Below are 69,563 nucleotides of genomic sequence, written 5' to 3'. Positions count from 1 at the left end.
TTCATATCCCCTCCCCATCTCAATCAGTCTCTCTTTTATTTTGATGTCATGATCTTTTCTTCCTCTTATGATGGTCTTGTGTAGGTAGTGTCAGGCACTGTGAGGTCATGGATATCCAGGCCATTTTGTGTCTGGAGGGAGCACGTTGTAAGGAGTCCTACCCTTCCTTTGGCTCTTACATTCTTTCTGCCACCTCTTCCGCATTAGACCCTGTGGCTCAAAGTTTTGAACTTTTAATACTTCTATTGGTTTTGTGCATATGTGTGTGCACGCGCACACATGCCAGGGTCTCTCGCCACTGCAAACAAACACCCTTCTGGCTTTATGTGGGTGGTTGGGGAATTGAGTCTGGCCTCCAGGGTTTGTAAGCAAGTGCCTTGAACTACTGAACAGTCTCCTCAGCCCCTGAAATTGGACCATTTGTCTCTAAAACTCTTCTGGGCCCAGGAGGGGTACTCACTTCTATTGCAGAATGAAAGCACAGTGATTAGTAAATTAATCATAGGATCAAGCTTCTTTTATGCTACTTAGTTTAAGACTACAATAAAATCTCATGTACTCAAGGATGGAGCAGAGGTGAGGGCTGTCTCTCCAAGTCTGAAACAAATCAATAACAAGAAGATGAATTGTTAATTATTAACTCTAAGTTCAAACTCTGGCAGTCTAAAGTATTATTGCTGGATTGGGAATTAACCTTTGTGGTCAGGCTTCCGCGGTCTTTTCTGCTCAGAAGAGAGCCTGGGCAGCGAGTGCTCTGGCGGTTTAATGGACTTCTCAGTGTGCCGCTGCAAGTACTGTTGCGGCATTGGCCTATATAGTTTGCCTTTCTCGAAGTTCTCGTCACACAGATATTTATCAAATATATATCCAACACAAATTCTGTTGAAAGAGATTGACAGGTCTTTAAAAAATTCCATTGGGCTGGAGAGATGGCTTAGTGGTTAAGGCACTTGCCTCCGAAGCCTAAACACCCAGGTTTGATTCTCCAGGTTCCATGTAAGCACATGGTGGCACATGTGTCTGGAGTTCATTTGCAGTGGCTAGAGGCCCTGGTTGCCCATTCTCTCTGTCTCTATCTGCCTCTCTTTCTCTCTCAACCTCCCTCTTTCTCTCTCAAATATAAATAAAAATAACATTTTAAAAAATACAATTTTAAAAATAAATAAATAAAATGTTTCAAAAAAAAACTTGGCTGGGTGTGGCAGTGTGTGCCTTTAATGCCAGCACTTGGGAGGCAGAGGGAGTAGGATCACCATGAATTCAAGGCCACCCTGAGAATACATGATGAATTTCAGGTCAGTCTGGACTAGAGTGAGACTCTACCTTGAAAAACAAACAAACAAACAACAACAACAAAACCAATCTCTTACTGAAGATGGTATGTTGTGTAATTATTAAATTATTATATTTATTAAGGGTAGCACAGAGCCAAGGAAATATACCCACGTGGCTTGAGATCCCATGTGGAAGGGGCTGGGAAAACCGTGGAAAGAAAAGTGAAAAAAGAAGGTTTAAAGCCATACATGATGGTACATGTCTTTAATCCCAGCACTCAGGAGGCAGAGGTAGGAGGATCCCTATGAGTTTGAGGCCAGCCTACAGCCTGGTACTAGAGTGAGTTCCAGGTCAGCCTGGGCTAGAGTGAGACCCTGCCTCAAACACACACACACACACACACACACACACACACACACACACACAGAATAAATAAATAAACAAATAAACTAGTTTTGCATTTTGAAATATCAATAATTAGTGCATGTAGAGAGGAACAGTAGCTATCTTTATCAAAGAGGAAATTTCTCTAAGACAGGCCTGGTGATGTGGGTCTATAATCCCAGCACTCAGGAGAGTGAGACAGGAGGAACAATTTGAGGCCAGTCTGGGCTACAGAGTGAAATCCTGTCTGAACAAACAAACAAACTCAAAACCAACAGAAAAAAAAAAAAAAAAAAAACATAGCCAAGCATGGTGGTACATGACTTTAATCCCAGCACTTGGGAGGCAGAGGCAGGAGGATAGCCGTGAGTTTGAGGCTACCCTGAGACTACATAGAGAGTTCCAGGTCAGCCTGGACTAGAGTGAAAACCTACCTCAAATAAAAAATAAAAAAGAAAGAAAAGAAAAAGAAAAACAAATTTCTCTATTGCCTTACAGTGATTCAAAACACTTTGTTGGAATTTTGCACAATTTGGTGGGCTACTCAGATCGGAGTTAAAAGAACTGAATGCAGAAAGAACTGTGAACTGTGAGGTTTGGTTTATGAGAAGAGCTTTGTCTCAAATGGTCTAGGGGCAGTTTGTGTGAGAGGCTTATTGCATTCTTCCCATGTCCTAAGAGCTTGTGCACAGTTGCATTGCATAGAAATGGACTTAGTATAAGCAGATGGATATGACAGAGTGAATGAAAGTTTCAGGCTGGAGACAGTCCCTGTTCAGCTGAAAATTGTTTGAGAGATTACCACCTTTGAGATTGGGCCATTTGTTTTGTGCTGGGACAGAAGAAAGAATCCTCACCCTTTTAAAAGTAGGTGGCCTTTCCTGAGACTCCATAGTGAATTCCAGGTCAGCCTGGGCTAGAATGAGACCCTACCTTGAAAAACCAAAAAAATAAAATAAAATAAAAGTAGGTGGCCTGAATGCTTTTGGTTGGGTGCTTTGAACCATCAATAAGAAGGTAACTACAACATGGACTATTAAAGTAGGTTAAGAACTTTACTTCCTAGGCTGACCTAGAATTCACTATGTAGTCTCAGGGTGGCCTCAAACTGTCAGCAATTCTCCTACCTCTACCTTCTGAGTGCTGGGATTAAAGGCGTGCGCCACCACGCCTGCTTCTGTCTTCTTTTCAAGATAGAGTCGCCCTTGATGCTTTTGATACTGAGTATGCACCAGTGCGGTTGGCTCTGGAGCTTCTCTCGTCCGCTGCTCTGCCTCCCATTGCCCCCAGGCCTGCGGTAATCAAAGACACTTGTGCCACCTGTCATCCTGCTTTATGTGGGTGCTGGGGCATTGAACTTGGCACACATGTACCTTTAACCACTGAGTTATCTGCCAAGCCTCAGAAGCTGAAATTTTATTATGTTCTTAATAAACTATATAAGGAAAAAAAGGTATATTGTGGGCTAGGAAAATGGCCCAGTGATTAAAGGCCCTTGCTTGCAAAGCCTGTTGGCCCACGTTCAATTTCCCAGCACCTGGGAGGCAGAGGTAGGAAGATCACTGTGAGTTTGAGGACAGAGCAAGTTCCAGGACAGCCTGGGCTAGAGTGACATGCAACTTCAAAACTAATTTTTTTTTTTAATTGCTACACAGCACTGATGCGTATGCCCCCAACAGTGGCTTACTGCTCCCATTTCAGTTTCAAGTCCTTTTAAGTTTCCGTTGTCCTAGAGTGTTGACCTTTGGATTCCCTCCTCCATCCAAGAAGAAATATTTCAATTCAGATGAACTGGCTACACCACAGCATCCTTCGACATCAGCTTCCCAAATGCTGAAATGAAAGACATACACTACCACACCCAGCTGATGAAAATTTTTTTTTTAAATTTTATTTGTTTGAGAGAGCAAGAGAAAGAGGGAGGGAGAAAGAGAGAGAGAGAGGAAGAGAATGGGTGCACCTGGGCTTCCAGCCACTACAAACAAACTCCAGACGCATGTGCCACCTTGTGCATCTGGATTACGTGGGTCCTGGGGAATTGAACCAAGGTCCTTTGACTTTGCAGGCAAATGCCTTAACTGCTAAGCCATCTCTCCAGCCCTGAAAATCTTTTTGATGATAATTTTAAATTTATGCAGAAGAACTTTGTGACTCTGTAATTACACTAATCTTCCTTTGACAATCATGAGTCTAATTTTCCTTACAACTAATATCTACATCATCAAGTTGTTAGGCGCTACCCAGTTGGTCCAGAGTGTTCAGAAGTTTAGAAGGCCTAATACCCTTTCAGGAAAAGGCAGCAAAAATTTCGAGAGTACATGGTGCTGGAGGTGGGACCCAGGGGCCTTGTGCATGCTAGGCAAACGCTCTCCTACTGAACTATACCCCTAACCTTGACACATAACATTTTTATTTTATTTTGTTTTTCGGGGTAGGGTTTCACCCTAGCTCAGGCTATGTAGTCTCAGGGTGGCCTCAAACTCATGGTAATCCTCCTACCTCTCTCTCCCGAGTGCTGGGATTGAAGGTATGTGTCATCATGCCTGACAATACATGCCATTATGAGGTGGTTCTATCTCAGTCAGAAAGCATTACAAGTTGGTAATTAAGAACTCAGTTTTGGGGCTGGAGAAATGGCTTAGCAGTTAAAGGCATTTGCCCATGAAGCCAAAGGACCTAGGTTTGATTCCCCAGTAATCACAAAAGCCAGATGCACAAGGGGCACATGCATCTGGAGTTCATTTGCAGTGGCTGAAGAACCTGTTGTGCCCATTCTCTCTCTCTCTCTCTCTCTTTCTCTGCTTGCAAATAAATAAATAATTTTTTTTTTAAAAAAAGAACTCAGTTTTGGGCTGGAGAGATGGCTTAGCGATTAAGCGCTTGCCTGTGAAGCCTTAGGACCCCAGTTTGAGGCTTGGTTCCCCAGAACCCACATTAGTCAGATACACAAGGGGGCACACGTGTCTGGAGTTCGTTTGCAGCGGCTAGAAGCCCTGGCGCGCCCATTCTCTCTCCCTCACTCTCTGCCTCTTTCTCTCTCTCTCTCTGTCACTCTCAAATAAATAAATAAAAATAAACAAAAAAAATTTTTTTTAATTTTTTGGTTTAGTTTGAGCAAGAGAGTGAGGGAGAGAATGAGGGTGCTCCGGGCGTCTTGCCACTGCAAACAAATTTCAGATGCATCCACCACTTTGCGCAGCTGCCTCTCTGTGAGTATTGGGGAATTGAATCCCAGATCAGCAGGCTTGGCAAGCAAGCGCCTTTAACCACTGAGCCATTTCTCCAGCTCACATTTTCCATATCCATGACTACTTTTTGCACATTTGTCAACCAAATGATCCATTTTACTGATTTATGAAAGCTTTTTCCAGAGGAACAGTGCTGGCAAAGAGGATTCGGGCATATCTGGAGATGCATGCGTACAGTATGAAGACACTGAAAAAACGGGGACCAAGGGCCCCCTTCTGAGAAAGACACTAAAAGGAGAGCGGAAAGACGTAGAATCTCAATTTATTTCTGCTACACAAGTTGTTTTTTTTAGGCTTGTACTTCCTGAGCATTAATGACTGATATAGAGACCTTCAAAACAGAGTTTGCAAAGTGACTTACTAAGGTTCAGGAAGAAAATATTAGAACTTCCACTCAAGGGCTGGAGAGATGGCTTAGCGGTTAAGGCACTTGCTTGGAAAGCATGCCCGTCTGGGAAGCCTAAGGACCCATGTTCAACTGTCCAGATCCCACTTAAGCCAGACACACAAAGGTGAGGCAAGCACAAAGTCGAACATGCCCACTAGGTGGCGCAAGGGGCCATTGGCTGACCCCTGGAGCACCAATTTGCTCTCTGTCTCTCTAAAAACAAAAAACAAAAAACAAAAACAACAAAAAAGACTTTTCATTTAAAATATTTATTATTACTTTTTATTTATTTGAGAGAGAGAGAGAAAGAGAATGAGGGGTGCCAGGGCCTCTAGCCACTATAAACGAACTCTAGATATATGCACCATCTTGTGCATCTAGCTTACATGGGTCCTGGGGAACCAAACTTAGGTCCTTTGGCTTTGCAGGCAAGTGTCTTAAAGGATAAGCCATCTCTCAAGCTCTTTATTTATTTATTTGAGAGAGAGAATGAATGGGTGCATCAGGGCCTCTAGCCACTGCAAACAAACTCCAGACACATGCGGGTTCTGGGAAATTGAACCTGGGTCCTTAGGCTTCACAGGCAATCTCCTCAATTGCTATGCCATTTCTCCAGCCCTAGCTTCCATATATATATATTTTTTTAAATTTTTCAATTTGTTTTTTTTAATTTATAAGTAGGAACTTCCGTAGCCCGGTGTGGTGGCACACACCTTTAATCCCAGCACTCAGAAGGCAGAGGTAGGAGAATCGCCGTGAGTTCAAGGCACCCTGAGACTACATAATAGTGAATTCCAGGTCACCTGAACTAGAGTGAAACCCTACCTCGAAAAAACAAAACAAAAAAGAAGGAACTTAATTTTTGCTAACAGTCTATTAGCATATAAGTTAACACGTGTTTACGAGTCTAGAGGTTACATGATTATGTAAGGCTGGGTTATCCAAGGACAAAAGTGGGTTCTGGGTCACCCTCGTGCAATTGTTAAGTAAAAGATTTACCAGTTAGAATCTCTAGCTTTAACTAAATTAAGTTCACAAAATTGGTGTTGGTGCCCTGCCCAGGTCCCATTTACTGGTTTTACCCCCATCCTCCACCAACTGTGACTCTGGTTGTCAACAGCTGTCAACAGTCCATATCCTTTTTGCTTGGGTGAACTGCCCTCGAATGTCAGGAGCTGCCCAGCTTGCGGGATACAAACTCCAACCACCTTCCTGTCTCCAGGCTGCAGCCTGTAGTCAATGACTAAATGATTAGAGAGCAAAGCCTCCTGGCTTCAAGGTGAGACAAAGGCATCACTGCCATCCACAGCCTGGCCTTCTGGAGTCAAACTCAGGATAGATTTGAGCTGAGCACAGTCTCTTGTCTAGCTTCTTCTCCTCCTGCAGTTTCCTCATGCTCTTGGAGTAGGGGTTGTCAGCTAAGATCAGTCTCTCAAAAAACTTTGAGCCAATGCCAGGCGTGGTGGCCCATGACTTTAATCCAGCACTCGGGAGGCACTGGTAGGAAGATTGCCGAGAGCTCGAGGCCAGTCTGAGACGACATAGTGAATTCAAAAAGCTTGGTGGCGCACACCAGAGGTAGGAGCTTGCAAAGGGACAGCTGACAGAGACCCTCAAGCAAAGCACAAGATGGGGACCTACCTGAAAGTTGCCCTCAGATCTTCACACACACACCCCAAATAATCAATTGGAAAAAACTATATCTAAAAAGCATCAATATTAGCAAATTATCTGCATCAATGCAATAGGATACAATTTTAAAAAATTAAATATTTAGAATGTTGATATGTTCATTTGAGATTTTTATATTTAACAATGAATGCTAAAAAAATCAATGAAAAGGAAAACAACATACATATCACTGGAGAAATACTTCTTCACAGTTCAAATAGCTAAGATAACATAAACATTTAAAATATCTTTATTATATATATAATTTACATGAGCGAGAGAGGCAGAGAGAGAGAAAGAGAAGGGGCGCACCAGGGCCTCCCACTGCAAACAAACTCCAGACGCATGTGCCACCTTGTGCATCTGGCTTACATGGGTAGTGGGAAGTTGAACCTGGGTCTTTAGGCTTCGGAGGCAAGCGTGGTAACTGCTAAGTTCTCTCTCCAGCCCATTAAGTTCTTTTTAAAAACATTTCTAGCCGGGCATGGTGGCGCACACCTTTAATCCCAGCATTTGGGAAGCAGAGGTAAGTGGATCGCCCTGAGTTTGAGGCCACCCTGAGGCTACATAGTGAATTCCAGGTCAGCCTCTACTGGAGTGAGACCCTACCTCGAAAAACAAAGCAGAACAAAATTTCTTTTGAGCTGGACATGGTGGCACACACCTTTAATCCCAGCACTTGGGAGGCAGCAGTAGGAGGATCATTGTAAATTTCAGGCATGCCTGAGACTGGGCTAGAATGAGACCCTACTTTGAAAAACCAAATAATAATAATAATAATAATAATTTTTTAAATTATTTTCAAGCAGAGAGAGAGAGAGAAAATGGGATACTCCAGGGCCTCTAGCCACAGGAAATGAACTCCAGATGCATGTGCCACTGTATATCTGGCTTATGTGAGTACTGGGGAATCAAACTCAGGCTGTTAGAGTTAGGGTCTAAATCTAGTCTGGTTTTCTCTCTCTTAATCTGCCTCTCTCTCTCTCTTTCTCAAATAAATAAAATAAAATAAAGAGCCGGGGGTCGTGGCACACGCCTTTAATCCTAGCACTCGGGAGGCAGAGGTAGGAAGACTGCTGAGAGTTTGAGGCCACCCTGAGACTACATAGTAAATTCCAAGTCAGCCTGGACTAGAGAGAGACCCTACTTCGGGGGAAAAGAAATTATGGGGGAGCCAGGCATGGTGGCACACACCTTTAATCCCAGCACTTGGGAGGCAGAGGTGGGAGGATTGTGGTGAGCTGAAGGCCATCTTGACACTACATAGAGAATTCCAGGTCAGCCTGGACTAGAGTGAGACCCTACCTCAAACAAAAGAGAGAAAGAGAGAGCAAATGGGCACACCAGGGTCTCCAGCCCAGCCACTGTATACAAACTCTAGAAGCATGCGCCACCTTGTGCATCACGCTTTCTGTGGGTACTGGGGAATTGAACCTGGGTCCTTAGGCTTTGCAGGCAAGTGCCTTAACCACTCTTTCTCCAGCTCCCCCCCACAACCCCTGCCAGAATAAAATTTTTAAAAAGAAATTCAGAGCCAGTCACAGTGGCTCACATCTTTAATTCTAGCAGATGGAAGGATCACCATGAGTTTGAAGTCAGTCTGCATTACAAAGCAAGTTTTAGGCTTAAGACTCTGTCTCAAGAGAGAGAGAGAAGGAGGGAGGGAGAGAGGGAGAATATGAGAATATGAGACAAGGCTAAATATGATCGCACACATTGTAATCCCAGAACTCAGGAGGCTGAGTGAGACAAGAAGATCACAGCAAGTTTGAGGCCAGGCTAGTCTGGGCCAACCAGTGCTATATAACAAGACCCTACCTCAAAACTAAATGTTCTCTGTCTCACTCTCTGTCTCTCTTTCTGTACCTTTTTCTGTCTCTCAAATAAATTAAGTAAATAAAGAAATAATATATATATATATTTTTTTTAATTTTTATTAACATTTTCCATGATTATAAAATATATCCCATGGTAATTCCCTCCCTCCCCACCCCCACACTTTCCCATTTGAAATTCCATTCTCCATCACATTACCTCCCCGTTGCAATCATTGTAATTACATATATACAATATCAACCTATTAAGTATCCTCCTCCCTTCCTTTCTCCACCCTTTATGTCTCCTTTTCAACTTACTCGCCTCTGCTACTAAGTATTTTCATTCTCACACAGAAGCCCAGTCATCTGTAGCTAGGATCCACATATGAGAGAGAACATGTGGCGCTTGGCTTTCTGGGCCTGGGTTACCTGACTTAGTATAATACTTTCCAGGTCCATCCATTTTTCTGCAAATTTCATAACTTCATTTTTCTTTACTGCTGAGTAGAACTCCATTGTATAAATGTACCACATCTTCATTATCCACTCATCTGTTGAGGGACATCTAGGCTGGTTCCATTTCCCAGCTATTATAAATTGAGCAGCAATAAACATGGTTGAGCATGTACTTCTAAGGAAATGAGATGAGTCCTTTGGATATATGCCTAGGAGTGCTATAGCTAGGTCATATGGTAGATCAATCTCTAGCTGTTTTAGGAACCTCCACACTGTTTTCCACAATGGCTGGACCAGATTACATTCCCACCAGCAGTGCAGAAGGGTTCCTTTTTTTCCACATCCCCGCCAACATTTATGATCATTTGTTTTCATGATGGTGGCCAATCTGACAGGAGTGAGATGGAATCTCAATGTAGTTTTAATCTGCATTTCCCTGATGACTAGTGACGTAGAACATTTTCTTAGATGCTTATATGCCATTCGTATTTCTTCCTTTGAGAACTGTCTATTTAGCTCCATAGCCCATTTTTTGATTGGCTTGTTTGATTCCTTATTATTTAACTTTTTGAGTTCTTTGTATATCCTAGATATTAATCCTCTATCAGATATATAGCTGGCGAAGATTTTTTCCCATTCTGTAGGTTGCCTCTTTGCTTTTTTCACTGTGTCCTTTAGGTGCAAAATCTTTGTAATTTCATTAGGTCCCAGTGGTTAATCTGTGGTTTTATTGCCTGAGCAGTTGGGGTTGTATTCAGAAAGTCTTTGCCAAGACCAATATGTTGAAGGGTTTCCCCTACTTTTTCCTCTAGCAGTTTCAAAGTTTCCGGTCTGATGTTAAGGTCTTTAATCCATTTGGACTTAATTCTTGTGCATGGCGAGAGAGAAGAATCTATTTTCATCCTTCTGCAGATATTTATCCAGTTTTCAAAACACCATTTGCTGAAGAGGCTGTCTCTTCTCCAATGAGTATTTTTGGCATTTTTATCGAATATCAGGTGGCTATAGCTACTTGGGCTTACATCTGGGTCCTCTATTCTGTTCCACTGATCTACATGTCTGTTTTTGTGCCAGTACCATGCTGTTTTTGTTACTATGGCTCTGTAGTATAGGTTAAAATCAGGTATGGTGATACCACCAGCCTCTTTTTTGTTGCTCAGTATTATTTTAGATATTCGAGGTTTTTTGTGATTCCAAATGAATTTTTGGATTGTTTTTTTCTATTTCCATGAAGAAAGCCTTTGGAATTTTGATAGGGATTGCATTAAATGTGTAGATTGCTTTAGGTAAGATTGCCATTTTCACGATATTGATTCTTCCAATCCAGGAACAAGGGATGTTTCTCCACTTTCTAGTGTCTTCTGCAATTTCTCGCTTGAGTGTTTTAAAGTTCTCATTGTATAGATTCTTTACTTCCTTGGTTAGGTTTATTCCAAGGTATTTTATTTTTTTTGATGCAATTGTGAATGGGAGTGACTCTCTGATTTCATCCTCTGTGTGTTTGTTGTTAGCATATATGAAGGCTACTGATTTCTGTGTATTTATTTTGTATCCTGCTACATTGCTGTAGGTTTTGATCAGCTCTAACAGCTTGCTAGTAGAGTCTTTAGGGTCCTTTATGTATAGAATCATGTCATCTGCAGATAATGATAACTTGATTTCTTCCTTTCCAATTTGTATCCCTTTTATGTGTGTCTCTTGCCTTATTGCTATGGCTAAGACTTCCAAAACTATATTAAATAGAAGTGGGGACAGTGGACACCCTTGTCTTGTTCCTGATTTTAGTGGAAAAGCTTCCAGTTTTTCCCCATTTAGTAATATGTTGGCTGTAGGCTTGTCATAAATAGCCTTTATTATATTGAGATATGTTCCTTCTATTCCCAGTCTCTGTAGGACTTTTATCATGAAGGGATGTTGGATTTTGTCAAATGCTTTCTCTGCATCTAATGAGATGATCATGTGATTTTTGTCCTTCAACCCGTTTATGTAATGTATTACATTTATAGATTTGCGTATGTTGAACCATCCCTGCATCTCTGGGATAAAGCCTACTTGGTCAGGGTGAATGATCTTTTTGATATACTCTTGTATTCTGTTTGCCAATATTTTGTTGAGAATTTTTGCATCTATGTTCATGAGGGAGATTGGTCTGTAATTTTCTTTTTTTGTTCTATCTTTGCCTGGTTTTGGTATCAGGGTGATGCTGGCCTCATAGAAGGAGTTTGGTAGAATTCCTTCTTTTTCTATTTCCTGGAAAAGCTTAAGAAGCAATGGTGTTAGCTCTTCCTTAAAAGTCTGGTAAAATTCAGCAGTGAATCCATCTGGGCCTGGGCTTTTTTTTAGTTGGGAGATTATTGATAACTGTTCGGATCTCCATGTTTGTTATAGGTCTATTTAAGTGATTAATCTCATTTTGATTTAATTTAGGTAGGTCATATAGATCAAGGAAATCATCCATTTCTTTCAGATTTTCATACTTTGTGTGGAGTATATGCTTTTATAGTATGTCCCTATGATTTTTTGAATTTCTCTGGAATCTGTTGTGATGTTACCTTGTTCATCTCTGATTTTATTAATTTGTGTCTCTTCTCTCTTTCTTGTGGTCAGATTTGCTAAGGGTTTATCAATCTTGTTTATCCTTTCAAAGAACCAACTCTTTGTTTCATTAATTCTTTGGATTGTTCTTTTTGTTTCTATTTCATTAATTTCTGCCCTAATCTTTATTATTTCTTCCCGTTTACTGAATTTTGGTTTGCCTTGTTCTTCTTTTTCCAAGGCTTTAAGGCGAAGCATTAGGTCGTTTACTTGTGACCTTTCTAATTTCTTAATATAGGCACTTAAGGCTATAAATTTACCTCTTAGAACTGCCTTCATTGTGTCCCAGAGATTTTGGTATGTTGTGTTCTCATTATCATTTGACTCTATATATTTTTTGATTTCCTTTTTGATTTCTTCATTGACCCACTCATCATTTAGTAGTGTATTGTTTAGTTTCCATGATTTTGTGTATGCTCTATAGCCTTTCTTGCTACTGATTTGTAGTTTAATTCCATTGTGGTCAGATAGAATGCAAGGAATTATTTCAATTTTCCTGAATTTGTTAAGATTTGCTTTGTGTCCTAATATATGGTCTATTTTAGAGAATGTTCCATGTGCTGCTGAAAAGAATGTATATTCTGCAGCCTTTGGATGAAATGTCCTGTATATATCTGTTAGGTCCATTCCTTCTATGACCTCATTTAGTCCAGATGCCTCTCTGTTTATTCTTTCCCTGGATGACCTGTCAATTGATGAGAGTGGGGTGTTAAAGTCACCCACCACCACTGTGTTTGGTGTTATCTGTGACCTTAGTTCTAATAGTGTTTGTTTGACGAATTTGGGAGCCCCCATGTTAGGTGCATATATGTTTAGGATTGTAATGTCCTCCTGTTGGAGTGTGCCCTTAATCAATATAAAGTGACCTTCCTTATCTTGCTTGACTAACGTCGGACTAAAGTCTACCCTGTCTGATATTAGGATAGCAACCCCTGCTTGTTTTCTAGGCCCATTTGCTTGAAACACCGTCTTCCAACCTTTCACCCTAAGATAATGTCTATCCTTTGTAGAAAGGTGAGTTTCTTGGAGACAACAAATTGTAGGATCCTGCTTTTTAACCCAGTCTGCAAATCTATGTCTTTTTGTTGGGGCATTGAGACCGTTGATATTAAGAGATATTATTGAAAGGTGTGTATTTATGTTTGCCATTTGTGTGTGTGTGTGTGTTACTGGTTCTACCTGTGCTCTCTTCTGTTAACTGGTATTTGAGTATAGCTTGTTTTTTCTAGGTTCCTTATATGTGTGCTTTTCCTTTTGTTCAGCATGGAGGATTCTATCAAGTATTTTCTGTAGAGCTGGTTTTGTCTTCAAATACTCCTTTAACCTGCTTTTGTCATGGAATGTCTTTATTTCTCCATCTATTTGAATGGATAACTTTGCAGGATAAAGTAACCTTGGTTGACAGTTGTTATCTTTCAGAACTTGGAATATATCACTCCAAGCCCTTCTGGCTTTAAAAGTTTGTGTTGAATAATCTGCTGTAATCCTGATGGGCTTGCTTTTGTAGGTAACTTGATTTTTCTCTCTAACTGCTTCCAATATTTTTTCTTTGGTGTGTGTGTTTGGAAGTTTGATTATAATATGGCGAGGAGAGGTTCTTTCTGGGTTTTGTCTGGCTGGGGTTCTAAAGGCTTCCTGTATCTGTATTGGCACCTCTTTCCCAATTTGGGGGAAATTTTCCTCTATGATTTTGTTGAAGATGCCTACTATGCCTCTGGAGTGGAGTTCTTCTCCTTCTCCTATGCCCTGAATTCTTATATTGGATCTTTTCATAGTGTCCCGAATATCTTGAAATTCCCACTCATATTTTTCTATAAGTTTGTCTTTCTTTTTGTTGGACTGCATTAGGTCTGCCACCTGGTCTTCTAGCTTAGATATTCTGTCCTCTCCCTCATCCATCCTACTGGTGAGATTTTCTACAGAGTTTTTTATTTCATTAACTGTGTTCTTCATTGCTAGTAATTCTGACTGGTTTTTCTTTATTATTTCTATTTCCCTATTTATGTCTTGTATTGCCTTCTTTATTTCATTAAATTGGTGTCCTGCCTCTTCTTTGATTCCTTTGATTTCCTCTTTGATTTCTTCTTTGATTGTTTTCATGTGTTCTTTGACCTCTTTGAACATATTTATAATTATTCTTTTGAACTCTTTCTCAGGCATTTCCTCTAACTCTTTCTCACTGGAGGACATTTCTGATGCATTAATACTTTTAGGTGGATTTATATCGTCTTGCTTTTTAGTGTTTCTTGTGTTATAATGTATATATTTTTGCATCTTGGATTAAGTTAATGCTTGGATTTTCTAGCTAGCTGTGTATTCTTAGCTGTATCAATTGATTTGATGTAATATATTTTCAGGGTAGGACCTTAAGGTATTAGGTGTGGCTCTTAAGACTCTCAGAGTATCTACAAAGATGTTCTTAGGGGTTGAGTTTCCCTGCTATAGGAGTATTCAAGCAGGCTGAGTAGAATAAAATACAGGTAGATTCTAAAATTTAACTAAACACTGTACACATTCAATCAAAAACAGCCCCGAGTATGTATGCAAGAGTAGTTATTATAATGACCAGATCCTCTATCAACAAAGAGGTTTAGATTTCTGGTCTGTTGAGGGATCCAAGTCAGCTTGTGACCAAGTGAGACCCTTCCCTGGTGTAATCCCAGTTACCTTGGGTGATTTTGGTCTCAGTCAAGTTGCTGCCTGGGTCGTCGGGCTGCTGTTCTGATTTCTGGAGCTGGGCACTTGCTTTTCCTACGGGGCAAACCAAGCCGCTGCTGCTGCCTCTGCTGCTGCCGTAGCTGCCACCGCCGGAGCCACCACCGCTGCTGAAGCTGCCGCTGCCGTGTCCACCGCTGCTGCTCCCCCCGAAGCCGCTGCTGCGGGATCTGCCGCCGCTGCCGCTCCTGGGTCCGCTGCTGCTGGGGCCGCTGGTACCGGTGCTGGAGCCGCTGAAGTTGCTGCCGAACTCTGCTCCTGCTTGGGTCCCGCTGTCAGCCCAAGTTGGCATGGCCGGTCCCGGGCCGCTGCTGTGTTCGCTGGAGCTGGGCTCAGGCGGTGGGGGAGGGGAGGGAGCCGCGGCTGCTCTGGTTCTCTCGCTGCTCCACGTGTTCTTCTACCTCGTGGTCTGCTCCTCCGCTGCTCGCTGCCGCTCTCCCCTCACGTGTCCTGAGTTGCGGAGAGCACGGTGTGAGGGGAAAATCCCGCACCTGGCTTTTCCTGCGGCTCGAGCCGAGTCTGGCGGCTTTCTGCTGCCCCGCGGGCGCGGCGGTTGGCCGAGCTGCCGGAGCCGCTGTTCCCGCCTGTGCAGGCTCTGGATGCTCTATAACTCTTCTACTTCTCCACTGCCGCTTCAATTTCCTATACACCTCAGTTTTTAGTAAAAGTGTGTATTTTGCTGAGTTTTTTGGGTCTTTTTCCCCCCTAGGCTGCTTTGGCGTGGTACCTACGCCGCCATCTTAACCTGAAGTCCCCTTTTTTTTTTTTTTTTTTTTTTTTTACAAAAAGAACATATGTTGGCTCAGAATCCATTGCCGAAGAGGTGGCAGAAAGAATGTAAGAGCCAAAGGAAGGGTAGGACTTGGGAGGCAGAGGTAGAAGGATTGTGGTGAGCTAAAGGCCACTTTGACACTATGTGCTTACAATGTGCTCCTCCAGACACAAAATGCCCTGGATATCCATGACCTCACAGTGGCTGACACTACCTACACAAGACCATCATAAGAGGAGGAAAAGATCATGACATCAAAATAAAAGAGAGACTGATTGAGAGGGGGAGGGGATATGATGGAGAGTGGAGTTTCAAAGGGAAAAGTGGAGTGAGGGAGGGAATTACCATGGGATATTGTTTACAATTATGGAAGTTGTCAATAAAAAATAATATTAAAAAAAGAACATGTGTAAACCCAGGTTTGATTCCCCAGGACCTACATAAGTCAGAGTCACAAGGTGGCGCATGCATCTGGAGTTTGTTTGCAGAGGCTGGAGGCTTGGCATGCCCATTCTCTCTCTCTCTTTTCCTCTTTCTGTCTCTCAAATAAATAAATATATATGTATATATATATATAAAACTGCTTCAAGCTGGGCATGGCCACACAGGCCTATAATCACAGCACTTGGAAGGTGGAGGCAGGAGGATCAGGAGCTCAAGGTCGTTCTTGGCTATACACCAAGTTGGAGTCCATCCTGAGCTACGGAAGACCCTGCCTCCAACAACAACAACACAAAATTCGCCATCACTTTCTGTGACCTTCAGCTAGTGAGTGACTCTGATGCATAACCAGTAGATCATGCCTGGAATCAACTCGTGTGGCACTCATTGTAAGAATGACCTCCCACATCCATTGGCCAGGGTCTCAGCATTCTCCTTCCTTTTCCTCAAACACAATTGTTCTCAGGTCATTTGTCTTTCACTTAGAATGCCCTCTCCTTGAACCCCTCAGAAAACAAGGGCTTTCTGACATTATCTACTTGATAAGTCTTTTTCTTATCACCTCAAGCAGAAATGTTTCTATTTTTAAAGTCATATGACAACGTAGTTGTTAAACACTATTGCTCTTATACTGTGTTGCCCTGTATGATAGTTATTTAACCACTATACAGCCAGGCGTGGTGGCACATGCCTTTAATCCCAGCATTCAGGAGGCGGAGGTAGGAGGATTGCTGTGAGTTCAAGGCCACTATGAGACGACATAGTGAATTCCAGGTCAGCCTGAGCTATAGTGAGACCCTACCTCAAAAAAAAACAAACAAAAAAAAAAAAAAACACTACACATCCTGATATGCATTGTTAACTTCCTGAGGACAATAGTCACACTTTATACATTTTGCTTCATTTTCTGAATCAAGCCAGGTATTATTTTGTAGTGGTATGTAATCCACGTAAAACAATCATATAAAACAGACAAACACAGTCTTGAGTAAACATGTGCTAAAAAGCAGGTGGGGTGCTAGAGAGATGGCTTAGTGGTTAAGGCACTTGCCTGTGAAGGCTAAGAACCCAGGTTCAATTCCCCAATACCCACATAAAAAGACAGATGCCCAAGGTGGTGCATGCTTCTGGAGTTTGTGTGCAATGGCTAGAGGCCCATACTCTCTATCTGACTTTCTCTCTCTGTCTCGAATAAATAAATAAAATATTTTTAAAATATATATTTTTTTTAATTTTTATTAACATTTTCCATGAATATAAAATATATCCCATGGTAATTCCCTCCCTCCCCACCCCCACACTTTCCCATTTGAAATTCCATTCTCCATCATATTACCTCCCCATTACAATCACTGTAATAACATATATACAATATCAACCTATTAAGTATCCTCCCCTCTTTCTTTCTCTACCCTTTATGTCTCCTTTTTAACTTACTGGCCTCTGCTACTAAGTATTAAAATATATTTTTTTAATTTTTATTTATTTATTTATTTGAGAGCGACAGACACAGAGAGAAAGACAGATAGAGGGAGAGAGAGAGAATGGGCGCGCCAGGGCTTCCAGCCTCTGCAAACGAACTCCAGACGCATGTGCCCCCTTGTGCATCTGGCTAACGTGGGACCTGGGGAACTGAGCCTCGAACCAGGGTCCTTAGGCTTCACAGGCAAGCGCTTAACCGCTAAGCCATCTCTCCAGCCCAAATAAAATATTTTTAAAACTTAAAAAGGCAGATATGGTAGTGTACACCTATCATCCCAGCACTCAGGAGACTAAGACAGGAGGGCTGCATCCAGTTCGAGGCCAGCCCAAGCTACATAGCAAATACCAAGCTAGCTAGGGTTACATAGCAAGACTGTGTCTCAAATCACAATAAATCCCACATTCTGTGTGCGCACACAATCTCCTAAGGCCACTGTACTTTTCACAAAGAGAACACCATCAATCTCTATCCCTTTTTCTTCCCAAGACAGTCTCATGTATTCCCGAGCTGTCTTCAAATTCACTCTGTAGCCAAGGATGGCTTTGAACTCCGCATCCTCCTGTCTGTGCCTCCAGAGTGCTGGAATAACAGGTGTACACCACCATGCCCAGCTCATTCTTTATTTTTCCTCAGGGTACTAAGGTTGTCTCTCAGCCAGTATACTTTAGCATATTGATAGAAAATGTTATATTATTGAAAAACTGCATGCTAGATAAGTAAATTGCTGCCTTAGATATTGAGTGCATTCAAGCCTCTTGAATCACAGGATCTCCTGGGTATTTTTGCTCTCCAGCAACTAAAGGCATAATACCAGTCACTAGAAGGCTAAGCTTGGCCTATGTTTTGATTGGGTATGAGGTGAGGGGATATAGAAACACAGTCACAAGCTAAAGTTTATATAATTATACTCTGCTATCAGCAGGAGATTGGTCCAATACCACTAGTTTGGGCCTGAAACCTTAGAAAATGGTAAACTGGGGGTGGAGAGATGGCTTAGCAGTTAAGGTGTTTGCATACAAAGCCAAAGGACCCAGGTCTGATTCCCCAGGACCCATAGAAGCCAGATGCACAAAGTGGAGCATGCATCAAGAGTACGTTTGCATCTGTCACACCCATATTCTGCGCCCCCCGCCCCCGCCACCTCTCTTCCCTCTCAAATAAATAAATAAATAATAAATACAACAAAATGGTAAACTCTATACATATTGTGTTTATTCCAACATTTACATATCTATTATGCTGGTCAGAATAGCACACAATTTTAATTTTATGAATTTTAATTTTATGAATGTCTGCAAAGCCAAAGGACCTGATTCCCCAGGACCCGTGTAGGCAGGATGCACAAGATGGCACATACATCTGGAGTTTGCAGCAGTTGAAAGCCCTGGTGTGCCCATTCTCTCTCTCTGTCTCTCTCTCTCTCCCTCTTTCTCTCTCAAGTAAATAAAATATTTTTTAAAAACACAAAGAAAACAAAATTTCAGCCAGGTGTGATGGTGCATACCTTTAATCACAGCGCTCGGGAGGCAGAAGAGGTAGGAGGGTTGCTGTGAGTTCAAGGCCACCCTGAGACTACATAGTGAATTCCAGGCCTTCCTGGGCTAGAGTGAGACCCTACCTCAAAAAAACCAAAAAAACAATAAAAAAGAAAAAGAAAAGAAAGAAAACCTAAATTTTGTGAATCATTTCTAGAATTTTCCATTAAATGTTTTTGGACCATGGTTAATAGCAGAAAAGTGAAACCAGGGGAAATGAAACAGAAGAATAGGGGAACTGACTACAACACTAATCATTTCTTGGAGAGTTCAATGTCAAGGAAGTTGGCAAGAGCAGTAAAAAGAAGACAGAGGAGGGTGATAAGAAAATACAGATTGTGATACTAAGCTGTCAGAGCAGTGGTAAACGTTTTGAATATCCCACCCTTGATTGTAGTTATCATTAGCTAAAGTTAACAGTGTACTTTTTTTGTTTTGAGATTGTCTCGATATACCTTCATCCAGGTTGACTTTGAGCTCATGATATTCATGCTTCAGCCTCCCAAGTACCAGGATTAGAGTTGTGCATCAGTGTCCAGCCACATTATATTTACTTTTTTTTTCTAACTGTAAGAAAAGTTCATTAATACACTGCAAGGGCCAAGGGGCAAGGGGCTAGGCAGTAACAATACCACCTGCAGCCAAATTACAGACCCTTCCCCCCCCTTTTTATAATTTATTTTTTTATTTGAGAGAGAAAGAGGCAGATAGAGAGAATGGGCGCACCAGGGCCTCCAGCCACAGCAAATGAACGGATGCATGTGCCACCTTGTACATCTGGCTTACATGGGTCCTGGTGAATTGAGCCTTGACCCGGTGTCCTTGGGCTTCACAGGCAAGTACTCAACCACTAAGCCATCTCTCCAGCCTTCCCCCCACTAAAAAAAAAAAAAAAAAAAAAAATTATTTATTTATTTGAGAGACAAAGAGAGAGAATGGGTGCATCAGGGCCTTTAACCACTGAAAATAAACTCCAGATACATGCACCACTTTGTGCATCTGGTTTTACTTGGATACTGGGGAATTGAACTTGGTCCTTAGGCTTTGCAGGATGCACCTTAAACCACTGAGCAATCTTTCTAGCTCCCCCTACCCCAATTTGGAAATAGGAACTCACTATTTAGCCATGACTATTCAGGAACTCCTTACGTAGACCAGGCCAGCCTTGAATGCATGGGTCATCCTCCTGCCGCCACCTCCAAAGTGCTGGCTTGACAGGTGTGCACTAATATGCCTAGATATTACATAGCATTTTTTTGTAAGTAAATGATACTGTCTTTCTATTTCCAAATCAGTTATGAAAGCAGATACTTTGTTTTAACATTGTCTCTCCAGGGCCTAACATATACCTGGAACGTAACAGGTAAAAATATAGTATTTGTTGATAATATTTGTTGAATTTATTCCTCTCAAAAACTTTTTTCTTTCTTTCAGTTTTTCGAGGTAGGGTTTCACTCTAGCCCTGGCCTGGAATTCACTCTGTAGTCTCAGGGTGGCCTTGAACTCATGGTGATCCTCCTATCCTACCTCAGTCTCCTGAGTGCTGGGATTAAAAGCGTGTGCCACCACGCCCAGCTTCTGTTCCTCTTTTTTTTTTTTTTGTTTTTTGGTTTTTTGAGGTAGGGTCTCACTCTAGTCCAGGCTGACCTGGAACTCACTCTGTAGTCTCAGGGTGGCCTTGAACTCATGGTGATCCTCCTACCTCTGCCTCCCGAGTGCTGGGATTAAAGGTGGGCGCCACCACGCCCGGCCTCCTCATTTTTAACCTCTAGTTTCCTGTTCATGCTAGAGACCTACTTGTACTCAGGAAATGAGGTTCAGGACGGGGAGAGTAGTCTAGTGGTTCCACATGTGCCTAGGACGCACTAAGCAGTGGGTTCAACACCTAGCAACAAACGACAGTACCAAACCAAGCAAAAAAATGAAGAGCAGGCATAGTACACAGCCCCACCCTGGGCTATATAGGGAGACACTGGTTATAAAAAACAATAAGGGGCTGGAGAAATGGCTTCGTAGTTAAGGCGTTTGCCAGCAAAGCCAAAGGACCTCTGATTGATTTCCCAGGACCCATGTAAACTAGATGCACAGGTGGTGCATGCATCTGGAGTTCATTTGCACTGGCTGGAGGCCCTGGCATGCCCATTCTCTCTCTCAAATAAATAAATAAAGTTTTAAAAAATCATAGACAAGGCAGGGTGTGGTGGTACACACCTTAAAAAATAAAATAAAATAAAATAAAATAAAATAAAATAAAATAAAATAAAATAAAATAAAATAAAATAAAATAAACAATAAAGGCTGGAGAGATGGCTTACAAGTTAAGACACTTGCCTGTGTAGCCTAAGGACTCATGTTCAACTCTCCAGATCCCACATAAACCAGACACCAAAGGTGAGGCAAGTGCAAAGTTGCACATGCCCACTAGGTGGCGCAACCATCTCTAGTTAGAGTTCAGTGGCTGAGGCCCTGGGGCACCAATTCTCTCTCTCTCTCACTCTCATTCTGTCACTCTCTCTCTAAAATAAAATAAAAAAAGCAGTGTGTGGTGGCACACACCTTTAATCCCAGCACTTGGGAGGCAGAGGTGGGAGAATTGCCATGAGTTCAAGGCCACCCTGAGACTACATAGTGTATTCCAGGTCAGCCTGAGCTAGAGTGAGACTCTACCTCAAATAATAATAATAATAATAATAATAATAATAATAATAATCATAATAAAAAAATACAAATAAGAATACTCCTAGCCAAGTGTGGTGCACAGTTTTAATCCTAGCACTTGAAAGGCAGACGTAGGAGGATCACTGTGAGCTTGAGGCCACCCTGAGACTACATGGTGAGTTCCAGGTCAGCCTGGGCTAGAGCGGCACTCTACCTTGGAAAAACAAATAACCAAAAAAAAAAAAAGAGTAGTCCTGCCCATTTCCTGCTACATAGTGATTATCTCCAGGACTACAAGAGCTATTCAAAGACCCAGAAAGCTTTGAAATCCTTGCCTTTCCTTATCTTAGCCAGTTAAATCTGTTATCAAAATATCTGTAAGGGAAGCACAGGGTTTGTTTATTGCTGCTCAGAGGTTCTCCCATGGATAGAGAGTAAAGGGTATGACTTATCCCATGTGCACTTGGCATATATTTATGATTGTCCTTTCTTTTTTTTTTCTCTGTGGCTCTAGAAATAGAACCCAGGGTCTCAGTACACACAGTATGTTCTCTACCAGTAAACTGCACCCCAAGGGTTATCTTTAGCTTTTTTGAAATAATTTTTTTTTTTACTGCTCATTGTTTTTAGTAGTCAAATGTTTTAAAATGTATTTTCAAATGGGCATAGTGACACACACCTTTAGTCCCAGCACTTGGGAGGCAAAGGTAGGAGGATCACCGTGAGTTCAAGGCTACCCTGAGAGCACATAGTGAATTCCAGGCCAGCTTGGGCTAGACTGAGACACTACCTTGAAAAAACAAAAAAAAACAAAACAAAACAAACAAACAAAAAAACACCCCAAGATGTAGTTTTGAAATATGTTTTATTTATTTGACACAGAGAGAGAATATAAATGGGTGTGCCAGGGCTTCAAGCCACTGCAAATGAACTCACGCATCTGGGTTTTACGTGGGTACTGGGTAATCCAACCTGGGTCCTTTGGCTTTGCAGGCAGGCACCTTAACTGCTAAGCCATTTCTCCAGCCCCTTTTTTGTAGTAATATACATCTTTTTAATTTTTTTTTAATTTTTATTAACATTTTCCATTATTATATTAAAATATATTTTAAAAATATTTACATTTATTACTTACAAGCAGAGAGAGAGAAAGAGAGAATGGGCACTCAGGGCATTTTGTCACTGCAAATGAAATCTAGATGCATGTACCATTTTGTGCATCTGGCTTTATTTGAGTACTGGGGAATCAAACATGGGCCTGCAGGCTTTGCAGGCAAGAGCCTTTAACCACTGAGCCATCTCTCCAAATCAAAATTTTTTTCTTTTTTTTTTTTTTTTTTTTTTTTTGCTTTTCAAGGTAGGGTCTCGCTCTAGCCCAGACTGATCTGGAATTCACTATATAGTCTCAGGGTGGCCTCAAACTCATGGTGATCCTCCTACCTCTGCCTCTCAAGTGCTGGGATTAAAGGCATGTGCCACCATGCCCAGCAAAATTTATTTATTTAATTTATTTATTTATTTATTTATTTATTTATTTATTTATTTATTTATTTGTGATAGAATGGGAATGGGCATGCCAGGGCCTCTAGTCACTGCAAACTAACTACAAGTGCCACTTTGTGCATCTGGCTTTACATGGATACTGGGGAATCTGGGTCCTTAGGTTTTGCAGGCAAGCACCTTAACTGCTGAGCAATCTCTCCAGCCCAAAATGTATTTTTTTTTTTGTTAATATAAGGTAGTGTTATATATTTTAACATAAAAGTTCAAGCATTTTCCAAAAGTACAAAATGAAAGAAAACACACTTGTTTAACCAGTGTTTTACAGAAATTTGGAATATTTACATACTTCTAACACTGTAGAAATCTTTGGTGGTGACATATGGAGTAAGATCCCTGAAAATACTTCAGTAACTGTCCTACTGATCAGTGTGGTAGAGTGTTTTATTTGAGACAAAGGGAGGGAGAGAGAAAGAAAGAGAGAATGGACGCCCTAAGGCCTCTAGCCATTGCAAACAAACTCCAGACACATGTATCACCTTGTGCATCTAGTTCATGTGGGACCTGGAGAGTGGAATATGAGTCTTTAGGCTTTGCAGGCAAGCACCTTAACCGCTAAGCCATCTCTCCAGCCTTTTTGTTGTTTTTTTGAGGTAGGGTTTCACTCTACCCCAGGCTGACCTGGAATTCACTACGTATTCTCAGGGTGGCCTTGAACTTTCAGTTATCCTCCTACCTCTGCTGGGATTAAAGGCATGTGCCTTCATACCCAGTTTAAAATGTATATACATATATATTTTTTGGTTTTTCAAGGCAGGGTCTCACTCTAGCCCAGGCTTCCCTGGAATTCACTATGCAGTCTCAGGGTGGCCTCAAATTCACAGTGATCCTCCTGCCTCTACCTCCCAGGTGCTGGGATTAAAGGCGTGTGCCACCATGCCTGGCTTAAAATGTATTTTTTATATGGAATTTTATTTCTAGAAAAAATTATCATGTTACAAGTTTAAGTGAGAAATGATTACCAAAAGTAACACATTTGTGGCTAAAGATATGACTCAGTGATTAAAGGTTCTTTCTTCAAAGTCTGACGACCTGAGTGGTCCACCTGCCCAGTACCCATATAAATCCAGACACACCAAGTGGCACATGTGTCTGGAGTTCATCTGCAGTGGCAGGAGACCTTGGTGCTCCTACACTCTCTTCTTCCCTCTTCTCTCTTAAATAGATGCATACTTAAAAAAAAAATAACACATTTTGGCAGGGTGTGGTGGCTCACACCTTATGTTTGTTTTTGTTTTTTGAGGTAGGGTTTCACTCTAGTCCAGGCTGACCTGAAATTCACTATGTAGTCTCAGGGTGGCTTTGAACTCACTGCGATCCTCCTACTTCTGCCTCCTGAGTGCTGGGATTAAAGGCATGCGCCACCATGCCCGGCTGACTCACACCTTTAATCCCATCATTTGGGCAGCAGAGGGAGGAGGCTTGCCATGAGTGTGAGGCCACCCTGAGATAACAGAGTTAATTCCAGGTCAGCCTGGACTAGAATGAGAACCTACCTTGAAAAAAAAAAAAGTAATACATTTCATAGCACAAACTAATAATTATCATGTATTAATTTTTAATATTTAAACCTAAAGGTGGTAAATGCTAATTAATTAGATGAATGTATTCTTGGATGAGCTCATAATCTATTTAACATTCCTTTTATTTTCTCCCAAATCTAGGAACAGCTTTCATGAGCCTCATAGCAATTGTGTGTAATCACTTGATTCCAAATGTACTCCAGTTGCTGGCTCTCACTGTGAATGTTTTATCTTTCATAATTGAAAGGCCCACTGTTAAATATACCTTTAAAAATAAAAGAACACCAGGCATGGTGGTGTATGCCTTTAATTCCAGCACTCAGGATGCAGAGGTAGGAGGATCACCCTGAGTTCAAGGCCACCCCGAGAATAGGGTGTATTCCAGGTTAGCCTGGGCTAGAGTGAGACCCTACCTCAAAAAACTAAAAGAAAAGAAAAAGAAAAATGGCATGCCTTTGTTATAACATTGCCATTATTATTGCTCAGATATTAAGATTCTGGCAATTATGATCACATCCACCATTATAATATTGGCCACAAGCCAGGTATGGTGGCGCACGCCTTTAGTCCTAGAATTGAGGAGTAGAGGTAAGAAGATCACTGCAAGTCCGAGGCCACCCTGAGACCACATAGTGAATTCCAGGTCAGCCTGGGCTAGAGCGAGATCCTACCTTGAAAAAACAAAAAATAAAACAACATCAAAAAACTGGCCACAGCCTAGAATCTTGTGTTTTCTGGCAAAGAGAATAATTTAACATAATGCTTAGAAAATTAAATCAAAGATGGGTGTGGTGGCACATACCTTTAATTTTTTTTTTTTTTTTTTTGAGGTAGGATCTCACTCTAGCCCAGACTAACCTAAAATTCACTATGTAATCTCAGGATGGCCTTGAATTCACATTAATCCTCTTAACTCTGCTACCTGAGAGCTGGGATTAAACTGGGATTAAAGGCATGTGCCACCATGGCCAGCTCTTATTTATTTATTTTATTAGAGAGAGAATGGGCATGGCAGAGCTTCCAGCCACTGCAAACTAACTTCAGACATGTGCATCTGGCTTACATGGCAAGTACCTTAACTGCTAAGCCATCTCTCTGGTCTCCCTCCTTTAAAAAAACAAAAAAAAAAACCTTTATTTTTTGTTTATTTATTTGAGAGTGGCAGACAGAGAGAAAGGGGCACAGAGAAAGAGAGAGAGAGAGAGAGAGAGAGAGAGAGAGAGAGAGAGAGAGAGAGAGGGAGGGAGGGAGAGCGGGCGCACATCAGGGCCTCTAGCCACTGCAAATGAACTCCAGACGCCAGATGCATATGTCAACTTGTGCATCTGTCTTACATGGGTACTGGAGAATCGAGCCTCAACCCAGGGTCCTTAGGCTTCACAGGCAAGCATTTAACCACTAAATCCCTCCCTCCTTTTTTTTTTGAAACAGGGTCTCCCTCTAGGCCAGTCTGACCTGAAATTCACTTTGTAGCCCAGGCTGGCTTTGAACTCATGGTGATCTCCTACCTCACTCTCCTGAGTGTTGGATTTAAAGGTGTAAGCCACCATGTCTGGACAATTCTGCTTTAAATACTAGGTTCTAATCCACTTTTCATTTAACTTTCTCTATTCTTTTTTTTTTTTTTCAAGGTAGGGTCTTGCTTTAGCCCAGGCTGACCTGGAATTCACTATGTAGACTTGGGGTGGCCTCAAACTCATAGTAATCCTCCTATCTCAAAGTGTGTGTCACCACACTTGGCTAAACTGGAACTTTTAAAATATTTGATCTTTATTTATTTATTTGAGAGCGAGAGAAAGAAGGAAGCACAGAGAGTCAGATAGAGAGAGAATGGGTGCACCAGGACCTCTAGCTGCTGCAAACTCCAGACCCATGTGCCACCTTGTGCATCTGGCTTTATATGGTTATGAGGAATCAAACCCAGGCCACCAGGCTTTGCAAGCTAGCGCCATCTACTGATGGCCCACATCTCTCCAGCCCTTTTTATTTTTCCCCTGAGGTGAGGTCTCACAGTATCCCAGGCTGACCTGGAACTCACTCAGTAGTTCCAGGGTGGCCTCAAACTCCTAACAACCCTCCAATTTCTGCTTCCTGAGTACTGGGACCAAAGGGGTGCACCACCATGTGGGGCCCTGTCTTTTTTTTTTTTTTGTTCTCCGCTCATTGTAGGTTTTTGTTTTGTTATTTTTTTTAGGGTCTTGTTCTAGCCCAGGCTGACCTGAAATCCACCGCTTCACTATGTAATCTCAGGCTGGCCTTGATCTCATAGTCATCCTCCCACTTTAGCCACCCCAGTGCCATTATGGCTTTTTGTTCTTTGTTCATTCTTTGAACTTTAAAGTGGCAGGAAGAGAAAGTGGACCTTAAATCTGTCAGCTCACCACTTTGGGAGAGCTTCAGTAAAAAGGTTTTCTGGGAGTGTTTTTTTTTTCAATATTTATTTATTATTATTTTGGTTCTTTTGAGGTAGGCTCTCACTCTAGCTCAGGCTGACCTGGAATTCACTATGTAGTCTTAGGGTGGCCTTGAACTTTTGGCAATCCTCCTACCTCTGCCTCCCTAGTGCTGGGATTAAAGGCTGACACTGCAAATGAATTCTAGACACATGTGCCACTTTGTGTATCCAGCTTAATGTGGGTCCTGGCAAACTGAACCAGGGTCCTTAGGTTTTACAGGCAAGTGTTTTAAAGGCTGAGCCATTTCTCCAACCCCAACCTTGAACTTTTGATTCTCCTGACTCTGCCTCCCAAGTACTGGAATTACAGAATGTGCCACTATGTCCAACTAAGGATTTTTGTTCTGTTTTGTTTATTCAAGGTAGTGTCTCACTCTAGCCCAGGCTGACAGGCTGACCTGGAATTCATTATGTAGTCTCAGGGTGGACTTGAACTCATAGCAATCCTCCTATCTCTGACTCTGGAGTGCTGGGATTAAAGGTGTGTGCCACCATGCCTGACTCTGGCCTTTTTTTAATGCAACGCAGCAAGAAGGGGAGAGAGAGAGAATTGGCATGCCAGGGTATCCAGCTACTGCAACCAAATTCCAGATGCACGTGCGACCTTGCAGCTTGCGTCACTTTGTTCAGTTTATGTGGGACTTGGGAGAGTCAAACATGGGTTCTTAGGCTTCCCAGGCAAGTGCCTTAACCGCCAAACTATCTCTCCAGCCCTTGCTTACACGTTTTGACATTACAAGTGGTTACAGGTTCTGAATTTTTTGTAGCTCTTTTTAGGTTTATTTTTCAATAAAAAGAAAAAGAAAGAAAGAAATCTGCCTTTATTTATTTTTTTTCTTTTGGTTTTTCGAGGTAGGGTCTCACTCCAGCCCAGGTTGACCTGGAATTCACTGTGGAGTCTCAGGGTGGCCTCGAACTCACAGCAATCCTCCTACCTCTGCCTCCCAAGTGCTGGGATGAAAGGCGTGCACCACCACGCCCGGCTTGAAATCTACCTTTAAAACAGGGGAGGGGGTCTGGAGAGATGACTTAGCGGTTAAGCGCTTGCCTGTGAAGCCTGAGGACCCCGGTTCAAGGCTCGGTTCCCCAGGTCCCACGTTAGCCAGATGCACAAGGGGGCGCACGCGTCTGGAGTTCGTTTGCAGAGGCTGGAAGCCCTGGTGCGCCCATTCTCTCTATCTCCCTCTATCTGTCTTTCTCTGTCTGTCGCTCTCAAATAAATAAATAAAAATAAAAATAAATAAAATAAAAACAGGGGAGGGGAGGAGAGGGGAGGATGGGGTACATATACCTTTGTGGTAGAGCTCTCACCTAGACTATACAAGGCCCTGGGTTCAACCACTGGCATCACAAAAACAAACAGTAACAACAAAAACCCTACCTACTTTCTGAACAATTGGAACATCTGATATTTACAGGCAGCCTTCTTTATTGACAACTTCCATAATTATAGACAATAAACCACAGTAATTCCCTCTTTCCCCCAACTACTCCCTTTACAACTCCACTCTCCATCATGCCCGTTCCCCTTTCAGTCTCTCTTTACTTTTGATGTCATCATCTTTTCCTCCTGTTATGGTGGTCTTCTATAGATAGTGTCAGGCACTGTGAGGTCATGGATATCCAGGCCATTTTGTGTCTGGAAGAGCACGTTGTAAGGAGTCCTACCCTTGCTTTGGCTCTTACATTCTTTCCGCCACCTCTTCCTCAATGGCCCCTGAGCCTTGGATGGTGTGATAGAGATGTTTTAGTGCTGAGCACTCCTCTCTCATTTCTTCTCAGCACTATGGTGCTTTCTTAGTCATCCCAAGGTCACCACTATCTGAAAGGAGAAACTTCTCTAAGCAAAAGTGACGGTTGCCAGGTGTGGTGGTGCACACCTTTAATCCCAGCACTCGCGAGGCAGACGTAGGAGGATCACCATGAATTCGAGGCCACCCTGAGACTACATAGTGAATTCAATACAGGTCAGCCTGGACTACAGTGAAACACTACCTTGAAAAACCAACCCCCCCAAAAAAGTGAGAGTAGCATTATTATATGGGTATGAACATTAAGAAAAGTGCTTACTGGACAGTTTGGTGAGCATAGTATTTACATATAGCCAGACACCAGTAGATGTTACAACCCTAGGGCTCATGACTTCCACCCTCATAGGTTTTCAGTACCAGGCATGTATTCCCTCCAGTGGAGCGGGCCTCAAGGCCAATTAGAGAGTGGTTCCCCCCAAACAGACATGCCACTGTTGCATCTATTGGCTTATTTGGCTTGGCTGGCCCAATTTAAGGCCTGCAGTGTCCACTATTGTTTCTCTCCACTGATGTTTTCTCTCTCCCCCATGGAATTGAATGCAATGTAGCTTTTTCCAGCTTTCTGTCAGCTAGTTTACACTGATGATATTTGCAGCTCAGTTCTAGCTGGATTTTACAGGCAGCTTTTTAAAAGATTCATGTTGTTTTATTACTCAGTGGTGCATCAGTTACATTGTTACATTTACATGAAAAAAATGCTCTAATATTATGATTCCTCAGATGTTTTTGTCAGTTAAGGGAATGAGGGATGAATATGCTGCCTGGATGGTATCAATCCATGGAATTCAAAATGTTATTTAGATCAGATGCTCTTATCTTCTTTTAATTAATTTATTTTTTTAAATTTTTTTTAAATTATTTATTTATTTATTTGAGAGCGACAGACACAGAGAGAAAGACAGATAGAGGGAGAGAGAATGGGCGCGCCAGGGCTTCCAGCCTCTGCAAACGAACTCCAGACGCGAGTGCCCCCTTGTGCATCTGGCTAATGTGGGACCTGGGGAACCGAGCCTCGAACCGGGGTCCTTAGGCTTCACAGGCAAGCACTTAACCGCTAAGCCATCTCTCCAGCCCTTAATTAATTTATTTTTATTCATTTGAAAGTAGAGAGACAGACACAGATATAGAAAGCATATGTGATCCAGGGCCTCTGGTCATGCAAATACACTCCAGATGCATGTGCCACCATGTGCATCTGGCTTTATGTGGGTACTGGGGAGTAGAACCTGGGTCCTTAGACTTTGCAAGCAAGTGACTAAACCACTTAGCCATCTCTCCAGCCCTTATCTTCTTTTAATGATCCATTGGTAAATTTGGTTTCCCAAATGTCAAAATCCTAAAGAAGAGCTGAAGAGATGGATTAGCCATTAAGGCACTTGTCTGCAAAGCTAAAGGTTCAATTCCCTAGGACTCACATAAGCCAGAGGCACCAGATGGTGCATGCATCTAGAGTTCATTTGCAGTGGCTAAAGGTTCTAGCATGCCCATTCTATATCTGCTTCTCTCCCTCTCTCAAATAAATACATCGTACATATATATATGTTTTTCAAAGTAGGGTCTCTCTCTAGTGCAGGCTGACCTGTAGTCTCAGGGTGGCCTCAAACTCTCAGCTATCCTACCTCAGCCTTCTGAGTGCTGGGATTAAAGGCATGTAAGACCACACCTAGCTAATAAAATAATCTTTTATAAAATCCTAAAGAAGCCAGGCATGGTGGCACACGCCTTTAGTCCCAGCACCCAGGAGGTAGAAGTAGGAAGATCGCTGTGAGTTCGAGGCCACCCTGAGACTACATAGTGAATTCCAGGTCAGCCTGCACTAGAGTAAGACCCTACCTCAAAAAAAAAAAAAAAAAAAAATCCTAAAGAAGTCTCTTCCCGGGCTGGAGAGATGGCTTAGCGGTTAAGCGCTTGCCTGTGAAGCCTAAGGACCCCAGTTCGAGGCTCGGTTCCCCAGGTCCCACGTTAGCCAGATGCACAAGGGGGCGCACGCGTCTGGAGTTCGTTTGCAGAGGCTGGAAGCCCTGGCACGCCCATTCTCTCTCTCTCCCTCTATCTGTCTTTCTCTCTGTGTCTGTCGCTCTCAAATAAATAAATAAAAAACTAAAAAAAAAAAAAAAGAAGTCTCTTCCCAACATATTATAAGACAGCTAACACTGTGGAGTGAAATCTATCCTGAGCCTTCTTCTACCTCCCCTCCATGGCATTTAGAAAACAAAAACAGAAAAAGGACAACTTGGGGTTGTATTAGTAGATTCCCAAAGTAAAACTATGGAAGTATTTGTTTAAACTAATGTATTTGCATACACGTGTGTGTGTGTGTGCAACGGCCTCTTTCTACTTCAAACATGAGACACTGGCATCTGGCTTATGTGAGTGGCTTGGGAATTGGACTTGGGCTGGCAGGCTTTGCAAACAAGCACCTTTAACCACCAAGGCATCTTCCCAGACCAGGAAGTATTTATTTTTTCACAGTATATTTCAAGAGAACAGGGTGCTTGAATGTGACAAATTACTACTCAAGGGGGGAAATAATGCTCGATATTCTTCTCAAGTTGGTACTATTAATTCAAAGAAACCAAGCTGAACAAGGTATGATCTCATCTATATGTAATTATAAAGATGAGCATGTAACAGAATGTAAGTCCTCCCATATTTTGGCACGGAATTCAGTAAAATCAACATAAGGATATTTTGGGAGGGCTTAAAGTCACATTCGGAATTAAACAGAAAACTTCCAAAGTTAAAAAAGCAAAATAAAAACTTTCATTGGCTGCTTGATTCTACCAAGTCTAAACAGAAATAATTTTTTTATCGGTTTATTTCCGTCGTTTTTATTGCATTCATTCATTCTTTCATTATTGCCTCCTCGAGGCCGGCTCCCACCTGGTTGCGGGCTGGACTCGAATTCGCGACCCCGCGCGGCCCGACCAGGGTGTGCTGGCGGGCGGGCCGGGGACGGCCCCGCGGCGGGCACGGCGGCCGGGCTCTGGGTGCGAGGAGGCGCGTGGCGTCAGGGGAGGGCGGGCAGGCCGAAGAGCTGCGGGCGCAGGTGGCACAGGGAGGGCAGCACGAGGGTGGCGCCGGCCGTCAGCTCCGCGCTCAGCGGCTCCTCGGGGACCAGCACGGCCTGCATGCCCGCCGCCCGCGCCGCCCGCAGGCCCAGCGGCGCGTCCTCCAGCACCAGGCACGCTTGGGGTTCGGGCGGGGGCGAGAAGCGGCGGGCGCAGGCGAGGAAGATGTCGGGGGCGGGCTTCCCCTGGAGCACCTCGGGGTCATCGCCGAGGACGACGGGGTCGAAGAGTGAGAAGAAGTCGCGGTGTCGGCGCGTCTTCGCCTCGAAGGAGGCCGAGCACGAACTCGTGGCCAGGCCGCACGGGACGCCGTGCTCACGCAGGTGACGCACCAGTCTCTCGGCCCCTGGCATGAGGTTGGCGGTGGGGAAGAGGCTCTGCAGGCGGTGGTGGGTCTCGCGGTGCAGGCTCTGCGGGCTGAGCGGCAGGCTGAGGGCGCGGACGACGGCGGCGGCGGCCTCGGGCGCGGTCCTGCCCAAGGTGCGCGCCTTCACGGCCCCGTCGTAGCGCCGCCCGTAGCGCCCGCACACCTCCCCGAACACCGCCGAGTACAGGCGCTCCGTGTCGAGCAGGAGACCGTCCATGTCGAAGATGACGTGCGTGACGGGCCGCGGCGGCGGCGGCGGCGACGGCGGCGGCGGCGAAGCCTCCATGGCCAGGGCGGAAGGGCGGAAGGGAGGGAGGGAGAGAGGGAAGCCGGGCGCGCGCCGGGGGCTGCTCTGCGCATGCGCGACGCGCGGCCCCGCCCACCGCCTAAACAGAAATAATTTAGGGGCTTCAGAGATGGCTTAGTGGTTAAGGCACATGCTTACAAAGCCTAAGGACCCAGGTTGATTCTTCAGGTCATACGTAAGCCCGATGCATGTGGTGGCACATGCATCTCATGCATCTGGAGTTGGTTTGCAGTGGATAGAGGCCCTGGTGCACACATTCTCTCTCTCTCTCTCTCCCCCCCTCACCCCTCTTTCCATCTCTAATAAATGAAAATCTTAAAGAAAAGAAATAAGGAAGCTGTGTGTGTGTGGTGGTACATGCCTTTAATCCCAGCTCTTGGGAGGTAGAGGTAGGAGGATTGCCATGAGTTCAAGGCCACCCTGAGACTCCACAGTGACTCCCAAGTCAGCCTGGGCTAGAGCGAGTCCCTACCTCAAAAAACCAAAAAAAAAAAAAAAAAAAGAAAGAAAGAAAGAAATAAGGGCTGGAGAGATGGCTCAGCAGCTAAAGTGCTTGCCTGCAAAGCCAAAGGGCCTCAGTTCGATTCTCCAGGACCCATGTAAGCCAGGTGCACAAGATGGCACATGCATCTGGAGTTCATTTTCAGTGGCTGGAAGCCTGGGCATGCCCATTCTCTCTCTTCCACTTTGCCGCTTTCCCTCTCTCAAATAAATAAATAAAAATAAAATATTTTTTTTGTTCATTTTTTTTTATTTGAAAGTGACACAGAGAGAGAGAAAGAGGCAGGTAGAGAAAGAGAGAATGGGCACGCCAGGGCTTCCAGCCACTGCAAACGAACTCCAGATGTGTGTGACCCCTTGTGCATCTGGCTAACATGGGTCCTGGGGAATCGAGCCTTGAACCGGGGTCCTTAGACTTCACAGGCAAGCAACCGCTAAGCCATCTCTCCAGCCCCAAAATCATTTTTATTTTTTTGAGGTAGGGTCTCACTCTAGCCCAGGCTGACCTGGAATTCACTATGGTGTCTCAGGGTGGCCTTGAACTAATGCTGATCTTCCTACCTCTGCCTCCCGAATGCTGGGATTAAAGGCATGTGCCACCACAACCGGCAAAATATTTTTTTTAAAAAGAAATAATTTGGATGATTAACCTAACAAGTGCTTCCTTTCAAAAACTAACAGCAGGCGCCAGAGACATGACTTAGCGGTCAAGGCTCTTGCCTGCGAAACCTAAGAACCCCTGTTTGAATCTCCGGGCTCCATGTAAACCAGACACACAGTGATGCAAACACACAATATCACACATGTGCATAAGTGGGCACACGTATCTGGAGTTCATTCTCAGCAGCTGAAGGCCGTGGTGCCCCCATTCTCTCTCTAAATAAATAAATAAAATAAAATAAATTTAAAACAAAAACGCTTATCTCTAATAGACTGGATTTCTTCTGATCTGCATCTTTGTCCTCTGGATGCTCAGTCTAACAGAGACTGCCTTCTGCAGCTGCCTCTGAAAGCAGAGAAACCACAGTAAGAGGAACACAGTAAGCCTGAGCGGTCCTGGGGCCCAAGAATATGTGCTGTGGCTGTGCAGGGCCAGGAATCTTCCATACAGAAGGCCAAAAGACTGTTCAGGAGGAAAAGGAATCAAGCCCTGATTGTTCGGGTCACCCTGAGACACATACCTAGTTAACCAGGCAGCAAACTAAACCTCTTGGGTAATGATCAAAACAAAAACCTTTTGAGGGCTGGAGAGATGGTTTAGTGGTTAAGGCGTTTGCCTGCAAAGCCAAAGGACCATGGTTCAATTCCCCAGGACCCACGTAAGCCAGATGCGTGCCGTGTGTCTGGAGTTTGCAGTGACTGGAGGCCCTGGCGTGCCCATTCTCTCTTTCAAATAAATAAAATAATATAAACCTTTTGGCCAGACGTGGTAGTGCACACCTTTAATCCCAGCAGTTGGGAGGCAGAGGTAGGAGGACTGCCATGAGTTCAAGGCCTCCCTGAGACTACATAGTGAAGTCCAGGTCAGCCTGGGCTAGAGTGAGACCCTACCTCGAAAAAACAAAAATCTTTTACTTTCTACTCTGAAAACTTTTATTGTTTTTGATGATGCTTTGCCCATAATTTACTGAGTTAATGACACTGACTTACTTAGGCCAATTAAGAACAAAGCCAAATTGCATTCTTCTTGTCTAATTAATTGATAAATTACATTTTGTTGGTGTCTTTGTCATGTAATCTTTAACAAAAACTCGTATTTTCCATTGATTATTCACCAAGATACTTACTAGAGACTGGTGGTAATTTAGATGAGCTCTTCTGAAAAGATTCGCCCGCTTCCTGTCCCGCTCTAGCCAGATGGGTTTGAAAACCTTGGAGGACTGAAATTCCCCAGCAATCTGAGACTGTACTCGAGCTTTCATAACATTGGCTGGAAAAAAAAACGAAGTATCCCAACATGGTACCCAAAAGACCGACTATGCGTTGTCGCCTCAGGCAGAAGCTCCTTAATAGGCCCTTGAAGGTCAAAGAAAAGGGCATTGCTAAATTTGTTTTGCAAAAGAATAGGTGCTAAACCTTGACAATACTCCCCATCCCCATGGCATTTCAGTGCCCAGAAAGCCTGGTGTTTGTCAATTTGTCACGATGCTTATGACCTTGAAGCAATGGCTGAACTCAATGGAGTGAAAATGCCTCCTGTTGTCCCTGCAAGTATTGTTGCCATGCCTCAGGTTACAAACTCAGGAGCACTGGCGTGCTGCAGGAGAAGGCAAGATATATCCTCACGCAGGCTAAACATAAGGGCCAGGGTAGTTGTTTTCTGCATCAGTGGGGTGAGGATTATGCAATACAGGTTTCAAAATCCATCCCTCCTCAACTGAAGTATGCATCTTGGGTTTTTTGTGTATTAAGAACTTTACTTTTATTTGAGAGAAGCAGAGAAGGGAGGGGGGAATGAGAATGAATGTGCCACTACAAATGAACTCCAGATGCATGCACCACCATGTGTTTCGATCTTCAGCACTGGGCTCGATGGTGGCGGGAAGAAAGTTCACAAATCATTTTCAAACCATATTGACTTCGAGGACAAACTGGGCTACAGGACACAATTTCCAAACACAAACCCCCGGTTGGAGAGAGGGCCCAGCGGTTCAGGCGCAATGCCTGCGAAGTCCAAGGACCCAAATTCGATTCCCTAGTACCCACGTAAAGCCATATGCCCGAAGGTGGCTTGCATCTGGAGTTTGTTTGCGGTGGCTACAGGCCCTGGCATGCTCATTCTCTCTTCCTCTCAAATAAATAAAATATTTTAAAACAAACAAAAAAAAAGGCGCCGAGTGGGTGTGGTGGCGCACTGCCTTTAATCCTGGCCAGGAGAGGCCCTGAGCGTCCAAGACTACAAAGCCCAGAGTCCTCTGGGGCCCAGGCAAAACTACCCAGACAGACCCTAAGCAGCTTTCACTCGCACCAAATAGAACAGGAAGGGCGGGCTTTTCCCGGTTCAGGCCTACAAACACTGCTCAGGCTTTATTTCAGCGCCCGATTCTAGTATCCAATTACTTCTCGCCCTCGGCAAAAGGCCCCTAGTCACCTTAGCAATTTTCAACCCAAGCTGAACAGACGTTCAAGCCCGGAAAGAAGCCCAAGTAGCTTGATAGCGAACAGAACGACAAGCACGCAGTGAGGAGGCGGACGCTCCCCCGCCGCTTTGTTCTTGTCCTCTATTGGCTGCGCCGCTGCAGCGTTCCTCACAACCAATCGGGTTGCTGGGATTCCCGTTCACGTACCGTAGGGGCGGTGTTGTGAGACGCTACCTGTAAGTGAAGCCTACGCATGCGCAGACATCTGAGCTTGCCCAATGGGGAGGTAGCAAAAGAGAACTCGGCTCCCCGCCGTTTTCGCTTCCGGATTGTGGCCCGCCTCTTTTCTGATGACCAATCGTCTACACCTTCCTTTACTCGTCTACCCAATCAGAGGTAGGGGGCGGGGTTCCGGCCGCCCGTACTGATTGCTGGTGTCTTTTTCCGTGACTTCAGTTTGGGGCTTGCTTCTGAGGTATTCCGCTGGGCTGGGAAGGGGTGAGCTGGGCTCCCTGGGCTGGACGAGGTTCTGGGGCTCGGCATCTCCTTGGACCCGCGTCTACAGTGAGAGATGAGTCCTAGAAATTTAGCCCGAGTCTGGGCCGCTGGACCGGGACCGCCTGGGCGCTGGGTGCCGGGAGGAGGAAGCACGTGGTGGCGAGGGACTTTTTTTTGCTGACCCCTGCGCCAGCCTCCGCACGTCCCCCGGGTCATTTGCCCACCAGTTCTCAAGAAGGGGTACGCAGAACCTGTGGCTCACCCTGTGCTTGTCCTTCCTCCTTGCGCTCACCGCCCACCCACCTCCGGGCTTCGGATGCCTGACTGCAGTTTTCTCTTGGGAGGTGACCTGTTCTATGTTGTGATGCCAGCCTCTGGGTTACGTTGATTTACGTGTTATAGGTCGTCCAGTCCGCCCGTCAGCCCACCTGATAACTTAATGGGTGGCATTTATCCTCCACAAACTAAATGGTGGTGTTACTAGTAAAATGTTGCTCCTGTTTTCTGATTTTTTTTTTTTTTGAGGTAGGATCTCACTTTAGCCCAGGCTGACCTGTCTCAGGGTGGCCTCGAACTCATAGCGATCCTCCTGCCTCTGCCACCCGAGTGCTGGGATTAAAGGTGTGCACCACCACGTCCGGATGTTTTACAACTCGTTTTCTTTTCTTTTTTTTTTTTTTTAATATTTCTTTGAGAGAGAGAGAAAATGGGTGGACCGTGGCCTCCAGCCACTGCAAATGAACTCCAGACCATGCGCCCCCTTGTGCATCTGGCTTACTTGGGTCCTGGGAAATCTAACCAGGGTGCTTAACCACTAAGCCATTTCCCCAGCCCTGTTTCACAATTCTTAGCTGCTATGCCTAGGCAGTTGACTTGTGCACAGAATACAATCGTAGCATGTCAAGTGTAAAATTCCCTTTATGTGAACTACTTACCACTTCCTTGCCTGTGGTTCAGGACAGTATTCCACTGTGAAGTGAGAAGTGTCTGGTTTGTATTCCTACAACAGTCTAAGGGCTGTTCTAGATATGCTTAAGTTAAGGCTGTTCTAGATATGCTTCAACTAGAAGCCTTTTTTAAACCTGTTGCATCTGCTGTCACTGCTGTTCTAATGTTCCTGTGGCTGTGGCTTCCTCAGCATACATGGACTTATTGGCATTTAAAAAAATACTTTCAAGCAGAGAGAGAATGGGCACACCAGAGCCTTTTCCCATTGCAAACAGACTCCAGATGCATGTACCACTTTGTGCATCTGGCTTTACATGGGGAGTCGAACCTAGGTCCTTCAGCTTCGCAGGCAAGTGCCTTCAGCACTAAGCCATTTCTCCATCCCATGATCAACACTTATTATGCATGTATATTTGCTCTGAATCTAGAGTCCAACCAGACCTCTGAGGAGAGGAGCATAGAGTATATCTTAAGATCAGTCAGCATCTCTAGACATTGCTTGTTGATGTTCATCTGTGGTGTTCAGGCTAAAGGTACACCAAAGCAGAGGGAACCTAGTCATTGCTTTAAGCAGGTTGTGGTAGTTTGAGTAGATGGCCCCCAGTATTTTCAGTGTTGTATTAGTTTGTAGTTTGCGCCTGCAGCCACCTGGCTGGAGGCCGTGGCACTGGGCGGATCTTAAGGTGTGATGGTGGGTTTGAGATTTCAATCTAAAGATAGGCAAAGTGTGCCTAGCGGGAGTTCCTGAAGTGTGCTGTGCTGTCTGGTTTTTAGGCTTGTGCTTCTCTCTCTCTGTTTGGTCCTGTGAAAACAGGCCAGCTTCTTCTGCCATTATGGAACGTCCTCTGGATCTGTAAACTTTAATAAAACCCTTCCTTCATAACTGTGCCTGGTCTGAAAGTTTATCTCAGTGAACCTGAAGCTGCCTGCTACACAGGTGAATTACACAGTTGTAATATTAACTTTACAGCGAGTTACAAGGAAAGAATTTAGGGGCTGGAGAGATGGCTTAGTGGTTAAGGCACTTAACCTGTCAAGCCCAAGAACTCAGGTTCAGTTCCCCAGGATCCATATAAGCCAAATGCACAAGGTGGTGCATGCATCTGAAGTTCGTTTGCAGTGGCTGGAGGCCCTGGTATGCCCATTCTCATTCTCGCCCTTTCTGCCCCGTTCTTCCTTGCTCTCAAATCTTCTGCAGTGGTTCAAGAGCATTGAAAGGTGTGATGGAGTTGTCTCAGTGCTGAGCACCCCACTGTCACTTCTCAGCACTTTGATGAGTGCTGAGTCTTTCTAGTAGTCACCACTGTCTGCAAAGAGAAACTTCTCTAACCAAAAATGAGATTAGTGTTAGTATATGCGCATAAGCATGAATATCTTGAGGGCAATTTGGTGGGCATAATATATCCATTTAGCCAGACAACAGTAGTAACTTATCCCCTAGGCTTTATGATTTTCCTATCTTTTGACTAGGTTTTACACTATCCAGCATGAGTTGCTTCCCATGGAGCAGGCCTCAAATCTAACCATAGAGTGGTTGGTTCCTCTCAGAACAAACCTGTCACTATTGTCCTAGTGGGCGCATCTTGCCTAGCTAGCCCATCGTGTCGTTTGAAGGGTCTGCTGCTGTATAAGGCTGTTGATGGCTTTTCTCCCCCAGCACGTTGCACAGTACTTTCCAGAACTCTTGCAGTTAGTCAGCAGGGAGCCAGCCACCTTCCAGCTCAGCTCTAGCTTGATTTCACCGTATTCTGTGACCGAAGCATGTGGCGTCTTCAGCAGTAGGATCTTACCATCTAGTTCTGATGGACAACCAGGAGCCTGTAGGGTTGTGTTTCTACTTCCTGATGCAGAACTCTCTCAGCTGGGTCTTCATAGGACTTCAAGCTGGAGTGGTGAATGTTTCCATGCTGCATTTATGGATGGACTATCATTGCTATTCCTCGCTTCATACGCTCTTTTTGCTTTCGAAAAAGGTTGCACGTGGGAATAGCTGCTTCTGAGGCTCCAGGGTTGTTTTGTGAAGGCTTTCCTGTTTAAACTACCATTGTTTTTTATATACATGTGTAGTTCTTATCTTTGCTGCCTTGTTTTCCTCTATTGAGTATGTTTTGTGTGTGTTTGTATTTGTTTACTCTCCGGTAGTAGGATTGCCTAGCCTCAGGCTCTGATGATTAATATGAAAGAATTGGAAATCAGATATGGTGACACATGCCTGTGATCCTAGCTCCTAAGTGGCCCTGGCAGGAGAATTGCCATTCAAGGCCAGCCTGGGCTACATAGTACCATGCCAGCTAGTTACATAGCAAGACTGTATTTCAAAAGTAAACAAACAAACCAGGGCTGAAGAAATAGCTCAGCCGTTAAGGTACTTGCTTGTAGTGCCTGCTAGCTGGGGTTTGATTCCCCAGTACCCATGTAAAGCCAGGGACACAATGTGGTGCATGTGCCTGGAGCTCATTTGCAGCAGCAAGAGGACCTGGTACACACATACTCTGTCTCCAATAAAGAAATAAAAATACTTTTAGGGCTGGAGAGATAGCTTAGCGGTTAAGCACTTGCCTGTGAAGCCTAAGGACCCCAGTTCGAGGCTTGCTTCCCCAGGTCCCACGTTAGCCAGATGCACAAGGGGGCGCACGCATCTGGAGTTCGTTTGCAGAGGCTGGAAGCCCTGGCGTGCCCATTCTCTCTCTCTTTCCCTCTATCTGTCTTTCTGTGTCTGTCGCTCTCAAATAAATAAATAAATAAATTTAAAAAAAAATACTTTTAAAAAATAAATAAACCAATAAAAAAGAATTGGAAAACATGTTCCCTGTCTTTAAGAAGTTTTGGGCTGGAGAGATGGCTCAGTAGTTAAGGCGCTTGCCTGCAAAGCCTAACAACCTGAGTTTGATTCCCCAATACACACGTAGAGCCAGATGCACAAGGTGGTGCACGCATCTGGAGTCTATTTGCAACAGCTGGAAGCCCTGGTGTCCCACTCTGGCTGGCTGTCTTCTATCCTTTCACCTTGCAAATAAATAATTTATTTTAAAAGAAGTTTATAAGCTGGGCATTTTGGTGCACACCCTTAATCCCAGCACTCAGGATGGACATTAGGGAATTAAGGCCTCCTGGAGGTGGTATATTATTGGGGGCGAGTTTATGAGTGAGTGTTATAGCCAGTTTTGCGATGCCAGTGTTTGGCACACTCTCCTGTTGCTATGATCCACCTTATGTTGGCCAGGGGGTGATGTCCATCCTCTGCTCATGCTGTCATTTTCCCTGCCATCGTGGAGCTTCCCCTCGAGGCTGTAAGCCAAAATAAACCTCTTTTTCCCACAAGCTGCTCTTAGTTGCGTGATTTCTACCAGCAATGCGAACCTGACTGCCACAAAGTGTAAAAGTTCACATGGAAGTAAGTAAGAATGTGTATTCTGGGAAGAATTTGGTCCTGTTTCAATTTTCAAAGTTAGCAGCAGAACTTATGATTAGTATTAGTACATCTTTCTACTTGGAGACTGAAGCTGTGTCCTGAGTAATTGCTTTTGCAGTTCTCTTTATTTTGGGACTTACTGCTAGGTGGCAGTAGAATTCAGTGCCCAGGGCAAGGAAGGCAAGCATTGCTGGTTCATAGCGGGAGTCGGCTTGGTGTGTTTTCTTAGCTGTTTCTTCAATATCAGGATCTTTTACTGGGTTCAGAAGAGAGGAAATGAGTTTAGAGCTTCCTAGATTCTGCTCTTTCCCATGCTTTATATTTATATCTAAGGGTTTTGCCACTTAGGTTTTGATTTCTGTTTCACCATATTCCTTGTGAGTACTGTCCTCATTTGGAATATTAAATGGTGATACTACCTCAAAATCTGTCAGATGCCTGGTCTAGAGGGGGTACAGTGGTAGAGTGCCTGCTTGGCACCTGCAAGTTCTGAGCTTGATCACCCTCAGCAAAAGAAGTTGCCTTTATGTTAACATGATTATAAGCTCCCCAGTATCAGAAAGCCTCGTTCTGGGTTAATCTTATTTCAGTTATTGGGTAACAGTGGAAACTTAAGCAGTCATTTATATACGTTGAAGCATCTTTCTACTTGATGACTTAGGGTAGCATTTTTGGAGGAACATTGACACTGAATTCCTCTAGAAGGATATAACATATATATGAAAAAGGTAGAAATTGTGTAGTTTCTTTGAGAAAGAAGAAGATAGAGACTAGCTGGGCGAGGTGGCACACACCTTTAAGCCCAGCACTTGGGAGGCAGTGGTGGGAGGATCACTGTGAGTTCAAGACCACCCTGAGACTACATAGTGAATTCCAGGTCAGCCTGGGTTAGAATGAGACCATACCTCGAAAAAACAGAGAGGAAAAGAGAGGGCTTTAATATATATATATATATATATATATATTTTTTTTTTTTTTTCTCTTGTTTTTTCTTGAGGTAGGGTCTCACTCTAGCTCAGGCTTACCTGGAATTCACTATATAGTCTCAGGATGGCCTGGAACTTGTGGCAATCCTCTTACCTCCGCCTCCCAAGTGCTGGAATTAAAGGCATGTGCCACTATGCCCAGCTTAAATTTTTTATTTATTTTGGGTTTTACAAGGTAGTGTCTTGCTCCAGCCCAGGCTAATGTGGAATTCACTGTAGTCTCAGGGTGGCCTCAACTCACAGAGACCCTTTTACCTCTGCCTCCCAAGTGCTGGGATTAAAGGCATGTGCCACCACACCCTGCTTATTTTTATTTTGGGTGTTTTCAATTTTTGTTTGTTTATGGATTTGAGAGAGAGAGACAGAGAATGAGCGTGCCAGGGCCTCCAGCCACTCCAGATGCTGTTTAGTAATAGTTATCTTATTGCTGTGTAAATTCTATTTTATTAATTTACTATATTGTATTCATCAGTAAAGCCTACTTAGAGAATAGATAGCAATCTAGGTATCTTGAAAGTTGTAACTGTTCTCAAAGTAATGTGTTGCTGCTTAGGCCAGAATGTGGCAGTCATTATGATGACACTTCTCACACCCACTTGTCTGCTTATTCCCCTTTCATAGTTGTGACTTGAGTCCAGCTTCTTCTCACCGTCATGCCTCTGACCCAGAATGTTGCACATATTCTTTAATTGCTTTTGCCCTCAAGTCTGTCATTCTCCAACTGTTCTTAGCCTGCAGTAGTTTTCTCACTACAGGATAAAATCTAGAGCGCTTACCTTGGTGTACAAAGCTCTTACTTGGTTCATTCTTCTCTTTAAAAAAATTTTTTTTTTCTTTTTTTTTTGTTTTCCAAGGTAGGGTCTTGTGCTAGTTCAGGCTGACCTGGAATATACCATGTAGTCTCAAGGTGGCCTCAAACTCATGGTGATCCTCCTACCTCTTCCTCCTGAGTGCTGGGATTAAAGGCGTGCACCACTATGCCAGCCTTAAAAATAAATACAATTATGTTGTTATGCCTCCAACTTGAGATGCTCCTGTCTCTGTCTCTCTCTCTCTTCTGTGTGCTGGGAATATAGGCGTATACCACCATGCCCAGCTCTGACTCAGGTCTAATGGTCATGAGCCTGTCCTTTTCTCTCTCTGCACAGGAATTGCTCTCTGGTTTGTTTTAAGTACTGGTAATTGAACCTAGGACCTCATACCTGCTAGGCAAGTGCCCTACCACTAATCCTTATCGCCAGCCCTCCTTTTACTCTTTTAAATTGTTTGAATTTTGAGGCAGGGTCTCACTGAGTTACCCAGGCTGGCCTCCTTAGCAGTTGGGATTATAGGTCTGTACGCCAGGGCTATACATATCAGGCCCATCTTGCTCAGGAGACATTTGCCCACATATGCCACATATGCTCCCTCATTTCATTCTGGTCTCCACTCAGATGTCACTTCACAGGAAAGCTTTTCAACTAATGACCGAATCTAGAAGGGTTTCCTGCCTGTTTTTCTTGCCTTACCTTCATTACTTTTTTTTTTTTTTTTTTTGGTAGCAGGGTCTTAACTCTAGCCCATGGTGATCTGGACCTCAGTCTGTAGCCCCAAGTTTGCCTTGAACTCCTACCTTAGCCTCTACTGCTGGGATTAAAGTTATAGGCCACCACATCTAGCTAGTTATTACCTTCTTAAATGCTAAGGTTTTTTTTTAGTTTGTTTTTTGAGGTAGGGACTCTTTCTGGCCCAGATTGACCTGGAATTCACTGTGCACTATGTAGTCTCAGGCCAGCCTCGAACTCATGGTGATTCCCCCTACCACTGCATTCCCAGTGCTGGGATTAAAGGCATGCACTGCCATGCACGGCCTAAGTGGTTGTTTTTTTTTTTTTGGTGTGGTTTTTTGTTTTTTTGTTTTTTTGTTTGTTTGAGGTAGGTTCTCACTCTAGCCCAGGCTGACCAGGAACTCACTCTGTAGTTTTAGGGTGGCCTTGAACTCATAGTGATCCTCCTACCTCTTCCTCCCAAGTGCTGGGATTAAAGGTGTGTGCCACCATGCCTGGCTTTTTTTTTTTTTTTATTAATTTATTTGAGAGAGAAAGAGGCAAATAGAGAATGGCTGTGCCATCGCCTCTTAACCACTGCAAATGAATTCCAGACACATGCATCTGGCTTTATGTGGGTACTAGGGAATTGAATCTGGGTCCTTAGGCTTTGTGGGCTTATCTGAAATTCACTGTGTGGTCTGGGGTGGTCTCAAACTCACAGTGATCTTCCTACTTCAACCTCCTGAGTGCTGAGATTAAAGGTGTATGTGCCACCACCCCCCACCAGAGAGAGAATGGGTACACCAGTGCCTCCAGCTGTTGCAGAGAAACTTCAGATGCATGTACCACTTTGTGCATTTGGCTTTATGTTGGTACTTGGGGATTGAACTCAGGTTGTGTGGTGGTTTGATTCAGGTGTCCCCCATAAACTTATTTTTGATACTTGTCTCCCCAGCTGATGGCGATTGGAAATTAAAGCCTCCTAGAGGCAGTGTATTGTTGAGGGCAGGCTTATGGGTGTTAGAGCCAGTTTCCCCTTGCCAGTGTTTGGCATAGTCCTCTGTTCCTGTTGTCCACTTGATGTTGCCCAGGAAGTGATGTCCACCTTCTGCTCATCCCATCATTTCCCCTTGCCATGATGGAGTTTCTCCTCAAGCCTGTAAGCCAAAATAAACTCTTTTTTTCCCCAAAAGCTACTCTTGGTTGGGTGATTTCTACCAGCAATGTGAACCTGACTGCAACAGGTTGTTAGCCTTTTCAGGAAGTGCCTTAACCTCTGAACCATTTCTCCAGCCCCTGAACCCAGCTGTTTTTCATGGGAGCTGGAGATCCAAACTCGGGTCCTCATGCTTGCAAGCATTTTACTAACAGAGTCCTGTAGTTACTTGACTATGTGTGGAGGGTTTGATTCAGGTGTCCCCCATAAACGTATGTGTTCTGAATGCTAGGTTCCCCAGCTGATGGCAATTGGAAATTAAAGCCTCCTGGAGGCAATTTATTGGGGGCAGGCCTATGGTTATTACAGCCAGTTTCCCCTTGCCAGTGTTTGGCACACTCCCCTATTGCTGTTGTCCGCCTTATGTTGCCAGGGGGTGATGTCCACCCTCTGCTCATGCCATCGTTTTTCTCTGCCATCATGGAACTTCCCCTCCGGCCTGTAAGCCAAAATAAACCTCTTCGTTCCCCACAAGCTGCTCTTGGTTGGGTGATTTCTACCGGCAATGCGAACCTGGCTGCAACATTGTGTATATGGGGCTTCAAACGCATGAGTTTGAGGCCAGCCTGGAACTACATAGTGAATTCTAGCTCAGCATGGGCTAGAGTGAGATCCTACCTCACAACAAACAATCAAAAGATTATTTATTTATTTGCAAGAGAGGGAGAAAGAGAATGGGTGCACAGGGGCCTCAAGCCACTGCAAGTGACCTTTCAGATGCCTGCACCGCTTTGTGTATTTGGCTTTACATGGATACTGGGGAAATGAACTCAGGTTGTTAGGCTTTTCAGGCAAGTGCACTAACCACTAAACCATCTCTCCAGCCCTGTTTTTCCTCTTTTCCTATTTTGTTTCTTCCTCTTTTTTTTTTTTTTTGCAGTTATTAAAAACAGCATTTGCTGAATTTTTAAAAACATCTTTTCAGAATTAGAAGAAGTTGTAAACATATAGTACTTTAACTGTTCCAAATGAAGTCATCTGGTGATTGGGGAAGTCTGATTTCTCTCCGTGTGGTTAACCAGCTGGTTGTTGTGGAAAGAAAAAGGCAGTGCATTGTACTTGAATGATGCTGGACGCTCATAGACCTGCTGGAAAAGGTGACTTTGGGATGGAAGAATTACTTGAGAAATTGGACATATTGGGATGTTACTGGGGAAAATTTTTTTTTTTTTGTCATTATGAACTTTAGTTGAGTGCCATGACTTTTGGTTTCCCCTTTATTTTAAATTTATTTTTATTTGAGAGAGAGACAGAGGGAGAAAGCGAATTGGCACACTCGGGCCTCAGCCACTGGAATCCAACGCCATATGCTTGCGCCACCTAGTGGGCACGTGCGACCTTGTGTGCTGCCTCACCTTTGTGCCTGTAGCTAACTTGGGGGTCTGGAGAGTCGCACATGGGTCCTTAGGTTAGCAGGCAAGCGCCTTAACTGCTAAGCCATCTCTCCAGCCCGGAAAATTTTTTTTTTTTTTTTTGTTTGTTCCTCAAGGTAGGTTCTAGCTCTAGCCCAGGCTGTCTTGGAATTCACTATGTAGTCTCAGACTGGCCTCGAACTCACAGTGATCCTCCTGCCCCTGCCTCCCAAGTGCTGGGATTAAAGGTGTATGCCACCATGCCTGGCTTGAAATTTTTTTTGTTGTTGTTATTTTTTGTTTTTTGAGGAAGGGTCTCACTCTAGCCCAGGCTGACCTGGAATTCACTATGGTGTCTCAGGGTGGCCTCGAACTCACGGCGATCCACCCACTTCTGCCTCCTGAGTGCTGGGATTGAAGGTGTGCACCACCAACGACTGGCAAATTTTTTTAAAATGATACTTTGAATGTTATAATTGGAACCTGAGGCATAATCTTTCCTTGCATTCAATCCTCCTTTTCCTTGGAGTCAGATTCCTGAACCTTAAAAATTGTGCTTTTCCTAAGAATTTTAGTGTATGTAATACAGAGAATGCCATATGTAGCTATAACCAGTATCTTGGACATTGATGTAAGAATAGAATATTCATATTCACTAAGATGCATTAATTTATAGAGACAATAATTCTCAGTCATTAATGAATATGAAATGTAAAACTATCAGAATTGTAGCAGATGTCAGTTTAGCATACTTTCCACTAAATATTCAGCATTTCTTCCCAAATTACAACAAATGGTTCTTTGGCAATTAAAGCCAGTTTCTTGTTGGTTTAAAACACACAAAAGTTTCTCTAAATTGTTCATATGAATGTTTTCTGGGAAAGGTTCTAAAGTTTAGCCAGGCGTGGTGGCATTTACCTTTAATCCTAGCATTCAGGATGCAGAAGTAGGTAGATCCATGTGAATTCAAGGCCACCCTGAGACTGCATAGTGAATTCCAGGTCAGCCTGGGCCAGAGTGAGATCCTACCTCAAAAAAAAAAAAAAAAAAGATAAAGTAAATCATGCTGGGCATGGTGGCGCACGCCTTTAATCCCAGCACTCAAGAAGCAGAGGTAGGAGGATCACCATGAGTTTGAGGCCACCTTGAGACTACACAGGTAGTTCCAGGTCAGCTCCGAGCTTAGAGTGAGACCCTACCTCGGAAAACCAAAAAATAAATAATAATAATAATAATAAATAATAATAACAACAAGAATAATAATAAATAAAAACTAAATAAAAATAAAGGGCTAAAGGGATGGCTTAGCAGTTAAGGCATTTGCCTGCAAAGTCAAAGGACCTGGGTTTGATTCCCCAGGACCCACGTTAGCCAGGTGCACAGGGGAGTGCACACATCTGGAGTTTGTTTGCAGTGGCTGGAGGCCCTGGTGCGTCCATTTCTCTCTCTCTGTGTGTCTCTCTTCCTCCTTTCTTTCTCTGTCAAATAAATATAAATACAAATAAAATATATTTTATAAAATAAAGTTAAATAAATGTATGCCCTTTATCTAGGGCGTATAATGATGCCTGTGAGAGATGGTTTCTGTTTTAGCATGCCCAGTGTTTCTGAAATGCTAATACCTAGATATCTCAGCTCTACCTGCTTTGTTTCAGATAAGCTGATAGCAGGTATACTTCATAAATAATAAGCCTCCTTAATGTTCATTATGGAGCTAGTGTAGCCACTATGAGTCTTTTTTGGTTTGCTATTGACCTTGGTACTTGTACATGGCATTAGACATTAGCAGCTAATGCTCTGCTAATATTTTCCCATTAAAAATTGAGACATGGCCAGGCATGGTGCCACACGCCTTTAATCCCAGCACTCAGGAGGCAGAGGTTAGGAGAGCCGCCATGAGTTCAAGGCCACCCTGAGAGTACATAGTGAATTCCAGGTCAGCCTGGGCTAGAGAGAGACCCTACCTCAAAAAAAAAAGGGCTGCAGAGATGGCCTAGTGATTAAGTGCTTGCCTGTGAAGCCTAAGGACCCCGGTTCGAGGCTCGGTTCCCCAGGTCCTACGTTAGCCAGATGCACAAGGGGGCGCACGCGTCTAGAGTTCGTTTGCAGAGGCTGGAAGCCCTGGCGCGCCCATTCTCTCTCTCTCCCTCTATCTGTCTTTCTCTCTGTGTCTGTCACTCTCAAATAAATAAATAAATAATTTAAAAATTTTTTTTAAAAAGTTGAGACACGGGCCAGGCATGGTGGTGCATGCCTTTAATTTCAGCACTTGGGAGGCAAAGGATTGCTGTTTGAGCCCAGCCTGGGGCTATAGAATGAGCTCCAGGCCAGCCTGGGCTAGAGTGAGGCCCTACCTTGAAAAAAAGATAATTAAGACATATGCTTATATAGAGGCAACGTGCTTTTTCCCTACTTTTATTTTTTGTTGTTGTTGTTGTTTGTATTTATTTATTTGAGAGAGGTAGAGGCAGGGAGAATGGGCAAGCCAGGACCTCTAGCTGCTGCAAATGAACTCCAGACTCACATGTCGTCATGTGTATTTGGCTTAAGTGGGTCCTGGGGAATTGAACCTGGGTCCTTAGGCTTCTCAGGCAAGTGCCTTAAATGCTAAGCCATCTCTCCAGCCTTTATTCCCCTGTTTTTAAATTTGGGGTTTTTTTGTTTGTTTGTTTTGAGGTAGGGTCTCACTCTAGCCCAGGCTGACCTGGAATTCACTATGGAGTCTCAGGGTGGCCTTGAACTCACTGCGATACTCCTACCTGTGCTTCCCAAGTGGTGGGATTAAAGGTGTGTGCCACCATACCCGGCTAATTTTTGTTTATTTTGAGGTAGAATCTCACTCTAAGCTCAGGCTGACCTGGAATTCACTATGTAGTGTGAGGGTGGCCTTGAACTTTCAGAGCGCCTTCTACCTCTGCCTTCCGAGTGCTGGGATTAAAGGTGTGCACCACCATGCCCATGCCCAGCTAGTCTTGAGTTTTTTGTTTTTTTTTTTTTTTTTGGTTTTTTGAGGTAGGGTCTCACTCTGGTCCAGGCTGACCTGGAATTAACTCTGTAGTCTCAGGGTGGCCTTGAACTCATGGCGATCCTCCTACCTCTGCCTCCCAAGTGCTGGGATTAAAGGCGTGCGCCACCACGCCTGGCTAGTCTTGAGTTTTAAACCATGTTGACTATGTTGTATATTTAAAAATATGTACATGTCATTAGAATAAACAGAAACTTACCAGGTGAAGTTCTATGTAGTTTAAAAAGATACCACTTTGCTGGGTTTCTCAATCCTCAGACCAGGGAGTCAAACATTATTACTGAGCACCTTTATAAAGAGCCTTCTGAGGGCTGGAGGGATGGTTTAATGGCTGAAGCATTTGCCTGCAAAGCCAAAGGACCCAGATTCAGTACCTCAGGACCCAGGTAAAGTGAGATGCGCGGAGTGGCACATTGCATGTAGAGTTTGTTTGCAGTGGCTAGAGGCCCTGGTGTGCCCATGCTCTCTCTCAAATAAATAAAAATAATAAAAAGGAGCCTTCTGAGAATTCAAATTCTCTGTGCTCCTCCCTTTCCTTTTCCTTTTTATCTTATTTTATTTTATTTTTCGAGGTAGGGTTTCACTCCAATCCAGGCTGACCTGACATTCACTGTGTAGTCTCAGGATGGCCTCGAACTCACAGTAGTTCTCCTACCTCTGCCTCCCGAGTGCTAGGATCAAAGGTGTGCACCACCACACCTGGCTTTTTCCTTTCTTTTTTTAAAAATATTTTCATTTATTTGGGAAAGAGGGAGTGAGTATGGGCATGCCAGGGCCTGTTGCCACTGTACACATACTGCAGAGATATGTGCCATGTTACATGTCTGGCTTTACATGGGTATTAGGGAATTGAACCCTTGCTGGCAAACTTTACAAGCAAGTGCTTTGAACCACTAAGCCATCTCTCCTTTTTATTTATTTAATTTTTTAAATTTTATTTATTTTTGGTTTTATAAGGTAGGGTCTCACTCTAGTCCAGGCTGACCTGGAATTCACTAGGTAGTCTCAAACTCACAGTGATCCTCCTACCTCTGCCTCATGAGTGCTAGAATTAAAGGTGTGCACCACCATACCTGGCTCTTTTTTTTTTTTTTTTTTAGGTATGGTCTTCCTCTAGCCCAGGCTGACCTGGAATTCACAATGTAGTCTCAGGGTGACCTTGAACTCATGGTGATCCTCTTCTCTCAGCCTCCCAAGTGCTGGGATTAAAAGCATGCACCACCATGTTCAGCCTCTTTTCCTTTAAAAAAAATTTTTTAGGGCTGGAGAGATGGCTTAGCGGTTAAGCGCTTGCCTGTGAAGCCTAAGTGTCGCAAGCACTCTCAAAGATGATTGGTTGAGAGGATTCCGCCCACGAAGGTCAATAATACTCAGACGCTGGTGTACTCGCAAAGGAGTTTACTGGGATGAAAGTCACACACAAGCAAGTCCAAACTATCACAACTAATATTGTAGCTAATATAATATATAACCAGATTATATTCATCACTACTAACACAAGAATATTTCTAACGAGTCTAACATGTATACAACCTGATATCGCGAGACTTGGGATGCAGTATCGCGAGACTCGGTCTCAACGCGAGACTCGGTCTGCGAGATTTCTGACGTTTTACAACCTGGTGGCGCGGGTCCGTGCTCCGACTTTTCTCTCGGTTCGCAGTGTTTCAAGGCGAGTCTCAGTCGTTCGGACAGCGTGTCGGGCAGATGAATTCGGATCGGTGATGCGTCTCGCGGAGGTCTCAGTCTGGACTGCTGAGCAGCCGTTCAGTCAGTCATAGTGTCGGGAGGACTGGGACAACGGCTGCTGAGCAGCTGGGGTTTTTGTATTTTCCACTACTTATCTAGGGATCCACACACACCTTCTGCTAATCTCTTACTATGTCATTGTACTCAGCTTACTCTTAGTTTTTGCTTACAAAGTTTGACTTTGCATTTTTACTCTCACACACAAAGAAAAACAAACTTATTTATCTAAACTGTCCCTGGACCATATGCTGGTCCTTACATGCTCATAACACCTAAGGACCCCGGATCGAGGGTCGGTTCCCCAGGTCCCACGTTAGCCAGATGCCCAAGGGGGCGCATGCGTCTGGAGTTCGTTTGCAGTGGCTGGAAGCCCTGGCGCACCCATTCTCTCTCTCTCCCTCTATGTGTCTTTCTCTCTGTGTCTGTAGCTCTCAAATAAATAAATAAATAAATAAATAATGAACAAAAAAATTTTTTTTAAATATTTATTTGCAAGAAGACAAAGAATGGTGTTAAGGTCTCTTGCCAATGCAAACAAACTTGAGATGCATGTGCCACTTTGAATCTGGCTTTCTGTGGGTACTGGGCACTCAAACCCAGGCCAGCAGGCTTTACAAAGAAGTGTCTTTTAACCTCTGAGCCATCTCTCCAGCTCCCCCTTTTCCTTTTATTTATTTTCTTTTTAGGTATGGTCTTGCTCCAGCCTAGGCTGACCTGGAATTCTCAGGATGGTGTCATACTCACAGTGATCCTCCCACTTCTGGCTCCTTTTTAGTTTTTTTTTTTTTTTATTGTTTTTTGCCAGGCATGGTGGCGCACACCTTTAATCCCAGCACTCCGGAAGCAGAGGTAGGAGGATTGCTATGAGTTTGAGGCCACCCTCAAAGATTACATAGTAAATTCCAGGTCAGCCTGAGCTAGAGTGAAAACATACCTCAAAAAAAAAAATTAATTATTTAATTTAAAGAAATAAATTATTTTTTATATACATTATTTTTTATTTTATTTTTATGTGTTTATTTATTTGAGAGAGAAAGAGGAAGATATGTATAGAGAGAAAGGGAGAATGGGCACGCCAGGGCCTCTAGTCACTACAAAGGAATCCTGACGCATGCGTCTCCTTATGCATCTGGCTTACATGGGTCCTGGAGAATCGAACTGAGGTCCTTTGGCTTTGCAGGCAAGTGCCTTAACCACTAAGCCATCTCTCCAGCTCTCCTTTGTAGTTTTGAACAAAAGCAATTAGAGAGATGAGCTGAGTAGAAGAGAACAAAATAGGGCCTTATATATGCTAGGCAAGTGCACTACCACTAAGCTATATCCTCAGCCCAAGTTCCTCTTTTTAAAAAAAATATATTTTTTATTTATTTATTTGACAGGGAGAGAGAGAAAGAGAGAGTGAATGGGTGCATCAGGGCCTCCAACCATGGCAAACGAACCTCAGAAGTACGTACCCCCTTGTGCATCTGGCTTACATGGGTCCTGGAGAATAGAACTGGGATCCTTTGGCTTTGCAGGCAAATGTCTTAACTGCCAAGTCATCTCTCCAGCCCCCAAGTTCCTCTTTTTAATATGAAGAAACAGAGAGGGAGGGAGGGAGAGAACGAAATGTCCTAGGGCTTCCTGCCACTGCAAACAAACTCCAGGTGCATGCAGTACTCTGTGCATCTGGTTTTTACATGGGTACTAGGGAATCGAACCAAGGCCTTTAGGCTTTGCAAACAAGCGCCTAAACCACTGAGCCATCTCTTCAGCCCAAAAGTTGACTTTTTAAAAGAATGTTCTCTATATTTTTATTTTTAGGGGCTTCTTACATTGGAGATATGCCCAAGGCACTTGATTCTCTCTAAATACTAGAGCCTGGCATGATAGCACACTCCTCTAATCCCTGCACTTGGGAAGTTAAGGCAGGAGGATCATGAGTTTGAGACTAGTTTGCGCAACATAGCAAATTCCAGGCCATTCCAGGCTACATAGCCGCTCATCTCAAAACTCACAAAATTATTATAATAATGATACGTGTGTGTGTGTGTGTGTGTGTGTGTATGCATATATATGTGTGGGGTTGGTTTGTAGCCTAGGCTGACCTGGAAATAGTCTCAGGCTGGCCTCGAACTCACAGTGGTCCTCCTACCTCATTCTCTCAACTGTTGGGATTAAAGGTGTGCACCACCATGTCCAATATAATAGATACTAATAGGATTGTTTCTGGCTACATTAATACAAATTCTGAAGCAACAGTTAGGAAATGTCCAGTCAATAAATATGATGCCACGCCCTCCCCATCAATCAGCTTTGTTGCACATCTGGACAGCGTGCCTGGACAGGCTGAAACATTGTTAGGTTCCTGAGTCAGTGACCACTAAAAAGATAGGATTGCTGTGATTGGTTTAGGCTAATCAGAGTTGGTCCCTAAAGCTGGAGTCTAGCTCAGAAACCATCTTGATGCCACATGGAGGGTGGAAAGAAGGAAGTGAAGGAGTCCATCATTCTGTCCGTTCAAGTTCCTTAATTGACCCTCATATAAAATAAGATACAACTGACAGCTTCTGCTGTAAAATCTTTTAGTTGTGGTGAACACTCATACCTAAAAAGTAACATCTATTTCTAAAGGCATTACCAATTTTTTGTTTTGTTTTTTGAGGTAGGGCCTCACTTTATCCCAGGCTGACCTGGAATTTACTATGTAGTCTCAGGGTGGCCTCAAACACATGGTGATCCTCCTACCTCTGCCTCGTGACTAAAGGTGTGTACCACCACACCTGGCTTCTTTCAGTATTTATTTATTTAGGTTTTTTGAGGTAGGGTCTCACTGTGGTCCAGGCTGACCTGGAATTAACTATGTAGTCTCAGGGTGGCCTCAAACTCACAGAGATCCTCCTACCTCTGCCTCCCAAGTGTTGGGATTAGCTCTTTCAGCATTTTTATAAGTGTTAAAATAAATGATGGAAGTCGGGCGGGGCGACGCACGCCTTTAATCCCAACACTTGGGAGGCAGAGGTAGGAGGATCTCTGTGAGTTTGAGGCCACCCTGAGACTACATAGTTAATTCCAGGTCAGCCTGGACCACAGTGAGACCCTACCTCGAAAAAAAAAAAAAAAATGATGGGTTGGAGAGATGGCTCACCAGTTAAAGTCACTTGCTCCTAAAGCCTGACGGCCTGGGTTTGAGTCCCCGCTATCCTTGTAAAGCCATAGTCACAAAGAGGCACATGCATCTGGAGTATAGTTGCAGTTTCAGGAGACCCTGTTATGCCCACTCTCTTTTTCTGTCTTGCCCTCTCTCTCTGTCTCAAATGCAAAGGGAGGCTGGAGAGTTGGCTCAGCAGTTAAGGCACTTGCCTGGAAAGCCTAACAACCTGGGTTCAGTTCCCCAGTACCTACATAAAGCTGGATGCACAAAATGGTGCCTGCATGTGGAGTTTATTTGCAGCAGCAAGAGGCCCTGGTGCACTCAATATCTTTGTCTCTTTCTTACAAATAAATATATTTTAAAAAATTATATTCTAATTTCTAAGATGCATAAAAATGTGGTATCATCAGGCATGGTGCATGCCTTTATTCTCAGCACTCGTGAGGCCAAGGTAGGAGAATTGCTGTGAGTTTGAGGTTAGCATAAGACTACATAGTGAATTTCAGGTCAGTCTTGGCTAAAGCGAGACCTTGCCTCAAAAAAAAAAAAAAAAAGCCAGGCATGGTGGCACATGCTTTTAATCCCAGAATCCAGCAGAGGAATCAATGTGAGTTCGAGGCCACCCTGAGACTATATAGTGAATTCCATGTCATCCTAGCCTAGAGCGAGACCCTGCCTCGAAAAACAAAATAAAACAAAAGTAACATTTTTAGAAATTCTTTTTTTGTTGTTATGGTTTTTGTGTTTGATTTTTGAGGTAGGGTCTCACTATAGCTCAGGCTGACCTGGAATTCACTATGTAGTCTCTGGGTAGCCTCAAACTCAAGGTATTCCTCCTACCTCTGCTCTTGAGTGCTGGGATTAAAGGCATGTACCACTATACCCTGCTTATTTTTACAAATTTTCAATCATAGGTAGTAAATTTTTAGCTGTAATATTTCATTTATTTAAATTAAAAAATCCAGAGTGAATCTGTCCGTGGGGGCACATGCCTTTAATTCCAGCACTCAGAGGAGGATCGCTTTGAGTTCAAGGCCACCCCTGAGACTCCATAGTGAATTCCAGGTCAGCTTGAACTAGAGTGAGACCCTACCTCAAAAAACAAAAACAAAACAACAACAACAACAAAATCCAAAGTGAATATGGCAAATGTTAGCATCTGTTAGATCTGATCTGGGTATTACATATTTGGGCGCCCTACTTTTTTCCACACCTCTTTATACATTTGAAGTGTTTCATAATTAAACATTTAAAAATGTAGCTGTACAAGCAGTGTAATAGGGAAGAAGAGGGGCATCTTTAGGTTGCTTGGTGGGAAAAGTCTCTCTGGAGAGATGTCATACATGATGACCTGAATAACAATGAGCGATTCATGCAAAAAATGTGGGGAAGGAATATTCCAAGCTAAGAAATAGCTCTTGCTGTAGTCCTGAGACAGAAGCAAGCATGATGTGTTCAAGGGAAGAGAGCCGTTTTCACCTGTTTGGTTGGAAAGCCAACACTTTGCTGGTAACTAGCATTAAGAAGCAATCACGGAGCCGGGTGTGGTGGCGAACGCCTTTAATCCCAGTACTCGGGAGGCAGAGGTAGGAGGATTGCTGTGAGTTCAAGGCCAGCCTGAGACTACAGAGTGAATTCCAGGTCAGCCTGAGCTAGAGTGGGACCCTACTTCGAAAAACCAAGAAGAAACAGTTATGTAGTCTCTGAATACTCAGGTTTCAGGAAGCCCACTGCTTGTGCAGTGACCTAGCTCTTCTTCAAAGTCTCCGTCTAGGGCTTACGATTGATGAGGTAGTACCAAAAGGACGCTTGAAGCTCCTCTCAGGGTTAAGCTATGATTACGTGCCAACTAAAAGAAGAAATGTGTATTTAACGTAGAGATCTGTGGTCGTTTCTATCTTAAGGACATGTTCAAAACTGTGTACCTTCATGATGAGATGCAGTTAAGAAATACTCAGGGTCAGGCATGGTGATACATACTGCCCAGAACTTCAGGCAGAGAGGTAGGAGGATGACTGAGTTCAAGTCCAGCTGGGACCATAATGAATTCCAGGTCAGCCTAGGCTAGAGTGAGACCCTACCTTGAAAAAAAAAAGTACCTAGCATCACCCTAAATACTACCCTACCTAAGATGATAAATTGCAGTTTAGTCATGAGGGAACAGATGAATCAATCCAGAATGTAAGAGAACTGGCATGACCTTTTTTTAAACATCCAGTGTCTTATAAGAGAAAGTTTGAGGTGCTGGAGAGATGGCTAAGTGGTTAAAGCTGCTTGCTTACACAGTCCTGTGGCCTGGGTTTGATTTTCCAGTGCCCATGTAAAGCCCGATGCACGAAGTGGCACATACATCTGAGTTCATTTGCAGTAGTAAAAGACTGGCATGCCCATTCTTTCTCTCTTTCTCTCTTTTCTTTTTTCTCTTTCTTTCTTTCTTTCTCTCTCTTTCTTTCTTTCTTTCTTTCTTTCTTTCTTTCTTTCTTTCTTTCTTTCTTTCTTTCTTTCCCTCTCTCTCTCTCTCTTTCTTTCTTTCTTTCTTTTTTTGTGAGGTAGGGTGTCCCTCTAGCCCAGGCTGACCAGGAATTCACTGTGTAGTCAGGCTGGCACTCACAGTGATCCTCCCACCTCTGCCTCTGAGTGCTGGATTAAAGGTGTGTGCCACCGTGACTGACCTCATAACAACCCCTGAGTTCATAGGTTTTTGGTTGGTTGGTTGTTTTTGCGCCGGGTGGGGACTCATTCTAGCTCAAGCCAACCTGGAATTCATTTTGTAGTCCCAGACTATTCTCAAACTCACAGCAATCTTCCTACCTTTGCCTCCTCAGTGCCAAGATTAAAGGCGTGTGCCACTATGCCTACCTGGCCCAATAGTTTTCTTTCTTTCTTTCTTTCTTTTTTTTGGCCAGTGATTAGCAATTTAAATGTGAACATAAGTACTTAATTATTAAATTCTGTTACTTATCAAGGGTCATGGCCTATTGGGATTAGCAGCATTACAAATGAAGTTATACTGCAGCTCTGAAGTTTTTTTTTCTGAATGATTAACAAGTTTGTTTTATTTTTTTTCCAATAGTTTTCTTTTGAAGAGGAGTATTTGCCTTACAGGCATGCTCCACCACACTCAGCTTCACTGTTTATTCTCTTCCTCCTCTACTGATAGCATGTGTGTGGTCACAAGCATGCTTGTGGGTGTGGCCAGAGATAGATGTCAGGTGTCTTCTGTTGCTCTCCCAATTTAGTTAGCCAGGGAGCCTCAGGGATTGCCTGTCTCTGCCTCCTTGCGCTGGGATTATAGGTGCATAACACCATGCCTGTCATTTTCCATGGGTTCTGGGGCTCTCACTCAATGCATTTTTTTTTTTTTAATTTGACAGAGAAAGAGAGGGAGAGAAAACGAGAGAGAATGGGTGTGCCAGGTCCTCCAGCCACTGCAGACAAATTCCAGACACATGTGCCCCTTTGTGCATCTGGCTAGCATGGGTCCTGGGGAATTGAACCTGGGTTCTTTGGCTTTGCAGGCAAACACCTTAACCATTAAGCCATCCCTCCAGCCCTCTGACTCAATCTTCATGCTTATGGAACAAGCAAAATCTCCCTAGCTTCTACTTCTACTTTTAAAGGCAGGAGTGATTACATTGGGTTTACCCAGATAACCTAGGATAATCTCCCTATTTTAAGATCAGCTTTTAATAAGGTTGATTCCCAAACTTAATTCCCCATTGTCATGTAACCTTACCTGTTCTCAGGTTCCAGGATCAAGTATTGAACATCCTGTGGGGACTCCCTTTTTACCTACACATCTCTTTAGACTCTAAATAAAGTCATGTAAGGCAATAGTGAGGTAGAAGAAATTTAGCAAAGAAACCAGGCCCAGATGATACTCTAAAAACACAGTGTCTATTATACAAGCCTTTACTAGTCTAGTCCAGGCTGACCTGGAATTTACTATGTAGTCTCAGGGTGACCTTGAACTCACGTTAATCCTCCTACTTCTGCCTCCCAAGTGCTGAAATTAAAGGCATGCGCCACCACATCCAGCATTTTTTTTAATACTTATCACTGACTGATTGCTTAAGGAATTTTTCTCTTTGTGCCTCCAAATTATGTAACCTTAGAAACTTGTAACCCACCGGTAGTGTAAAGAACTCAAGATGATATCAGACTGCCTGCCATACTGTCTATAAAACCTCTGAGCTATCGGAGCTCAGGACTCAGGCTTTGGGAGTCATTTCCCTGAGTCCATGTATATATGATTTTTTTGTTTGTTTGCTCAAACTCACAGAGATCCTCCTACCTCTGCCTCCTAAGTGCTGGGATTATGAATAAATTTTCTAATTGATTATCTCTGTTGCCAGCTCTGTGGGACTCAGTTTCCTGTAACAAACGTTCAGGAGTTTGAGTAGGTCCAGTAACTGGGTGTGAGCTAAAAGGAACTGAATCGTCTGTGCCTATTTTCCTAATTCTCTTACTAGCTTAAAATAGATGGTGAATTCAGTATTAAAGAACAATTCAGGGCCAGGCATGGTGGCACATGCTTTTAATCCCAGCACTTGGGAGGCAGAGGTAGGAGGATCACCATGAGTTCAAGGCCACCCCGAGACTACATAGTGCATTCCAGGTCAGCCTTGACTAGAGTGAGACCCTACCTTGAAAAACCACCCAAAAAAAAAACAAAAAACGATTTGGTAAGAAGGTGACTGTTTAGTTACATAGTAGTATGGAACTGATGAACGTATTAGAATAGATTTTGTGTGGGATGTTTTTTGTCGGTTTGTTTTATTTTGTTTTCAAGGCACAAACTCATTCTGTAGCCCTTGCTGGTCTTGAACTCACAGCAATCCTCTTACCTCACCTTCCTGAGGCTGGGGTTATAGGTGTGAACCACCGTGTTCAGATAGAATAGAGTTAATTGGAATTACGTTGCTCACATTTTTTAAATTTAATTCCAGATACACTTCAAGGAAGGTTTGAGTTGAATTTTAACTTTGATGTTTTTACTCACAGTTTTTCTACCTGTGGATGCTACTGTGGACATGGAGAAGATGGAGGAGCAGTTTGCTCACCTGCACATTGTTAAGCGGTCCTCAGAACCTAAAGATCCCACTTACCTGCTTGGCATAGACACATCGGAGACTGCACAAGCAGGGAAAGGAACTGTGGTTGCTGTTTTGTGTTCAAATGGTTCAATAAGAGTATATGATAAAGAGACACTAAGCGTCCTGCGGGAGTTTAGTGGCCATCCTGGACTTCTTACTGGAGTCAGATTTGCACATTCCTGTGACATCGTGTACTCACCAAGTACTGATGGCTCCGTAAAATGTTGGGATGCTCGATCAGCCAGCGAGAAACCTGTCCAGTTGTTCAAGGGTTACCCTTCCAATGTTTTTATCAGTCTTGATGTCAACTGTAAGGACCATGTCATTTGTGCTGGTACAGAGAAAGTAGATGACGATGCATTGTTGGTGTTTTGGGATGCCAGAATGAATGCTCAGGATCGGTCTACTAGGGACCCACTTGGTACATATTCAGAGACACACAGTGATGATGTCACTCAGGTACGTTTCCATCCCAGGGATCCCAACTTGGTGGTCTCAGGTTCAACCGATGGCCTGGTAAATGTATTTGACATCAGTGTCGACAATGAAGAGGACGCGCTGCTTGCAACGTGTAACTCCATTTCCTCAGTGAGCTCTGTCGGTTGGTCTGGGAGAGATTATAAACAGATTTACTGCATGACCCACGATGAAGGGTTTTGTTGGTGGGATCTTAATCATTTGGATACAGATGAACCAATTACACGTTTGAACATCCAGGATGTCAGAGAAACCGTTGACCTAAATGGAGGTCAGTTGGACTATTTGATTGGTGGCTTATATCATGAAAAGATGGACAAATTGTTTGTCATTGGAGGAACAAATACAGGAAGGATTCATCTAATGAGCTGCGCCCCCTCGGGACTGACCCACATGACCAGCCTTCAAGGAGGGCATGCTGCCACCGTTCGGTCTTTCTGCTGGAATACACTGGATGATTCTCTGCTAACTGGGGGGGAAGACGCACAGTTATTACTGTGGAGACCTGGAGCGCTGGAGAAGACCTGCACAAAGAGAGACGGCATGAAGATGACATCCAGTGTGCACCAGCGAGTGCGCATCCACAGTAACAGTCCTCACAAGAGAAGGAAAAAGCAGTGATGGGAAGTGACTTGATAGACTTTATGACTTCAGGTAATTTTTTTTGTTTTCTATCTGTAGTAGACATTTTAAAGCTTTTCTGTAACCAAAATAAATAAATAAAGTCAAACAATCCTCAACAAATATTGAGTGGTCTCTCTACACAATTCTAATATTTTTTTTTCCATTTTTAGATTTTTAAAAATAGTTTTATTCATTTGTAAGCAGAGGGAAATAGAAGACAGAATGAAAGTTCGAATATTTTTTTAAATCTCCACAGTTGAGTATAAAAATCAATGAGTCGGCAGTGAAATTACATGCCTCATTTTAAAATCCATCTATGGAGTTAGTAAATGTTGGGTTTAAAGAATAGCTCTAAGGACTTTTAAAAGTTAAAAGCTGGTGATGCTTAATAAAACTGGTGGCGTGGGCTGTCTTTTAAAGTTCAGCTTTTTATATTAGAGACTATCTTCATTGTTTCTGTAAGAAAACCAGGCTATTTTATTCATTTTGAGCTTCTATTTTATATACCTAATATGCTACCTTAGGGTATTTAAATGTAAGTATTGTTATAAGCCTAAAAAGAGTTTAATTATTTTTAGGCATGAAGTGTAGGCATTTACCTCAAATTAGGAAAATACAGTTATTTTATTATTAATTTTTACGTTAATACTATTTACTCTTGGTTAATCAGTATACAAGTGTTTTGTTGATAAAAAGGAAACTATCTTGCTAGATTCATTTTGAGACTCAAAAGTAAAATATAGAAATATAATAGGGTTATTTTTGTTTCAAAATGGTCATTTAATAAGTTTATGTGATAAAATTTTTTTCCATAATATTTCACCCATAATTTTAAACTTGAAGTTTTGTTTGTTGCTAATTTTGTCATTCTCTCTTAAAAGTACTTTTGTAAAATATCTTTATAAAAGACATTAATCTTTCTGAAGGTTTTATCTTTTTTCGTTTTTTGAGTTAAGCTCTCACTCTAGCCCAGGCTGACCTGGAATTCACTATGTAGTCTCAGGGTGGCCATGAGCTCATGGCAATCCTACCTCTGTCTCCCGAGTGCTGGGATTAAAGGCATATGCCATCACATCCAGCTTTTTTTTTTTTTTTTTTTTTTTTGGTGGTAGGGTCTCATTCTGTAGTCCCAGGCTGGCCTCAAGTAAATAAGTAAATAAATAAGCAAATAAATAAATACATTTTAGTGTTTGTCTAGGGCCAAGAGGGTAGAGGGAGATGGAGGATGGGAGAGTGACAGTTTGTTGCAGTTCCTTCTTGCTGCTGGGACAAACACCTGACCAGAAGCAGCTTATGGGAGGAAAGGGTTTATTTCAGGGTTACTGATTCCAGAGGAAGTATCATCATGGCAGAAGCAGGGTTACTTCATCATACACCCATAGCAGAGAGACAATAGCTGGCACCAGCAAGCAGAGGCTGAATGTGAACACCTTACGGCTGTACTTAAGATCTGTCCCCAGTGGGGGTGGAGGGGGTGTGGCAAGAGACTTTGGTGCAACCATATGCACACATGTACAAATAAATAAGTAAAACTTAAAAATCAAAACACAGGGAGAGGGCTGGAGAGATGGCTTGGTGGTTAAGTGCTTGCCTGTGAAGCCTAGGGACCCCAGTTCGAGGCTCGGTTCCCCAGGTCCCACGTTAGCCAGATGCACAAGGGGGCGCACGCGTCTGGAGTTCTTTTGCAGAGGCTGGAGGCCCTGGCGCGCCCATTCTCTCTCTCCCTCTATCTGTCTTTCTCTCTGTGTCTGTCGCTCTCAAACAAATAAATAAATAAATAATTTAAAAAAAAAACACAGGGAGAGGGCTAGAGAGGTGGCTTAGCAGTTAAGACACTTGCCTGCAAAGCCTAAGGACCCAGGTTCAATTTCCCAGTACCCATGTAAAGCCAGATACACAAGGTGGCCCATGTGTCTGGGGTTTGTTTGCAGTGACTGGAGGTCCTGGTGCACCCATTCTCTCTCTCTCTCTGCTTCTTTCTTTCTCTCTCAAATAAGATAAACTATTTTTTAAAAAGACAAAGTCAATAAATAAAAATCTGTCCCCAGTGACACAGCTCCCCCAGCAGGACATTGCCTGCTGGAGACTAAGTAGGCAGCTTACTCAAAAATATCTGAGGATGGGGAGGTAATATGATGGAGAATGGAATTTCAAAGGGGAAAGTGTCGGGGGGAGGGAGGGATATTTTTTTATAATCATGTAAAATGGGATATTTTTTATAATCATGTAAAATGTTAATAAAAAAATTAAAAAAATTAACTAATTAAAAAAATATCTGAGGATATGAGGCCATTTACATTTACACCACCACATTCTGTGCCAGACCCCATAGATTCATGATCATCTCACAGAGCACACTCAGTCCGCCTTCAAAATTCCCCATATCTTGGGCTGGAGAGGTGGCTTAGCGGTTAAGCGCTTGCCTGTGAAGCCTATGGACCCCGGTTCGAGGCTCAGTTCCCCAGGTCCCACGTTAGCCAGATGCACAAGGGGGCGCATGCGTCTGGAGTTCGTTTGCAGTGGCTGGAAGCCCTGGCACGCCCATTCTCTCTCTCTCTCCCTCTATCTGTCTTTCTCTCTGTGTCTGTCGCTCTCAAAAAAAAAAAAAAAAAAAATTCCCCATATCTTTACCAACTTTAACATTGTTCAGAAATCTGAAGTCTTGAGTCAGGCATGGTGGTGCATGCCTTTAATCCCAGCACTTGGGAGGCAAAGGTAGGAGGATCACTGTGAGTTTGAGGCTAGCCTGAGACAGTATAATGAATTCCAGATCAGCCTGGGCTAGAGTAAGACTCTACCTTGAAAAACAAAAACACAAACAAAAACAAAACAAAAAATCTGAAGTCATATCTGAGATTCAGGACTGTCACTTAACTGTCAGGTCAGGTCTACAAAATCAAAATAGAAATTTTGTATTTTGCTGAGCGTGGTGGCACATACCTTTAATCCCAGAATTTGGGAAGCAGAGGTAGGAGTATCGCAGTGAGTTCAAGGCCACCCTGAGACTACATAGTGAATTCCAGGTCAGCCTGGGCTAGATTGAGACCTTACCTTGAAAAACAACTACAAATTACATACTTTCAACACATAATTGTACAGAGTAAACATTTCCATTGCAAAAAGAAGACATAAAAAGGAGAGACTGAAGCCGGGCATGGTGGTGCATGCCTTTAATCCCAGCACTCCGGAGGCAGAGGTAGGAGGATTGCCATGAGTTTGAGGCCACCATAGTGAATTCTAGGTCAGCCTGGAATTAAAAAAAAAAAAAAAAAAGGAGAGACTGGATCAACACAAGATCAATAACTAAATGCAAACATCAAACATCTGCAGCTCCAATGTCAGTATCTTTAACTAGTGACAAAGCTTCTGGCTTTCCAATGCCACCCCTCCATCTAGACTACTCATGGCCCAGGAAAACTCCATCCCAAGACAGCAGCTCTCTTTGGTATCTGTCCCACAGCCCTGGCATCTCTGAACTCCTTGTTTCTCCATTGCTGTCCATGGTTCATCTACACAGCTCCATACAATGGCCTGACCAAGTCTCCATACACGGCTTTCAACCCTGCTAACATTGCTGGGTCTCAGTGGCTCCTGAAACCATGTGCCCTTCAAGACTCACTTCTCTTCATTTTCTGTGCTTTCAAAACTAGTACCAAGCTGGGTGTGGTGGCACACACCTTTAATCCCAGCTCTTGGGAGGAGGCAGGAGGATCACTGTTTCAGACCACCTTGAGACTACATAGTGAATTCCAGGTCAGTCTGGGCTAGAGTAATACCCTACCTTGAAAAAATATATACAAACAAAAAAACAGGACCAAGTGGGTGGCATAGCCAAATTTGTAAACTCAGAAGGGAATAAAGTTTGACCTTGAAGACCAGGACACTGCATCAGTCTCTTCAAGGCCCCTCCATTCAAGAATTTGTACATAGGTTCTGATATTTGGTTTATGTGCTTGGCTGAGGAACCAATGGAGCAAAGCTATGGGACCAGGGTCCACTGCAGAGAGTTGGACACAGCAGGAAAGGGGGCTGCTCTCTCTAACGTCATGCAGTGCATGTTCATGTGGAACCAGCTCTACACCATTCATACAGGACCTGCTCCTGGTTTGGGTTTTGTGCATAGCAGAGCTGCTCCCTTGCTATACAATCTGAAATCAGACAGCCACACAAAGGTTTGTTAAAAGAGAGAGATTTTGGCTGGATAGATTACTTAGTGGTTAAAGCACTTGCCTGTGAAGACTAAGGACCCATAGTCGACTCTCCAGATCCCACGTAAGCCAGACGCAACAAAGATGAGGCAAGTGCAAGGCCGCACATGCCCACTAGGTGGTGCAAGCGTCTGGAATTTGATTTCAGTGGCTGAGGCCCTGGCATGACAATTCTTTCCCTCTAAAATAAAATAATATAAAAAAGAGATTTTGTATTCATACTCTACTAAGTATGTTGACTGCTCATGCCTTTAATCCCAGCACTAGGAAAGCTGAGGTAGGAGGATCACCATGAGTTTGAGGCCCACTTGGGGCTACAGAGTGAGTTCTAGGTCAGCCTTAGCTAGAGTGAGACCTTACTTCAAAAAAAGAAAAAAAAATTAAAAGCTTTAAATTTTGGCAAATCCCTATTGCAGAAGATACCATATGTTTTGGGTGTAGGGCAAGGAGAAACTAAGATGGAACCAAAATGGAAACATCCACCCTGCCAGCTAGGTTTCTTCATACCAAAAGATGCTATGCAAGCTGAATAGGAACAAAAGCCTTCATCAGGGCTGGAGAGATGGTTTAGCAGCTAAGACACTTGCCTGCAAAACTTAATGACCCGAGTTTGATTCCCTGGTTCCCACATAAAGCCAGATGTACAAAGTGGTGCATGCATCTGGAGTTCATTTTCAGTGACTGAAGGCCCTGATGCACCCGTGCTTGCAAATAAATAAGAATGTATTTGTTTAAAAAATTGAAAAGAGGGGGCTGGAGAGATGGCTTAGCAGTTAAAGCACTTGCCTACAAAGCCAAAGAACCTAGGTTCAATTCCCCAGGACCCATATAAACCAGATGCACAGGTTGCGCATGCATCTAGAGTTCATTTGCAGTGGCTGAAGGCCCTGGTGCATTCAATCTGCCTCTCTCAAATAAATTAATAGATAAAAATTGAAAAGAAAGTAACTACAAGAATAAGATCAAAATAATCATATATATGGAGCCGGGTGTGGTGGTGCACACCTTTGATCCCAGCACTCGGGAGACAGAGGTAGGAGGATCACAGTGAGTTCGAGGCCACCCTGAGGCTACATAGTTAATTCCAGGTCAGCCTGGGCCAGAGTGAGACCCTACCTCAAAAAATCCAAAAAAACAAAAAAACAAAAAAAAATCATATATATGAAAATAACAATGGACAAATAAATAACTTTGAAATTTTTTTAATCTGGTTGAAGTTCAAGTTATGGTACTTCCCTAATCTTATTTTTTCTTCCATTTATATTTTTGGTGTTAAACTGTGCTTATTGTATTTATTTATTTATTTATTTGTTTGTTTATTTATTTATTTGTTTATTTTATTTATTTAAGAGCAACAGACAGAGAGAGAAAGAGACAGAGACAGAGAGAATGGTCACGCCAAGGCCTCCAGCCACTGCAAACGAACTCCAGACACTTGCGTTCCCATGTGCATCTGGCTAACACGGGTCCTGGGGAATCGAGCCTTGAACTGGGGTCCTTAGGCTTCACAGGCAAGCACTTAACTGCTAAGCCATCTTTCCAGCCCATAAACTGTGCTTATTTTTAAACAACTTTTAAAAACTTTATTTGTGAGGAGAAAGTGGGCTGGTGGAGGAAGAGTTATGGGCATGTCAGGGCCTCTTGCTGCTGCAAATGAACTCCACACACATACACCACTTTGTGCATCTGACTTTACATTATATGGGTACTGGGGAATTAAACCCAGGCTGGCAAGCTTTTCAAGTAAATGTTTTTTAGCACTGTGTGATTTCTCTAGCCCAAACTTTGGTAATATATATATATAGTGTATTTGCAAGCAGAGAGAGAGAAGAAAGACAGAGAAAGTGGGCAAGCCAGGAACTCTAGCCACTGTAAATGAACTCCAGATGCATGTGCCCCCTTGAGCATCTGGCTTACATGGGTCCTAGGGAATTGAACCTGGGTCCTTTGGCTTCACAGGTGAACGCCTCACACTAAGCCACTGCTCCAGTCCATACTATGGTGTTTTTTTTTGGGGGGGGGGTTGGTTTTTCGAGGTAGGGTCTCTCTCTAGCCAAGGCTGACCTGGAGTTCACTATGGAGACTCAGGGTGGCCTTGAACTCATGGTGATTCTCCTACCTCTGCCTCCTGAGTGCTGGGATTAAAGGCAGTTTTACTATGGTTATTTTTTTTTTATGAGTGTCACCTGATAATGGTTCTTTGATATTGTTATGAAATTACTTTTCATCCTCTGTATTCACAAATCATTTACATATGATTACCAAGAGTAGATACTTCTTGTTTTGTTTTTCAAGGCAGGGTCTCACTGTAGCTCAGGCTAACCTGGAATTCATGATGTGGTCTCAGGGTGGCCTCAAACTCGTGGTGATCCTCCTATCTCTGCCTCCCAAGTGCTGGGATTAAAGACATGTGCAACCACACCCAGCTCGAGAATAGATACTTTTTATAACCAATACCTTAAAAGTGTATCTGCTATCTCAAAACCTGTAAGGTCTTATTGCCATCTGCCCAGTCACTTGCCAGCTAACTTACTGTAAACATAAATTATATAGCTAAGAGAGAATTTGAATGTTCTCACCACTAAGAAATGAGAAATGTTTAAGGTGATGTATATGCTAATTATTCCCATTCGATCATTTATCACACTGTCATACATATGTATAACTAAAAAATAAGCTGGAAAGCCTGGGGATGTGTTTGGTAAGAGCCAGCTTTGTTATATCCCTGACTTTTCCTTTGTAGAAATTTGAGCAGGAATGGCCTAGAGAACTGTTTGTTGTAGCCTCTCCTTTCATAGATAAGAGAGCCAGAGAGGTTATGTGATCTGTAAGGTTCCACAATAGCTTCCACAATAGCTGATGCTGTCTGGGGGCAGTGCATCCTGATCTCCTGGATGTCTGGGGGCAGTACATCCTGATCTACTGGAAGTCTGGGGCCAGTGCATCGTGATCTACTGGACGTCTGGGGGCAGTGCATCCTGATCTACTGGACATCAGGGGGCAGTGCATCCTGATCTACTGGACATCAGGGGGCAGTGCATCCTGATCTACTGGACATCTGGGGGCAGTGCATCCTGATCTACTGGACGTTGGGGGCAGTGCATCCTGATCTACTGGACGTCTGGGGGCAGTGTATCCTGATCTACTGGAAGTCTGGGGGCAGTGCATCCTGATGCTACTGGATGTCTGGGGGCAGTGTATCCTGATCTACTGGAAGTCTGGGGGCAGTGCATCCTGATCTACTGGATGTCTGGGGGCAGTGCATCCTGATGCTACTGGACGTCAGGGGGCAGTGCATCCTGATCTACTGGAAGTCTGGGGGCAGTGCATCCTGATGCTACTGGACGTCTGGGGGCAGTGCATCCTGATCTACTGGAAGTCTGGGGGCAGTGCATCCTGATCTACTGGAAGTCTGGGGGCAGTGCATCCTGATCTACTGGAAGTCTGGGGGCAGTGCATCCTGATCTACTGGAAGTCTGGGGGCAGTGTATCCTGATCTACTGGAAGTCTGGGGGCAGTGCATCCTGATGCTACTGGACGTCTGGGGGCAGTGCATCCTGATCTACTGGAAGTCTGGGGGCAGTGCATCCTGATCTACTGGATGTCTGGGGGCAGTGCATCCTGATCTACTGGATGTCTGGGGGCAGTGTATCCTGATCTACTGGAAGTCTGGGGGCAGTGCATCCTGATCTACTGGATGTCTGGGGGCAGTGTATCCTGATCTACTGGAAGTCTGGGAGCAGTGCATCCTGATGCTACTGGACGTCTGGGGGCAGTGCATCCTGATCTACTGGATGTCTGGGGGCAGTGCATCCTGATCTACTGGACGTCTGGGGGCAGTGCATCCTGATCTACTGGAAGTCTGGGGGCAGTGCATCCTGATCTACTGGAAGTCTGGGGGCAGTGCATCCTGATCTACTGGAAGTCTGGGGGCAGTGCATCCTGATCTACTGGACGTCAGGGGGCAGTGCATCCTGATCTACTGGAAGTCTGGGGGCAGTGCATCCTGATCTACTGGAAGTCTGGGGGCAGTGCATCCTGATCTACTGGACGTCTGGGGGCAGTGCATCCTGATCTACTGGACGTCAGGGGGCAGTGCATCCTGATCTACTGGAAGTCTGGGGGCAGTGCATCCTGATCTACTGGAAGTCTGGGAGCAGTGCATCCTGATGCTACTGGACGTCTGGGGGCAGTGCATCCTGATCTACTGGACGTCGGGGGCAGTGCATCCTGATCTACTGGACGTCTGGGGGCAGTGCATCCTGATCTACTGGACGTCTGGGGGCAGTGCATCCTGATCTACTGGACGTCTGGGGGCAGTGCATCCTGATCTACTGGACGTCTGGGGGCAGTGCATCCTGATCTACTGGAAGTCTGGGGGCAGTGCATCCTGATCTACTGGAAGTCTGGGGGCAGTGCATCCTGATCTACTGGAAGTCTGGGGGCAGTGCATCCTGATCTACTGGACGTCAGGGGGCAGTGCATCCTGATCTACTGGAAGTCTGGGGGCAGTGCATCCTGATCTACTGGAAGTCTGGGGGCAGTGCATCCTGATCTACTGGACGTCAGGGGGCAGTGCATCCTGATCTACTGGAGGAGAATGGCCCAGAGTTCAAAGCAGATATATGAGGACAGGACACTGCAAATCTTCACCTTGGCCCAGGAGACCTGATGGTACGTCTTTTGGTATTTTAAGAAAACCGCTCTACAAGGCTTGTATAATAGGAGAGAAAAATGATGGCATCAAAATAGAAGAGACTAAACTGGGCATGATGCATACCTTTAATATCAGTACTTAGGAGGCAGAGGTAGGAGGATCACCGTTTGAGGCTACCCTGAGATTACATAGTGAGTTCCAGGTCAGCCTGGGCTAAAGTGAAACCCTGCTTTGAAAAACCAAAAAACAAAAATAAAATAAAATTTAAAAAGCCAGGGGCTGGAGAGATAGCTTAGCACTTAAATACTTGCCTGCAAAATCTAAGGACCCAGGTTAAATTCCCCAGTACCCACATAAGCCAGATGCACAAGGTGGCACATTTGGAATTCATTCGCAGTGGCTGGAGGCCCTGGCGCACCCATTCTTTAACTGCCCCTTTCTCAAAAACAACTTTTTTTTTTTTCTTTTAAGAAGGGTCTGGGGAGATGGCTTAGCGGTAAGGTCAAGACATTTGGCAGCGAAGCCAAAGGACCCAGGTTC

General features: G+C 43.7%; 2 protein-coding genes and 1 pseudogene across 3 annotated transcripts; 1 reads left to right on the top strand and 2 right to left on the bottom strand.

The window, feature by feature from the left end:
• Positions 1 to 31,755: 31,755 nt before the first annotated feature.
• On the bottom strand, positions 31,756 to 32,511 carry LOC101615876 (pseudouridine-5'-phosphatase-like). Its single transcript, XM_004649644.3, has one exon. The coding sequence runs from the start codon at positions 32,509 to 32,511 to the stop codon at positions 31,798 to 31,800; it is 714 nt and encodes a 237-aa protein (XP_004649701.3). The 3' UTR covers positions 31,756 to 31,797.
• A 28-nt stretch (positions 32,512 to 32,539) lies between these two features.
• LOC101615577 lies at positions 32,540 to 35,749 on the bottom strand (annotated as a pseudogene).
• A 670-nt stretch (positions 35,750 to 36,419) lies between these two features.
• On the top strand, positions 36,420 to 60,273 carry Wdr89 (WD repeat domain 89). 2 transcript variants are annotated; one of them, XM_045154906.1, is made up of 2 exons: positions 36,420 to 36,509; positions 58,966 to 60,273. In XM_045154906.1, the coding sequence occupies exons 1-2, from the start codon at positions 36,464 to 36,466 to the stop codon at positions 60,153 to 60,155; spliced, it is 1,236 nt and encodes a 411-aa protein (XP_045010841.1). In that variant the 5' UTR covers positions 36,420 to 36,463; the 3' UTR covers positions 60,156 to 60,273. The 2 variants fall into 2 exon arrangements, with proteins under 2 accessions (XP_045010841.1, XP_004649312.2); XM_004649255.2 differs by lacking the exon at positions 36,420 to 36,509 and adding an exon at positions 36,520 to 36,588.
• Positions 60,274 to 69,563: the final 9,290 nt, after the last annotated feature.

This window comes from Jaculus jaculus, chromosome 7, assembly GCF_020740685.1.
Source record: "Jaculus jaculus isolate mJacJac1 chromosome 7, mJacJac1.mat.Y.cur, whole genome shotgun sequence".
NCBI classification, from domain to species: Eukaryota; Metazoa; Chordata; class Mammalia; order Rodentia; family Dipodidae; genus Jaculus; species Jaculus jaculus.
Note: the sequence above shows the minus strand (reverse complement) of the source record. Positions and strands in the feature narration are given on the sequence as shown.

Bases quoted from the DNA above. Each gene is read 5' to 3' on its own strand.
- LOC101615876 (XM_004649644.3), bottom strand. From the start codon at position 32,511: ATGGAGGCTTCGCCGCCGCCGCCGTCGCCGCCGCCGCCGCCGCGGCCC.
- Wdr89 (XM_045154906.1), top strand. From the start codon at position 36,464: ATGACCAATCGTCTACACCTTCCTTTACTCGTCTACCCAATCAGAG. The intron at 36,510-58,965 runs GTAGGGGGCGGG...TTTTACTCACAG, and splicing joins ACTCGTCTACCCAATCAGAG to TTTTTCTACCTGTGGATGCT.